This window comes from Cibotium barometz, chromosome 22 (assembly GCF_041138505.1).
Source record: "Cibotium barometz isolate CiBa-2024 chromosome 22, ASM4113850v1, whole genome shotgun sequence".
NCBI classification, from domain to species: Eukaryota; Viridiplantae; Streptophyta; class Polypodiopsida; order Cyatheales; family Cibotiaceae; genus Cibotium; species Cibotium barometz.
The window spans coordinates 45,809,246-45,881,334 of NC_141067.1; positions in this window are offsets into that span (position 1 = coordinate 45,809,246).

The following is a 72,089-nucleotide window of genomic DNA, read 5'->3' on the forward strand; positions in this document are numbered from 1 at the left end:
GAGAGAGAAAATTATTCTAGAGAGAGAATATTCAGATTATGAATATTTTTGGATAGAAAAATAACTCATCTTATTAAAATAAGTTCCCCTGAAACAGAAATTCAAAAAGAATTTTCCAATGTGCAATTGGAATTAATTGGAAATGGGTATAAAGGACCTTAGTCTAAGGGTCTAGATTTTCAGAAATTTTTGGATTATGGTCCAATTAAGGTTCCTATGGACCAATAGCATCAATCCATGTGTAGGGAGGAGATAAATCCAATTTGTAAAAGAAGATACCCAAAAATGAGTAAATGCTCACATAAGATGAAGAGTTGAAAATGTACAAGGTTTATTAGTAAAAAACTATGAGCAATATTAAAAATATGAGATAATTTGGGTATCCAAAAATGAGTAAATGCTCACATAAGATGAAGAGTTGAAAATGTACAAGGTTTATTAGTAAAAAACTATGATCAATATTAAAAATATGAGATATTTTAGGTATAATGATTCCATTTTGACACATATGTAAGGAAGGGGAGTTCTTTAAAGGAGGTGCATATTTCACATAAGATGAAGAGTTGAAAATGTACAAGGTTTATTAGTAAAAAAAACTATGAGCAATATTAAAAATATGAGATATTTTGGGTATAATCATTCCATTTTGACACATATGTAAGGAAGGGGAGTTCTTTAAAGGAGGTGAATATTTCACATGCTTGAATGAGTTTTAAACTCAAAAATAATGTGATATTTTTATCTCTCATCTCTCTTGAACCAAACTAAATCAAAATGGAACGAAACCGAATCAAAAAGTAACCAAACTAGGTCCAGATCTAGTCCAAATTCAACCAAACTGACTTGGAAAATTCTAGAATCAATTTGTTTGGTTAGGAGCTCAATTTTTCCTATAAATAGAAGCCTTCCCTTGTTGAAAAGAATATAGTGTCTTATGCATTGTTACTCTACTCCACCTAAGCCAAGAACTGTGAATTCTTTAATAATTCACTAGTTTTTGACACTTCTCTCTTTCTTAAATCCCCATTGGTGGCTCCATCAACATACTAAACCAATTGATTGATTGATTGGTTGGGGGCCTCTACCGTGAATAAAGAATCAAGCAAATTATAAGGTAAGTATAGTGAATTTTGATCTTTTCTATAATTTCTCAATGATTCTCTCTTCTTAACCCCTCTCAAGCTTGAGAAGCTTAATTGGTATGGTTTTTGAAATGCTATTGAAGTTAATTAATTAATGATAGTAAATAATTACATAAATTTCCATTTATGTTTAATTCTAATGGTTTTTTCTCTCTCTCACTTAAGAAATGGTCATACTCATGACCCATTCTCAATCCAAATGAAGCTTTTCATAAAGCTTTTTCTTAATCCAAGATTAATCTATGCTTGAGAATAAATTAATAGTTTTTTTTATCTATGCTTTTAGTTTATGATTATTTTTTATTTCATCCATTAAGGGTTTTAATCCAAGATTAATCTATGCTTGAGAATAAATTAATAGTTTTTTTTATCTATGCTTTTAGTTTATGATTATTTTTTATTTAAGGGTCAATGATCCAATTAGGGATCATTCTAATCATTCCCTTAAAGATAACCTATCTTTTAAAATAATTGAGATTTATTAGTTATAGTAGCGGAGCTATGGCAAAATTTTATAAAAATATACACATAAAATAATTTCATTCAAAACATGAAAAGAGGATTTCCTACCATATTCTAGGAACTATCATCCTAGATTAATTAAAAGAATTTTATTATGCATGGAGATGTGGATGTTTGCATGTAGATGTAGATGTATGGATGTGAGTGTGAATGTGGATGTGGATGTATGCATGGAGATGTGGATGTATGCATGTAGATGTAGATGTATAGATGTGGATGTGATTGGAGATGTGGATGTATGCATGTAGATGTAGATGTATAGATGTGGATGTGAATGGAGATGTGGATGTATGCATGTAGATGTAGATGTATAGATGTGGATGTGAATGTGGAGGTGGATGTATGCATGTAGATGTAGATGTATGGATGTGAATGTGAATGTGGATGTGGATGTATGCATGGAGATGTGGATGTATGCATGTAGATGTAGATGTATGGATGTGAGTGTGAATGTGGATGTGGATGTATGCATGGAGATGTGGATGTATGCATGTAGATGTAGATGTATGGATGTGAGTGTCAATGTGGATGTGGATGTATGCATGGAGATGTGGATGTATGCATGTAGATGTAGATGTATGGATGTGAATGTGAATGTGGAGGTGGATGTATGCATGGAGATGTGGATGTATGCATGTAGAAGTAGATGTATAGATGTGGATGTAAATGGAGATGTGGATGGATGCATGTAGATGTAGATGTATAGATGTGGATGTGAATGGAGATGTGGATGTATGCATGTAGATGTAGATGTATAGATGTGGATGTGAATGTGGAGGTGGATGTATGCATGTAGATGTAGATGTATAGATGTGGATGTGAATGTGGAGGTGGATGTATGCATGTAGATGTAGATGTATGGAGGTGAATGTGAATGTGGATGTGGATGTATGCATAGAGATGAGGATGTATGCATGTAGATGTGAATGTATGCATATAGATGTGGATGTATGGATGTGAATGTGCATGTAGATGTGGATGTATGGATGAGGATGCATGAATGTAGAATAAGTAATGTGGATTGATGAGGGATAATGTAGAAAAATGAGAGTTAATATAGAAACTGTATTTGTAAACTATTTGTAAATGTTGTTTGTAAATGACTGTTTTATGTCAAGAATGCCGGGAAAGCATTTTGATCGTCTTGTAATTAAGGTCGTGGAGACCTAACTGATAACGTTGCAACTGCTGACGAAGAGTCAATGGAGAACGTCTCGCGTAGCAAGGTCGGCTGAGGTCTTGACCAGCCTCGGTGCGAGGAAGATATTGGAACAAGGAGTAAGAGTTGTTTTCTGAAATCGGGCATGGATCTGGTTGATTGACCTTGCTGGTCTTCAATGTATGAGTCCATGGCTCTTTATATGGATCTGTTGGTTGATCTTGCTGATCTTCAACGAGAGTCCATCTTGATAAGTGATTGTATGGGCTAGGAACTATTGAAACGGCCCCTGAGTGGACAGGTGGTGAGCGTTCTAGTTGCCAATGATGCCATAGATACTGTGATGAAGGAATGATGGGAAATTAAGAATCAATTGGATAAATTGGAAGATGGTGATCAATGATACTATGGTTTTATTAAAGGATTGTTTTAAAATTGGTTGAATCTATGAAAAGGCAATTTCATATTGGGTGTGTAAGTGATGTGACTAGTTTTATTTTTGCATGAACTTCTGGCTAGGGGACCTTGGAACTCTTTTCCTTGGTACCCGGGACAAAACCTAACCAAATTCTTAATTGGATCCCATCACTACAGTGGTTGGGCGGTTGGCTAACCCATGGGATTGGATGGGGTTAGGCTGGACTGATGGATCTGTAAATCGAGACTCAAATTCTGTTACTACGATAGATAAAGTAAATCCTGGATAGTAATTGTTCTATGGATAGGAATCAACGGCTGTGCCTCTTGATGGGGAAAAAAGCGTTGATCCCAATGATCCAAGTGCAAGTTTCTTCCTTGATCTGACCAAGTATCTTTATAGATGCAATCGGATCTGTTGATCGGTAAGGGTTTGACTACGTTAGAGTAAGAGTTTTCCGGTGGAATCACCTGTGCTTTCCGGTAAAGGAAGTTTTTCCGGGTTTGGTTTTGGAATAACCGACGGATTAGTCTCTTATCCGGATATCTGTGGGTGAGGCCCCGAATGTGGGACCCCTGTCCCGCGCGAGAAGTGCTACTTCCGCTGCCAGTATCTCGAATCCGTTGCTCGATGGGAACATGGATCTTACACTACTGAACCTAGAGGTATGAGTCACAGTTTGTGTGATGAGCACACCCGCAAGGCTTTACTTTTTGCATTGGAGGTCAAGCAACATTCCAAGACTACAAAAAATGTGGAGAAAATTGTAGAGGTAAAGCAGTATCCCAAAACTAAAATAAGGGCGGAGGCCCCTGCACAAACACCTGCGGCGGACGAACTTATTGAGAAAATAGAGAGAGAGCTTCCTTCAACTAGCTTCCCCCCTCCTAATTTGACGAGGACTCTGGCTCCATGGGTGGAAGATTAAATGTTAATCCCATTTTGGATTAACAAGTATGCTCCTTCAATTGAGGACATTAATAAGTGACATGAAAAGGCACTATAAAAGTTGTACATTATGAGATATTGGCCGCCTAAGTCCCTAAGTAAGTTTTGGACGCCCAAGTGTGAATAATGGCCAAACGTATATAAGGCATTTTCTCATATAATGAATAGAGACAATCCCCTTTGTGCTATTGAGAGCTCTTCTTTGTGTCTTGAGAGAGAGTATTCTAGCACTTGTACCCCTTCTATTCTTGTATGGTTCTTGCTTGTGTGGGAGAGTGAGAGAGAGTGATTGCCTTATGCAATGGTGTAAGCGACTCTACGGTGATAGCATGGAGGTGGAGCTTTGAGGTTTGGAGCTTAACAAGTGAGCTTGGAAGCCTCAAGGGACTCAAGTTTGAAGCATTGGTAAGTGCCATGTGACAGTTGTGTTCTATTGCTCATCCTTTAGGTGAATGCATTGGGTGCCCTCTTGGAGGTGTGGTAGCCTATAACATTTTTGGCGTTGCTGTCAGGGAAACACCTTTGTTTCTTTCTTCCTCTTAGAGTTTCAGTTCCCATTACATAAGTTTCATGATTGCCTTTACATTCTGGTAGTAGTGCATTGTGTAGGAAATGAATGGATAAGATTTGTGTGGAAGTGAAAAATTGGTTGTGTTTGTTGTGTATTTGTGTGGTGGAGTGGTCATGGAAGAGAGATTCACTGTTTTTTCTAGTTAAATTTGATGTTTGCATCACTCGAATCATCAACATGAACGAGCACGTTGGTGTTTAGTTTTTTCTTCTTTTCAAAAATAAAAAAAATAAGGAGCCATTGAACTTGTATTATACTCCTTAGGTGGTGTGGCAAAATCATTTTGGAAACAGTTGGATAAGTATTTTTCACCCAAAATCACCTTAGTCGACGCGAGAAGTTCCCACGTGAAACTGCAAGAAAATCATTCACGATGTAAACCGTTTCGTACAACTTCATGCCGTGAACTACTCTAAGCATCAATGCCATGATTAAGGCCACAATTCATGGGATTACCTTGCAAAAAATAGGTATCCTTATCCTGACACCTCTGAAACCACAAGGTTTAACAAACTAAAAAATCGTGAACGTGCAGAAAATCATTCACGATGTGAACTATTTTAGAGCACTTCATGGCATCATGAACCATTTTTAGTTCACGACATGAACCATTTTAGAATCCTTCACGTTATGAATCATTTCTAGTTCACGATGTGAACTAATTAATTTTCATGACATGGAACCTTATCTCTTCATGGCGTGAACTTTTTTTGTAATTTCATGCCTTGATCAAATCAAACTCTTGAACTTGGTATAGTCAGATTAAGGGTAAGAAAAATGAAAATCATAACAAGGTAACATGCAATTCTAAGTCCAAAAGCAAAAACATTTAAACACATGAAAGTGCAAAAAAGCATTGAGGACCTAAACTATTTTTTGACACTTCACGCTGTGAACGGTCCTCTGCAATCTCACGACCTCAGAAACAAGTCGACAAAATCTGACTAAAATTTAATAAGGACAACAAAATAGCTTATCAAATCATATATACATGCACTTGAGGTCTGGAAAGCTCATTGGAGATGACCTCACTCCTGAGGATGGTGCATCAAATCACCCAGGATATTCCTATCAAAAAAGTGTGGGTTCAAGCCACTCAGTAAGCACTCAATTGAGTGTCTTAAGGAGTTTGACCAATGTTGAAACTAGTAATTAAGAATCCATGGAATAAGGGCTGCGATACTCTAGGTTTGGGGAAGAGAAGAAACCACCCTCTCTAACCAAATCAAGCGGTATCATTGACATAGTCCGGGGATTTTTTGGTTTCCAAACGAGCAATGATGAAGAAGCACAATTTGCAGGCATCGGTCCATCCACCAATGCTGCTGGGCTTGGTCCAAGGCAAGAAGTACCTATCTAAACTTCAAATTCGAGGCTATCAAACATGGGCACCACCCAAATGAGAAGAGACATGGAAAGTGCGGCTAGGACGGGTGAAGTATTCTTCCTGACCTTAGAGGAAGTAGCATTAGATCTAAAAAGGATCGAGGTGGAACGAAAGCTATATGAGAGTTGAGCTTAAGGAAATAAGAGCTCGATACTCAAAGGGAAAAAACCGAACAAAAGGAGATGGGAAGTGTAAACTTACTCCAATCACGAGGTAAAGAGCCGAAAATAGTCATGGGAAGAAGTAAGTGAGGAATTCCAAACTTAGAACCCATAAATGAAGAGCCCAGAGCAGAGGAAGGGTTTGTAAACCTAGAAGAAGAGGATAACCTACCAAGAGTGGCGAGAAAAGTGAAAGCCTGCCTGTACACCAAAAAGGACATCGAGAAAATGATCAGACATCCTACGTCTCTACAGGACATGAAACTCTTAATTATGCAAAGGCATAAAGAAGTGACTTATGATAAGCCATTCTAAAATGAAGTGGCAGGACCATCCCATAGATCGGAGATTCCTAGAAGAGCCAACATAGGAAGAGGAAGAGGTCTAGGTAGGGGGGAAGCAATTCCTCAAAGACCAAGGGTGGATCCAACCATTGATCTTAATGTAGCCACAAGGACGAATCTATTGAGTATGGCTGTGGAAATGGGACGAGGAATGGTCGAGGAGATAGGCCCTGCCCTAGAATTGTGACCCTCCTAAATTAAACCACACATCATTTCCAAGCTCATTCAAAAATTCTATGGGGATGGAAATCCTATTCAACATCATGTAGAGATTTTTCAATCCACATGCAAAACTTGTGGGCTAGTTACTGAATATGTAACAATGATTCAGGCTTTCTCATTGACCCTAAAAGGGAAAGCGCATCAGTGGTTCCAAACCCTCAAACCCGAGGATAAGATTAACTTCACACGACTCAAGAATCTGTTTGTTCCTAGCTTTGCAAGAAGTGGCAGATGGAGTCGATGAGAGACTGTGTGTCTCTACTAAAGCACTTAAATTCAAGGTGCAAACTATGGGAGATTCTAATTGATGATCGGTTTATGACACCACAAGATGCATGATTATCTAGTATTAGCCCAACCAGCTACTCTAGATGCTTGTTGTAAATTGGAAATTGAATATGAAGATAATATGCTAGAATGGCCACAACCAGAAGATGTCAGAATATCTTCGACAACAACGACTTCGCGTGTTTTGAGTCACCAAGAGATTGGAACTCAGAGCAAAAAAGTTGGAAACATGACTGTGGAAGAGCTTAGTAATGCAATACTAGATAAATTGAAGGTAAAGGAGGGAAAAGAAACATCTGGGCATGGGCATATCCATCTTTACTCCCGTAGAGAATTGGTGTGGTGCTCCATGTGTAGATTGAATCACACTGCTACCAAATGCCCACAGTTAAGAGCAATGCCACTACTACTCTATTGTGCACACTGTGTTAAATTAGGGAATCATGGCACTTCCATGTACAAATATCCAAGGTTCCAAATATCTAGATAGCTTCTGACACCTAGAGCTCCATTGGCCTTACCAATAGCACCTGTGCAAATTAGTGCAGTTGAAGGACATCCAAACTCTTCCTATTTACCTAAGGGGAGGTTTCGGGTGCAGGACACTTCACCTCTACCACCAGCTGTTCTACCACCATAACCACCACAGGCTAAAATCAACCAGGTATTAACTAGAGAGCCATGAGAAGATATTGATATGGTGTGTGAAGTAGAACTTAGTGAAGAGTACTATGAGGAAGCTACAAAGATCGCACCAAAATTCTATGTCCTATGGAATAACATGCCAATACTCGTGTTTCAAACCACGGTAAAGTGGAAGGGTAAGGACATAAACTCTAACATGAACAGAGGTCCTCTACAATGTTTTAGCTATGGTGGGCTGCATCAAATCGCTGAGTGTCCAAACAAGAATGTGGTTCATATGCACCAACCTCAACAATTGACTTCTCAGCCCAATGACATGCCAGTACTTACTTGTACTAAATGTGACCTTGATCATTTGATCAAGGATTTTCTATACCGCGTAGGTGGTTTGACTTCCACTTCTAACCAGGCCACCATCTGGACCATTAGTGTGTAGCTTGGAAATATCACACTACTCAATGTCCTGACATGAGCCTAGGCCCAATTGGGGGACAAGGGGAAGAACAAGGAAGATGCGACCACTTCCAAAACTAGTCAAAGAAGAAGAGTGAAAAAAGTGGGTAAGGGTGACACTAGGGTCATAATCCGAGATGGAGCCAAGGAAGATACGATTTACACTAGACCGAGAGAAGAAGGGGATCAAGTGGTCAACAAAAAAGAGCCTTACCTAGAGGTGCAAGGGGAAATATGTAAAAAACAGGTAGAGGGAGAGGAGACACACACACAGGAGCAAACCCTAATGTATATTGCAAACCCTAACCATAGAGGGAAGCCATCTCCCTTCTCACACAATGCATAAAGCCATAATCCATAATACACAAGACACACACTGTGTTGTGCCTACACTAAGCTAACCCTAGCTAATGTCCACACACTATGACCAGTTGGACGCGGTCATTTATGTCTCACACATGCTGCTACCTAACATGCCAACGCATAGTGCAGCTGGCACACACTGACATCGAGCTTGAATCTCAATAGCCCGAATCAAGCTCATGATGTACTACCATAGATGAAGATGTAGATGAGCTTAGGCTATCAAAGCTCTCAACACTCCCCCTCAAGCTCATCCCACGTACTCCCAACATAGTACGGAAGTACTCAAACTTCTCCCTGCTAAGTGGCTTTGTAAAGATGTCAGCCACCTACTCTTCAGTCTTCACATATTGTAAATCCACTTATTGGGGTAAATCAACACAAACACAAATACAACAAGCAGACACAATTTCTCCACAAGAAACATGTTGATTAGGCAAAAACAAAAATTCAGACACAACACAAACTTAATGCACAGACATAAATTCGATAGAGCAAAGTCACACAAGAGATAAAACCCTAAAAATGTGCTTCATTCTCTCCTCTTCACAATACATTGCTTCCCCTTCTTTTCTACCTTGCTCAAAAAACGTTACTCTTTCCCCAAAACGTTATTCTTGAATAACCGTTACATATCTTAACTTCCAAGATCCCAAGAAATTCATCATACATTCCTACCACCTTATAATTCTGACTTAGCACATATCTAACTTACTAAATATCCAACTTACTACATATCCAACTTAGCAACATTTAACCTAAGAGAACTATGCCTTCAACACATGGCACATCCTGGTGGTAGATTTCAAAGAAATCTGACTCGAATCCACATATCCCTTGATCAGCTCAAAATGTCAGATAAAAGTAAAATCATGCTGCTTTATCAAATAGTCTGGTCCACCTCCTTCATAACATCAAGTTCAGCAACCTGAACATCCCTAATACATCCACACTTTGTAATGTAACTGGTTCCTTGAATTGCTCAAAAACCTATATCTGCTCTGCACCATGCATCTCTACATCAAGCACTTGGTGTGCAACTATCTCAACTAATTCTGCCAGCAAATCTACAACTTGTGTCTTGAAACTTTGGTTCTTCTCTAGGTCTTGCACTTTCTGCACTGAAGGCGCTCTCCATAAAGTAATCATCACTATTAGTGGGCATGCAGTCCCTAACTTAAAAACTCTGAGCCAGTAAAGTCCGACTAAGCAACTTCCAACACAGCACAATTCAGTCAAACAAACCCTGACAAAAGCTTCGGCAAATTTCAAGCTCTGCAACAACTGATCAAAACTACCTGTGCGAACAATTAAGCTTCTTACCATCATCTCAACACCTATGTTCTGCCTTAAGAACATCCATCTCTGTGCTGTGTTAACTTCTGGTGAGTCGGATCTGACTTCCTCAACATGCACCAAAGCTGAAACTGGGCAATCAAGATGTGGTGGTTTCTCTTGAAACTTCCTCAGCGTCTAAAACCATTGATTGGCTTCTCTACCCTTGTTCCAAAGACATCTGCCACAATAAAGGTTCCTTGACCCAAATCCTCCACAATTTGATAAGGTCCTTTATATCTAAGTGTCAACTTCCTTGGATGAGGTCCCAATCTAGAGTTGTACGCCATCACCCAGTCACCAACCTGAAACACTTTAAATTTGACATTCATACTCACCCATGCATGTCGTCTCTTCTGGATCACCTCACTGATATATGAACTGACCAACCTGTCTTCTTCCAACTGCATCAGATATTTACTCCTGTGCTGAGCTGACAATTTAGAATACATCTTCTCAGCTACTGTGATTCTAAGACTTGGCACCAGAAACTCCATAGGCACCATAGCTTCTAATCCATACACCAATCTAAATGGTGTCATCCCTATTGTTACCTTAAAGGCTGTTCTAAAAGACCATAATGCTGAGTCCAATTTGTCATCCCAATCCTTATGATTGTTTGCCACTATCTTCTTCAAAATTCCAACCAATGTTTTGTTAGTACTTTCAGCTTGCCCATTAGCCTGAGGATGGTAAGCTATAGACTTTTTGTGCATAATCATATGGGTTTTAGTCAATTCATCTATCACCTCATTTAAGAAATGAGATCCCCTATCACTCACAAGCTCCACAGGACCTAAACCTAGACATTATGTTGTGATACAAGAACCTTGCAACACTTGAAGCTTTATTGTCCTTCAAAGCTACAGCTTCTACCCATTTAGTAGTACAGTAGTCTGTTGCAACCAAAATATACCTGCATCCTTTCCTTGTTGTAGGCTTCACAGGTCCCACAAAATCCATCCCCCCCTTCTGGAAAAAAGCTCTAGTGGTAGAATAGGATGATCTGACATTCTATTTTTTTATTATCTGGCTGGCTAGTCTTTTGACATATGACACGCCTCTTAGCATACTCATGTGCATCCTTCAAAACTGTGGGCCACCACAATCTAGCCTGGAGAATTTTCTTTCGTATTATATCTCTTGAGAAATGTCCACCTGCTGCACCAGAATGTGCTTCTTGAATAACAGCATTCTGTTTAAAATCTAGAACACACCTTCTAATGACTTGATCAATGCCCTTCCTATATAATGCCCCTGCAATCACCAAAAAAGGTCTACTCTTCAAAGAAAACTTCCTCCTCTGATCTATAGTAAACTCGCCTCGATAGTGCCGTGAGTCAGAAATGTCAATAATTGGTCATACCAAGAATCCAACACAGCAGCCTCTTTGAATGAGATTTGCACACCTGCTTGCTGTAAAAAATCTTTTAAATGCTAAAACATGGATTAGAGAGTGTGGAGAATTGGTTTTGATCCAGCTCAACTATCAGAGTCCCCATTTTGATCCATGGGATCACTTTCAAAGTCATTTTCAGCCATGAGAGTTGGAATGGAATGTTACAAAGAATCAACACCAAACATAGCTTTGTTTTCATTTGTTTTGCATGAAATTGGAAAATTTTGGCATTCAAGGTGACTACCCTGATCTGAATTTCGCTGATTTTTAGCCCCAACTTGCTGAGATTGAGCATGGCTCATCACTTTCTCATCACCTTGTATCATTAGGTCAAGGAAACTTACAAAAAGGATGGGTTTTGCAACATCAGAGGGCTCTCCAACATCAAAGAGATCATCACATCCCTCATCAATTGAAAGTAAAAGCTTCTCAATGTCATCATGCTCATCAAAATCATGCATATGATTATCATCATGAACAAGATACCCACTTTTGGCATCAACATCATCACAAAAATGAAGAAACCTATGTATGACATCATCTTCATCATGAACATCAAAAACAACATCAAACACTTCATCAACATGCACATCCACCTTGTCATGATCTGTTGATTTGCATAAAATTTGAATTCTGGGACATTCACAGTTACTTCTCTGATTTGAAATTTGATGCATTTTAGCCCCATCTTCATGATCTTGGGCATCATTTGAGACCTACCCTTCACCTTGCAGCACTAGGTGAAGGAAACTTGCAAAAAACATGGAATTTTGAAAATTCAGAGTTGGAGTTTTGTGATGCAAAAACATTGTTCATGCACATGATTTCATCATCATCTTGGTTGTTGGGATGCGTGTGGTGAAGAATTTCCCGATTTGGTTGAATGCCTGATTTTGGCTTGGGGGTATCTATGGGTTCTTGGTGGCATCTTTGGCTCACTCCCATTTGTACTCCCTTTCCCTCAATCATCGATACTCCCATCGGGTATCCCCACTCATCATTGTCATCACTCTCACTTGATTCGCATTCAAAATCTTCATACTTCTCATGTAATGCTTCACATGCTCTTTGCAACCTCTCAATTCTCTACATGCTTGAACAAGTTCTCTTCTTCCGACCCTCATGCGTCTCATGATATGCATATCCATCATCTAGCATACCTTCAAATGCATCTAGCCTTTCACTAGCTCTCTCCATCGTATCAAAGGAACCCTTCTTGGATGCATGATGAAATTTTTGAATTATGTTTTGAAGTTTTGTGCTCAACTCAACCATGCAAAACTGCTTGCACTCATCTCCCTTTTGACACTCGTCACATGTGTATGGACACTCATAGGTTTCATGGCTATGTTTTGTACAAATTTGGCACTTCTTCCTCTTCTTCTTGCCCATATTTGAAGTTAGAAATTAGATAGCTATGTGAGCTCTCATATTCAATGCACCACACCAAATAAAGCCCACATGTATGCATGGAATGGAGAGCTGCGGTGCTATACCGAGATCCACCCCCCCACTCGTAACAAATAGGTGCTCAAACATTGCTAAATTCAAAATTTTAGGTGTTTATGCAAAATCTGAATGATGGCTTACTTGGAACACGTCAACCTCCAATGTGAAATAGCACTTTGAATGAGGAATTCCACCATCCCATCCAAGGATATGCAGATTCTGATTTTGCTGCACCTACAGATTTTGATTCTACTGCACTTGCAGATTCTGATTCTGCTCCACCTGCAGGTTCTGATTCTGCTGCACTTTGCACAGGTTCAAAGCAGTCTGCAGCACCAGGTTCACAGGTGGACCTTTGATTTCTAGAATGGCTTAAACTGCACCATCATTGGGCCCACTCCAAGCGACCACGTAGATCGCAGCCTAACAAGGTTGAAAACGTAGAAGGAATCGCCAATTGTCTTGGGGTAAATCAACACAAACACAAATACAACAAGCAGACACAATTTTTCCACAAGAACATGTTGATTAGGCAAAAATAGAAATTCAGACACAGCAAAAACCTAATGCACAGACATAAATTCGATAGAGCAAAGTCACACAAGAGAGATAAAACCCTAAAAATGTGCTTCATTCTCTCCTCTTAACATTACATTGCTTCCCCTTCTTTTCTACCTTGCTCAAAAAACGTTACTCTTTTCCCAAAATGTTATTCTTGAATAACTGTTACATATCTTAACTTCCAAGATCCGAAGAAATTCATCATACATTCCTACCACCTTATAATTCTGACTTAGCACATATCCGACTTACTAAATATCCAACTTACTACATATCCGACTTAGCAACATTCAACCTAAGAAAACTATGCCTTTAACACCATTGTACCATCCAGCACTTTCTCTCTAACAAAATGATAATGGACCTCTATGTGTTTGGTCCGCGCATGAAACACTGGATTCTTTGCCAATTGTATGATGCTCATGTTGTCACAATGAATGATAACCTTGCCAATAATAGGCTTGGATATACATGGCTACACTCACGTAGATTGGGCAGGTAGCTCATATGACAAGAGGTCTACTAGTGGTTATGCCTTTACACTTGGAAGCGCTGTGGTGAGTTGGAGTAGCAAGAAGAAACCTACTATTGCTTTATCTAGTACAGAGACTGAAAATTCTATTGTGGTGACCTATCCTGCAATCCATGTCCATTACCATGGCCATGTGATGCAAATCTCCCCCTACCTCTAAATCCTCTTTGCAAATAGAAAGCCTAATTTCTGCCATTATCATCATGGCTAGTAGATGCATCATTAAAGGAATCACTCAGTTTGATTTCCTCAACAAGCAAGAGTGAAATCAACTCATCAAAGTCTGGTAAACCTGTACTCCGAACCGAGATGGATGTATCAAAAGATTTATACTCCTTGCCAAGACCACGCAAGGTAATGTCTACCAAATCATCATCATTGATTGTTGCCAATGCATCTGCATGCTTCTTTATCTCTTGTACATAATCATGGATGCTCCTTCCTTTCCGTTTCACATTATGAATCTGTTGTCTCAACTGAGACTTGCGAGTACCAGCGTCTATATCAAACAGCTTTACCAATGTATCCCATGCATCCTTGGGATTCTCAACATCATGTATGTGTATGAGTATAGCATCCGAAATACATATAGACAGATAATGCAAACCTTTGTATGCTCTTTCTTACCATTACGTATGAGCTATAACCTCTTGCATTGCTGTGTAGGTTGTCGGGGTAGTTCCGGCTCTGGCTCAGCACCTATAATAATAAGATTCCAAAAACCTTTTCCCTTCAGAAAACTTTTGATCCTGTACTTCCATGCCTGGAAGTTCTTCCTATCCAGCTTTTCACCCATAATTCGTACTGGATTATCCGGCATATTTGCTCGATGTAAATGCACCTTCCACACATGTCCAAATCTATAAACAAGCCTTCCTCAGCTCAACCACACTCTAATGAGTGTTCTAGATACTCCAAAGTAGTCAACAAACTTCAATTTTGATGTAGAAAATCAAACTGTATGCGTCCAAAATGAACTGGCTCATGCAGTCCAGGATACCCTGCTTTGACGCACTTTCCAAGGCTCCAAATTGCAATGTAGTGGTTCAATCAAGTGTGGATAACTTGCATTGACACCTAAACAAGCTCAATGTTTCATATCAACACCAACCAATATGCGTACATATCAATTTTGTCAAACCCCCTTCTCTGTTTTGAGAAAAACCAGAAAAACCAATAAAACCAGTAGTAAATTTGCTCTAATTTCTTCAATATTTTTCCAAATTGAGAGACCAGTCATTCATTAGCTTAGCAATGATGTCCATTAACTCCATGTAAAAGGAATTAGACCAATTGTTTAAGATGAGAGAGTAATTAGTCGATTAATCACACCCTGTTTCACTAATGACAGTAGATAGCCTTTTTAATCAGCTCATTTCTAGCTCCATAGATCATAATTGCTCAATCCAATCATATAGAAACCTCCTTTACTAGTGTTAATCACAAGTTTGATAAGCCAATTGTGGAATTGATCAAGTACAAGAGTTGATTTGTGGCCTCCTCGCATCAAATAGTTGAAAAAACTACTCTGTTTCGTTGTATGGGTTGTGCCGCCTGCTCCTAAGGGATTTTGGGCTTATTGTATTGTCAATTGAGAGTATATTTAGTTGCCTGACACTCCAAGGTAAGTGTGTGACCCATCAATTGATTGATTTTTGCCAAAAACTTGGTTTAATTTCATAAAAAATTGACTTCTTTTTCTCTGTTTTGTGAGAACTGAAAAACTAGTAATTTTTCATTCATTCAAATGCATCATATTTGCTCCAAAATCAGTGTAGGGCTTGTACATGAGTTGCCAATACATTCATCCTTGTCACATACATGTTTCTTTGCCAGATTTGCATCTATTTTCAACATACATCACTGCTTCCAAGCTTCAATAGAAAGCTTCCAAAAAACCAAAAATTTTCTTTGCTTTGGGCAACCCTAATTTGCTTCGTTTTTGCCTGAATCACCTGCAATCTGCTCAAGGGTGTTTAGTAGACCTTACCCGATAGGCCAAGCTCTCAGATCTGATAGAAATCGGTGTGCTCCAAGCTTCACAGCCTCAATGGCAAGCTTCACAGCTTCTTCTCCCTCTTCTCTCACTCACTCTCATAAGCCCTAATAGAGAGCACCAAGCTCTGATACCATGTTGAAAAATAGGTAGAGGGAGAGGGGACACACACATAGGAGCAAACCCTAATGTATATTTCCAACCCTAACCATAGAGGGAAGCCATCTCCCTTCTCACACAATGCATAAAGCCATAATCCATAATACACAAGACACACTATGTGTTGTGTCCACACAGCTAACCCTAGCTAATGTCCACACACTATGACCAGATGGATGCAGTCATTTATGTCTCACACATGCTGCTATCTTGCATGCCAGCACATAGTACAGCTGGCACACACTGACATGGTGCTTGAATCTCAACAAAATACCATCAACGTCTAAAGGAGTTGGGGAATACCCAAATGCTGAAGAGGAGATAAGAAAGCTCAAAGATGCCATGGTCTTATTAAGAAGAATGTCAACAGCTTCATGAAGCCAAGTTAAGGGCTAACCAAGTCAGGGATACAATGTATGCAAGAAACAAGCCAACAAGGGAAAGAGAATTGGATGTACCTACTCCAATTCTAGAAGTGATGGAAGAGGGATCTCAAGGGAGCATAATGTCAAGAATGTTTGAGGAAGATGCGCAGGGTGAGTCCATCCATTCATTCCCTAGGGACACATACATGATGCAAGGAACCCTCAATTACTAGAGAACCCAGAGACATAGGAGGCCTCATGGCTATATTGTCCACATTTGTGCAAATGCCATTGAGACGATTGCTCCGCAGTTCACCAACATTATGGGAAGATATAAAGGAACGGGTAGAAGGTGGAATAAGACTAGCCAATCATGCCCAACAGGTACATGAGCTCTAGCATACATCCCTAGCCAAAGAAGAGGAGCTACAAATCCAGATCCAGATGCTATTCTTAAGTTTGAAGGAAGCAAAAAGTAGAGCTACCCACTTGTAGCAAGAAAGAGAATAGACAAGCTAAGATGCAGAGAATGGTGATTGCACACCACAAGGCAATGGTGCAAGTCACCCAACAATTTTACAAGACAGTTAGAGACTGGCTACCCTCGAAAGACTGGCTACCCTTGAAAGACTGGCTACCCTCGAAAGAATTCAAAGAATCACAAAAGCTCAAGAAAGGCAGGTGCAAGAGGAAGCAACAAGGTGCTTTGAGGAGTTGGATGCTGCACGAATGGCTGGAGAAACAACCATATCAAACCTCCTCAGCACCAATGACTCCCGTGTACAAGAATTGGAGTGACAACTAGCCATACATGATAGAAGTCAAAGACAAGAGCCTACAAATGAAATGCGCCTACTCCTTGAGCAAGCCTCAGAGATAGGTCCAATTGTTTGCCAGTAACTCATCAGGCCCCTCCTCAAACTCTTACTCTTGTTTTGTCTACACTAGCCCTCTCATTGCTTCAATATGATATAAATCTGTCTGAGGACCTAAGCCTAGGTGAACCAACCCTCATCAAACAAAATACTGAGCGTGATGCTGATCCCACTATCATTATGGGAATTTTACGGGGGGATGTAGTTTTGACTAATCCACAAGATAATTACTTTTATCCATTGCACCTATTGTGCTAAACCTTCGTAGTTGGTGTTGGGTACTCCAAAACTCTGAAATCTTGGACAACAGTGTCAAGAACTTCGACCTCTTTGTTCTAGATGATATTCCCAAAACACTTGCCAACTACAAGGTGGTAGCATAAAGTTATCAATGGATTATAAGACATGGCTAGCTAGAAGTCTACAATACTTACCAGCAATTAAACTTATGTGAGTCTTCTTTGTATCACCCTTTTGGTATTCTAAAACTATACCATAATATCTACAAACATTTAGAATCCATGTTAACCAATGTCCTCTACACTTTTGATAAATCACATATCGAATATCCTAGCATAAGTTCCATGTTAACCAATGTCCTCTACACTTTTGATAAATCACATATCGAATATCCTAGCATAAGTTCTGAGGACATCAATGAGCTCCAAGATTTTATGAAACTCCACAACCCTAGCCACCCACCCCTAGCTCAAGCCATGGTCAGGAGAAGAGACACCAACTTCATCATCCAACCCTACTTATTGAGTGTATTCTAATGTAGCTATTAAACTACTTAATCCGTATCCTAATACACCACCTACTAACAAGTCTCAAGCCGACTGCATTTTTTCTACTCTCCCTTCTCAACATATAAAATTTCCCACTAACCCCTTGACCCCCCTGAGGAGGTGCCGACACCTGAGCCATCTCACCCACGGAAAACTTAGGAGGTACGACATACTCTCCCCCAAGATAATATTGAATCTTTTACTAATGATACTATTTTGGAGTCATTGTCTGGTGCAGAGTATGAAGGCTTCGTATGAGCTAGCAATTTACTACTAAAGCCAAAGCTAATGTTCAAGGTGTTAATGAAAATAACACCATTTGAGATAACTCAAAGGATTCTACCAGAGGCCTACTCCAAGGTCGCACACCAACAAAGAAACATTATGTACCGTACCCTCTCCAAGCACCTCGCCTAGATTTAGAAGAACTACTACCTTTAGTTGGAGAGGGAACCTTGTGGTCTAATGTGGCATAGTAGACCAAATTAGCCAATCCATAATTAGCTGACCTATTGAAAATCTGAGTGGTAACATTCATGATCAGTTATTTCTTTCGGAGGAAATTGCACCCACTCCACACAAGAGGGGCTATGCGACAATCATCATAGATGATGCATGTTATCCGTCATAATTAATGATATGATTAATACAGATAAACGGTCTTAAACATAAGATTAAAGATTGTGTAATTTAGAAAGAACAAGATTCAAGAGTAAAATATACGGTAAACACATGGTCTTAAAATGATGACCAATCTCCTCAAAGTAATGACCACTCATGTGTGAAGGATGATGACCCATCTCATCAAAGTGATGACCAATCATGTGTGGATGATTCTGATTTCCATTCACTCTTGATTCATCCAAAACTATGCCTTTTAATCTGTCTGTTCACTGTTGACTCATCCAAAACTATGCCTTTTCTTTTGTCCACATTTCTCCCTTGCATTGATGAAACACCATTCATAGGACCATGCATATCATATCATGCATACTTGTCCAGCTTGATGCATCATTGGCAGAGGCAGCTTGTCCTTTCTAAGAATAGAACCATGATTCCCATCAATATGGTGCATACTAGCTTGAGGATTATGCAATGCATTTACATGTGAAGGTTCCACAAAATACCCATAAGCTTGTGGCCTCATTGGTGGAAAAGTATTTGGTGCATATGGATGCAACATAGACCCACCATAAGATTTTTTGCCTTTATCCACATCTTTCATCAAGCTTGTGATCCCATTATGCAACTTCTTGCTTGTACACTCAAACCTGTCCCACCATGAATTAAAATCTTTAGTCCATCCTTTCAATCATAGTTTTCATGAGATACATCATGTTGTTCACGTTCATGTCCCTGCCTTCTTAAGGTATTTGTGGAACATTAGCCTCTTTATGCACCCCTTCATTGATATTTCCACTAATTTATTCTTGCATTTCTCCTTGAGCATCCTAACTTGCTTCTTGTCTTGCTTCCTATGTGCTCGCTTCATACTTAAGAGCTTCCTTGTAGTTCCCTTTTTTTGGTTTAGCCTTAATTGCTCAAAAGTCTTTTGAAAGGGTTCCCAAAATCCAAATTGAATGTTCCTTGGATTTATAGAGGGGTATTTCAATGCTCTATCCACTTATGTAGTTGCCTTTGACTTGGTCAGCTTGTACTATTCTCTGTTTAAATTTTTTGGAGAAGTCAACTTTAACACAAATGTGTCCAAATCTTCATCAACAAGTGGAAGGCAATTTTGAAAGTCTTTAGCTTGATGAGATGCTTTAAGCTAGCCCTACACATCCATGTCAATGCCTTGACCAAATTTGATTGGCAGCATTCCTTTGTTTGACCCCTTTGTTGTGACTCGTCACAACTACTATCGTTTCATCAAGTCAATGTTGTTGAAATCGAGAACCCTTCGGTTTGTCAGAGAGCTAATGGAATGTACAATGACCCCACATGCGCAAATCTCAAACTTCATTCATTGTTTTTGACTAGGCACCAGTTCTGTCTTGTAGCAACGGGGAGACTTGCCGGATGAAGTCATAATGGAGAAATTGAGAGATCCAAATGGAGCCCTTAGAGAGTAGAATAAAGCTATGTAAACCACTTGAAAATAGCCCCAATCCTCTTGGACTAAATTAGGTTTTAGCAACGTAGTAGAAAACTTTCAAGATTGTCTCCAATTGCTATCCACACTTCCCCTTTGCATTGGCAATGTCTTGGACCCATTTAAAACCATGCACCACATAATATTGCATCTTGTGCATCCAAATCCAACACCAAGTGCCTTGTATATGTGCTTTTGCAAAAAAGTGACAATGCCTCCTTTGTATTTGCAATGAAATCTCAATGTAAACTCAATTAAATTTCACTTGCAATACTATATCCACTGCTTGCCAAATCTTTGCCCATCAAAATACATCCATTGAGAACACTTGGAGGTCGATGTAGTTCTTTGAAGATTGCCAATCTCCTGAGCAATCTCTTCCAACCCTCTTACTCAATTTTTAAATCCAAGAGCAAGGGCTTGTGCCAAGTCTTCACCACCATTGTACCTAATCCCTCACCGTACCACTTTACCATGGCACTCATGGCATGGTGAGTTCAAGACACACTATCATTGGCCTCTTTCCCGAATTGCCAAGGTACCCTCACCACATATCTAGCTTTTTAGTTATGCAAGAATCAAATGAAAGCCTAGAAATTGATGAGAGTGTAGATCACTTACAAATGGAACTTATAGATGCATGCCAATCAATCAAATACGAGATTTTAATGGTGGTGATGATGATGATTTCAAAGGGGAGATTCAAAAGCATGTCTTCCCATATACAGCTTCAATCACTTGCCCTCCCGAATTCTCAAAACATGTGCCTCTTCACAAGAGCATATGGCATGCCTTATATCACTTGCATCAAACATGATCAATGGCATACGTATTCATCCCATAAGCTCATATGAAACCATAGCATGATTCATACATGTCATGTGACATATCATAGCATGGAAATGGCTACGAGTGGCATCTAAAACTTTCCAATGACATGTAGTAGTGCATATAAGGATCTCAATGCCATAGATTGAGCCATATAAACCTTAAATTACCAAGAAATGATGAAAATGGATGAAATTAACGTAAATATTGCTTAGCATTCTCCTAATGCTTCAATTGAAGACATATGATTGCATATGGTCTTAATTGGCATGATATAGCTCTCCATACAAGTGAATAGCATAAGTAATTATCCAATTGCATGCAATCAAGGTTCCTATTATGAAAGCCCCAAATTGATAAATAACCTTCTATCTTAGCATGACAAGGCTCATTTAAAGGTTTATGTAGAGTATTAATCAAATCTTACTCATTATTAGCATCTTAGTTAGCACTTAATTAGGCCACATTGTGCACTTAATCAGGCCACATTGTGCACTCTCTTCTCAAAAAAACCCTAAGAAGAAAACACAGCCATTTTTTGCCTAATTGTAGCCTGAACAATCTTTCAAACATGAAGAGAAGACATTATGGAATAAGCTTGAGAGGTTATGAAAGGTTTATGAAGCTTGAACCTCGTGATTTTCTAGATATTTTTTTCTCAGTTGTTGTGGCGGCGACCTGTGCGAGTTTGCCATGAGGAAGAAGGAGTGTATAGATGTCATTTTCCACCATTGTACTATCCAATCAATGTTAAATCCCTTCCACAAGTCATGAAAAGCTCCAATGGTAGATATTTGGCTCCAATAGATGAGAAGATGCACGTAGTTGTCGAGCACCCTCATGGGTAGAAATCCTCAACGAAGGTTACCAAAGCTAGTCTCATTGTTGTGAAGCTTATTACCCGCAAGTCAAAGCCCTAAGATATGGCAAGCTGTTAACTAGAGATTTAAGCCTTCTATCACTCAAAAATCAAGCAAGAAATAAGAGGAAGGGGAAAACATTTTTGGATTAGCATTAATCTTGATTAGCAAATTTTTTCCCAATTTTGGTCCTGGGATTTGAAATTAGGTGCGGCTTCCTCAAAATTTGGTCCTTAGCAAATGCACGGCCCTAAAAGCTTAGAAAATGAATCAAGAAGATTAAATTCGCTCAATCAAGATCACCATGTCCCTCTTCTTGATCAAGAAAATAAAAAAATCCAAGAATTTCTCAAATTTTCTTGAAACCAAGAACCAAGTGGATCAAAAACTAAGCTCTTATACCAATGAAAGAAAAGAGCTTCTAGATTAGCCTTGGATTAACCTAATTATCCTAGATTAGGATGATTATCCTAGGTTCAAAGAGAGAAGAGAGCAATGGACTTATATTATGTTGGTTATCAACAAAAGGTACCCCAAATATAGCCTATTTGACATATATACATGACCACCCCTTTCACACTATCGTAAGTGTTGTCCATGGACATGGTCCATTGACCTTGGGTCCATTATTCATTATATGAGACCATTTCACTTTATTACAAATAGAGGCCTTAAAATTTTAATCTTGTTATATTTTGTAGACTCTTATGATGCCAGTTATTTTGTTGTAAATATGGTGGCTCTTATTATGTCTATTATAATAGTATACAATTAATACTGACTTGTTTCTATTATAGATTTATTCATGAAAAATCTATTTGCTAAATTTATAATTTTATTTAAATAAAAAAATATTTAAATATTAAATAAAACATATCAGAGATTGAAAATGATATTCGTCATCTCATTATTATTTATAAATCTTAACCTTTCACAAAGATCTTGAGCTTCATCTTGTAATACTTGCACCTACATCATTGAACATAGAAAAAATTTAACGTTAAGAAAATAATGATATTTTTACCATATTGAATAATATTTTCACATACCATTCAAAGATAAAACTTGTAAATAAAATGTAAACAACACTTACCATTCTTTCTCTTATCTTGTTAAGTGCAATAACCATTCTATTTTCAATATCTTCAATCTCACGAAGATTCAAGGGCATGAGACTCTCACCCAACATGTAGCTGTAAAAGTTTTTAGAGGAGGTGTCACATGATTTTAAGAAAAGTGTCACATGCATGCAATGTATATCCAAAGTTTTATCACTATTGAGTAAACTTTCAGAAGTACTAAGAGTACCTTTGTAGATTCTTTAAGTGGTCTATTTTCTCCCTTGTTGTAAGAGCTTTGCACCTCCAATACTATTTTAACAACCATTGCAAATAAATGAAGATAAAAAAGTTATTTAAACAAGAAAGGAAAAAAATATATTGTGTGACTTTAGATACGTAGACATAGTTCTTAATGATCTACTACATGTTAAAAACAAGAAGGTTTCTTAATGGTGGACAAAGGAATTAAGAAATAAGGGTAGATTAATACTCACATAGAGTAACTCACACAAAGTGTTGATTAGCAATAAGAATAATGAGACTAGACATAATGAATGTGAGCAAGCACTATAAGTAACTCATAAAGACAAGAGAACTTAATTGAGAAAGGAAGCAATTTTTTTTTAACAAAATCTAACCAAAGTTTACGTGGTTTAGACCTAAGAGCAGTCCACACTCTCTCTCTCATGTAGGAGAGAAACACCATAGCAAAGAAATATTGAAAACTTCATTTGATTAGTAAAATGATCATATTCTTGGTTAGATCCCATAGTTGGTATTTATACTTCCTACCTTTATATACTACCACATATTGATGCACCCCATACTTGGGCAACTCCCCCCAAACCCATGGCCTTGACCCCACTATGATAGATGATCCATAAGAACTTTCTTATAAACCATCCCCACCTACAGGTTTCATATGTGAAACCTTGCATCGATAAGATAATCCACATGGGTAGGATCTCCAATCATAAGTGCTTGGGTACCAATCATCCAAAGGTGCTTGGGTACCAATCATCCAAAGGTGAATGAATGAATGTCATATTTAATCCAATTGTGAGAGCATCATTATACTTTTCAAGCATGGTTGTAAATGATCTCCAATAGCTATAACCTTCATCATTTTCCTTGAAAACAACCCAAAACTTACTCTCCAAGAAAGTACATCAAGTTTGCTATCTTAGCAATGCAAGTATCTTCATTCTCTTAAGTGGTATGAATCTCTAACAATGATTTATAGGAATTTCTAGCAAGTTGAATCAATGTTGTTCCCCTACATTTACCTCACCAAATGCATCCAAAATTTTCTCACATGACCTTCTAAAACTGTGGCGAGTTTCCATGATGCTTCTTCACTAGGTAAACCCTTCTATTTGATGAGGTATTCCACAGTGTGTAGCACCCTTTCTCTAGTACCCTCATAAGTGGGCTATTTCTTGTACAATACTTAATCTAATATTAAATGCATAAAGTTCATTCACAATTGAGACAACTATGTTAATAGTGTCATCCTTAGTCTTACATGACTTGAAGTGTTCTTTATGTCACTTCTCACCACATTTATCGCACCAAGAAAAGTCTTAAAGAGAGCAAGATTCAAAATAAGAACAAGATTTAAACTTTATTTATTCTCGAAACTTATACAGTAAAGATAGAAGAACTCTTTACACTTCCATAAGCCCGTCCATCATATGGTCACAAAAGCAGCACTCATAAGCTGCACAAGTATAGGGTAACTCGTCTATGGGAATGATTCTGCTGGTTATTGCCGCACCTATCTCAGTGGTATAAGGTGATCTAACAAAAGGACCTCTGAGAGGCAAGCCAAAAACGGGGTAAAGGCATATCTTCTCATGAGGAAGAAAACACGCCAGTAAGAAGACCCGCTCAGAAAACCCAAGATGCCTTGATCTCATGACGCAGTAGTATCGGGGACCCAAACCCAAAGCTTCAATAACCATGGCCAAGCGGACATTGTTACGAAAGTATTGCTGACCCTAGGGTGTTACCCTAGTTATGTTTTGATAGGTCCGCCATTTGGTCTGAGCTACAGAAGTTCCTAGGTGAGGAAAAAGTGAGCGCTCATACTGTTCTATAAAGTCTTTCTTCACAAACTCTCTTGCGTCTTGAAGGTGAGAAATCATCATGGATAAAACTAATTCCTGTTGCCAAGCCATGAATGAGATTAAGAAGAATGGAGATCGATGGAAGTAAGATTACTGTGAGCGATAAGTAAAAGTTACGACTTATATAAAGGAAGGAGCTAGCGTAACTTAGAAGCCAACGGTAACTTGCCACTGAAGTTTTACCGTCTTTCCATGATTTGGATTCGGCACATATTTCTATGAAATACATTAAGAACTTTGAGATGAGGGGATAAAAGAAGTTCGTAGGCTAAGTCACCTACTTTCATTGAATTCAGATATAAGGCTCACAATATCTGGGGGATAACTTCTTATACTCCCCAAGAGATAAAGAACTTCTTTTGGGCCGTACTTGAATGAAAACCAAAACCTTGGTATCCAAAACACCGATTCTCACTTCTGAACTCATTGTTCTAAATCCTTAAAACAGGTGGGACTCCTGAGAAGTATTCTAGGGAAAGGGTCTTCCTTTTTTAAACAGAAACTTTGTTTTATTTTAGAGAGGGAATAATTATAAGATCAGAAAGGGAGATTCTTACTCCTGTATACCTCGAAGGCTGGGGAGGAATCTTACATTCTACCCCACTTAAAAAAGTGCGAGATGTCCTCATCTCGCAAGGTAGAGGACAGCTCTTTTTCTTAAGATCCAATTTTATTCTTGGGTTCCTTATATTCTGGTCAACCCAACAGAACACTGGGATAAATATCCCTTATATAGAACTCATCATTAAATAACAATTCATTCAGATCATATCATTCATATCTTTAACATGATAATGGTCCATTAGACCGAAAAGTTTCCTTCGGAACATTCCTCCATAGAAATTTCAGTCAAGCAAGTTCTCAATTTGACATCCCTTAACTTGATCTATCGGTCAAGTATTAACAGTAGCAATCTGACAGCACAACCCACTAATCTCATAGTGATTTGCTGAATTCATTATCATCATTCTAGTTATGAATATCATCATAGGGACTCGTCCCATTCCTCCTCATTGTGGTTTCATTATATTTCAACTAAATTTCAAAAATCATCATTTTTCAATCAGAATTTTCAATCAGAATCCAAATCAATTCATCAATTCTCAAACAGAATTAAAAATCATATCAACCACATTCGAAATCATCATCTGGATAGCATTAACGCTTATAATTTCAAATCTTAGATTTACTCATATATACTGTCAGTAAAGAGCTGCAGTTATACTCTCGATATATACGGGTAGTCACAGCCCTTGGAATTATAAGGTAAATACCATCATGTCTAGGCCTCAAGCAAGTCAGGGATTCTATATAATTGCGGTATTTCCATCTGGAGACCCAATTACCAAATTACAAATTTCAGTTTGAATATCAAATTGTATGAATTATATCACACAATTACAACCTTTTTGTGTTTCTTGATAAATTTTTGACATATTTGGTTTCTCAGTTGATCTTTATTAGCCAAAGGCTCTGATACCAACTGTAAGATCCCTGTTCCCACCGAGCAACGGATTTGGGATACTGGCAACGGAAGTAGCACTTCTCGCGTGCGACAAGGGTCCCACATTCGGGGCCTCACCCACAGATATCCGGATAAGAGACTAATCCGTCGGTTATTCCAAAACCAAACCCAGAAAAACTTCCTTTACCGGAAAGCACGGGTGATTCCACCAGAAAAAATCTTACTCTAACGTAGTCAAACCCTTATTGATCAATAGATCCGACTGCATCTATAAAGATACTTGGTCAGATCAAGGAAGAAACTTGCACTTGGATCATTGGGATCAACGCTTTTTTCCCCGTCAAGAGGCACAGCCGTTGATTCCTATCCATAGAATAATTACTATCCGAGATTTACTTTATCTATCGTAGTAACAGAATTTGAGTCTCGATTTACGGATCCATCAATCCAGCCTAACCCCATCCAATCCCATGGGTTAGCCAACCGCCCAACCACTGTAGTGATGGGATCCAATTAAGAATTTGGTTAGGTTTTGTCCCGGGTGTACCAAGGAAAAGAGTTCCAAGGTCCCCTAGCCGGAAGTTCATGCAAAAATAAAACTAGTCACACCACTTACACACCCAATATGAAATTGCCTTTTCACAGATTCAACCAGTTTTAAAACAATCCTTTAATAAAACCATAGTATCATTGATCACCATCGTCCAATTTATCCAATTGATTCTTAATTTCCCATCTGTAAGATTCCTCCCCCAACCCCTTTTTGATGTCTAGCATATTCCCCTGTAATCAATTCCTTTTCTGAAATATAAGAGATCTTGTTTGTGGCTGTTTTAATCTAGAAAGAGAAAATATTCTAGAGAGAGAATATTCAGATTTTGAATATTTTTGGATAGAAAAATAACTCATCTTATTAAAATAAGTTCCCCTGAAACAGAAATTCAAAAAAAAAATTTCAATGTGCAATTGGAATTAATTGGAATTAGGTATAAAGAACCTTAGTCTAAGGGTCTAGATTTTCAGAATTTTTTTTGGATTATGGTCCAATTAAGGTTCCTATGGGCCAATAGCATCAATCCATGTGTAGGGAGGAGATAAATCCAAATTGTAAAAGAAGATACCCAAAAATGAGTAAATGCTCACATAAGATGAAGAGTTGAAAATGTACAAGGTTTATTAGTAAAAAACTATGAACAATAAAATTTTGACACATATGTAAGGAAGGAGAGTTCTTTAAAGAAGGTGCATATTTCACATAAGATGAAGAGTTGAAAATGTACAAGGCTTATTAGTAAAAAACGATGAGCAATAAAATTTTGACACATATGTAAGGAAGGGGAGTTCTTTAAAGAAGGTGTATATTTCACATAAGATGAAGAGTTGAAAATGTACAAGGTTTATTAGTAAAAAACTACGAGAAATAAAATTTTGACACATATGTAAGGAAGGGGAGTTCTTTAAAGAAGGTGCATATTTCACATAAGATGAAGAGTTGAAAATGTACAAGGCTTATTAGTAAAAAACTATGAGCAATAAAATTTTGACACATATGTAAGGAAGGGGAGTTCTTGAAAGAAGGTGCATATTTCACATAAGATGAAGAGTTGAAAATGTACAAGGTTTATTAGTAAAAAAACTATGAGCAATAAAATTTTGACACATATGTAAGGAAGGGGAGTTCTTTAAAGGAGGTGCATATTTCACATGCTTGAATGAGTTTTAAACTCAAAAATAATGTGATATTTTTATCTCTCATCTCTCTTGAACCAAACCAAATCAAAATGGAACCAAATCGAATCAAAAAGTAACCAAACTAGGTCCAAATCTAGTCCAAATTCAACCAAACTGACTTGGAAAATTCTAGAATCAGTTTGTTTGGTTAGGAGCTCAATTTTTCCTATAAATAGAAGCCTCCCCTTGTTGAAAAATATATAGTGTCTTATGCTTTGTTACTCTACTTCACCTAAGCCAAGAACTGTGAATTCTTTAATAATTCACTAGTTTTTTTGACACTTCTCTCTTTCTTCAATTCCCATTGGTGGCTCCATCAACATACTAAACCAATTGATTGGTTGGGGACCTCTACCGTGATCAAAGAATCAAGCAAATTATAAGATAAGTATAGTGAATTTTGATCTTTTCTATAATTTCTCAATGATTCTCTCTTCTCAACCCCTCTCAAGCTTGAGAAGCTTAATTGATATGGTTTTTGAAATGCTATTGAAGTTAATTAATTAATGATAGTAAAGAATTACATAAGATTCTATTTATATTTAATTCTAATGGTTTTTCTCTCTCTCACTTAAGAAATGGTCATACTCATGACCCTTTTCAATCCAAATGAAGCTTTTCATAAGGCTTTTCCTTAATCCAAGATTAAGCTATGCTTGAGGCCAAATTAATGGCTTTTTTCTATACTTTTAGTTTATGTTTATTGATGATTCAATCCATTATGGATTGATGATCCAATTAGAGACCATTCTAATTATTTCCTTAATGATAAGCCTTATCCCTTAGAAAAAATTGAGACTTATTAGTCATAGTAGCGGAGCTATGGCAAAATTTTTATAGAAATTACGCATAAAATAATTTCATTCAAAGCATAAAAAGAGGACTTCCTACCATATTGTAGGAACTATCATCCTAGATTAATTAAAGGAATTTTATTAGGCATGGAGATGTGGATGCTTGCATGTAGATGTAGATGTATGGATGTGAGTGTGAATGTGGAGGTGGATGTATGCATGGAGATGTGGATGTATGCATGTAGATGTAGATGTATAGATATAGATGTGGATGTGGAGGTGGATGGATGCATGTAGATGTAGATGTATCGATGTAGATGTGAATGGAGATGTGGATGTATGCATGTAGATGTAGATGTATAGATGTAGATGTGGATGTGGAGGTGGATGTATGCATGTAGATGTAGATGTGGAGGAGGATGTATGCATGTAGATGTAGATGTGGAGGTGGATGTATGCATGTAGATGTAGATGTATAGATGTGGATGTGAATGTGGAGGTGGATGTATGCATGGAGATGTGGATGTATGCATGTAGAAGTAGATGTATAGATGAGGATGTAAATGGAGATGTGGATGGATGCATGTAGATGTAGATGTGAATGGAGATGTGGATGTATGCATGTAGATGTAGATGTATAGATGTAGATGTGGATGTGGAGGTAGATGGATGCATGTAGATGTAGATGTATAGATGTAGATGAGAATGGAGATGTGGATGTATGCATGTAGATGTAGATGTATAGATGTAGATGTGGATGTGGAGGTGGATGTATGCATGTAGATGTAGATGTGGATGTAGATGTGGAGGTGGATGTATGCATGTAGATGTAGATGTATAGATGTGGATGTGAATGTGGAGGTGGATGTATGCGTGGAGATGTGGATGTATGCATGTAGAAATAGATGTATAGATGAGGATGTAAATAGAGATGTGGATGGATGCATGTACATGTAGATGTATAGATGTAGATGTGAATGGAGATGTGGATGTATGCATGTAGATGTAGATGTATAGATGTAGATGTGGATGTGGAGGTGGATGGATGCATGTAGATGTAGATGTATAGATGTAGATGTGAATGGAGATGTGGATGTATGGATGTAGATGTATAGATGTGGATGTGAATGGAGTTGTGGATGTATGCATGTAGATGTAGATGTATAGACGTATAGATGTAGATGTATAGATGTGGATGTGAATGTGGAGGTGGATGTATGCAGGTAGATGTAAATGTATGGATGTGAATGTGAATGTGGATGTGGGTGTATGCATGGAGTTGTAGATGTATGCATGTAGATATGATTGTATGCATGTAGATGTGGATGTATGGATGTGAATGTGGATATGGAATGTGGAATAAGTAAGGTGGGTTGATGAGGGATAATGTGGAAAAATGAGAGTTAATATAGAAACTGTATTTGTAAACTGTTTGTAAATGCTGTTTGTAAATGATTGTTTTATGTCAAGAATGCTGGGGGGAGCATTTTGGCCGTCTTGTGATTAAGGTCGTGATGATAAAGTTGCAACTGCAAACGGAGAGTCAATGAAGGACGTCTCACGTAGCAAGGTCGACCGAGGTCTTTACCAGCCTCGGTGCGATTAAAATGGTGAGCTTCCGGTACGGTGGATGAGGGGCCAAGGAAGCGGCCTATGAGTGAAGCGCTAGGTCACCTGCGAAGGATCCTAGAGGGTGCTGACCATACGGTGCTCGGGCTCTGGGTCGCCTAGGATACCCACGCGTGCGTCGAGGAAGATATTGGAACAGAGTTGGAGTTGTTTTCTGAAATCGGGCATGGATCTGGTTGATTGACCTTGCTGGTCTTCAATGGATGAGTCCATGGCTCTTTATATGGATCTGTTGGTTGATCTTGCTGATCTTCAACGAGAGTCCATCTTGATAAGTGATTATATTGCCGAGTATTAAGGGCTAGGAACTATCGAAACGGCCCCTGAGCGTTCTAGTTGCCAATGATGCCATAGATACTCTGATGAAGGAATGATGGGAAAATTTAAGAATCAACCGGATAAATTGGAAGATTGTGATCAGTGATACTATGGTTTTATTAAAGGATTGTTTTAAACTGGTAGAATCTGTGAAAAGGCAATTTCATATTGGGTGTGTGAGTGGTGTGACTAGTTTTATTTTTGCATGAACATCCGGCTAGGGGGCCTTGGAACTCTTTTCCTTGGTACCCGGGACAAAACCTAACCAAATTCTTAACTGGATCCCATCACTACAGTGGTTGGGCGGTTGGCTAACCCATGGGACTGGATGGGGTTAGCTGGACTGATGGATCCGTAAATCGAAACTCAAACTTTTGTTTTTACGATAGATAAAATAAACCTCGGACAGTAACTGTTCTATGGATAGGAATCAACGGCTGTGCCTCTTGAATGGGGAAAAAAGCGTTGATACCAATGATCCAAGTGCAAGTTTCTTCCTTGATCTGACCAAGTATCTTATAGATGTAATTGGATCAGCTCGATCAGAAATGATTTTGACTACGTTAGAGTAAAAAGTTATCCTGGTGGAATCGCTCGTGCTTTCCGGTAGAGGAAGTCTTTCCGGGTTCGGTTTTGGAACAACCGACGGATTAGTCTCTTATCCGGATATCCGTGGGTGAGGCCCCGAATGTGGGACCCCTGTCCCGCACGAGAAGTGCTAATTCCGCTGCTAGTATCCCGAATCTGTTGCTCGGTGGGAATAGGGATCTTACAGTTGGTATCACAGCGTTTGGTTAATAAAGATCAAGTGAGAAGACAAATATGTCAAAAATTTATCAAGAAACACAAAAAGGTTATAATTGTGTGAGATAATTCATACAATTTGATATTCAAACGGAAATTCATAATTTTGGTAATTGGGTATTCAGATGGAAGTGCCGCAATTATATAGAATCCCTGACTTGCTTGAGGCCTAGACATGATAGTATTTACCTTATAATTCCAAGGGCCGTGACTACCCGTATATACTGAGAGTATACTGCAGCTCTTTACTGACAGTATATACGAGTAAATCTAAAACTTGAAATTATAAGCGTTAATGCTATCTAGATGATGATTTCGAATGTGATTGATATGATTTTTAATTTTGTCTGAGAATTGATGAATTGAATTGGATTCTGATTGAAAATGCTGATTGAAAAATGTTGATTTTTAAAAATTAGTTGAAATATAATGAAACCACAATGAGGGGGAATGGGACGAGTCCCCGTGATGATATTCATAACTAAAATGATGATAACGAATTCAGCAAATCACTATGAGATTAGTGGGTTGTGCTGTCAGATTGCTACTATTAATACTTGACCGGTAGATCAAGTTAAGGGATGTCAAATTGAGAACTTGCTTGACTGAAATTTCCGTGGAGCAATGTTCCGAAGGAAACTTTTCGGTCTAATGGACCATTATCATGTTAAAGATATGAATGATATGATCTGAATGAATTGTTATTTAATGATGAGTTCTATATAAGGGATATTTATCCCAATGTTCTGTTGGGTTGACCAGAATATAAGGAACCCCAGAATAAAATTGGATCTTAAGAAAAAGAGCTGTCCTCTACCTTGCGAGATGAGGACATCTCGCACTTTTTAAGTGGGGTAGAATGTAAGATTCCTCCCCAGCCTTCGAGGTATACAGGAGTAAGAATCTCCCTTTCTGATCTTATAATTATTCCCTCTCTAAAATAAAAGGAAGTTTCTGTTTAAAAAAGGAAGACCCTTTCCCTAGAATACATCTCAGGAGTCCCACCTGTTTTAAAGATTTAGAACAATGAGTTCAGAAATGAGAATCGGTTTTTTGGATACCAAGGTTTTGGTTTTCATTCGAGTACGGCCCAAAAGAAGTTCTTTATCTCTTGGGGAGTATAAGAAGTTATCCCCCAGATATTGTGACCCTTATATTTGAATTCAATGAAAGTAGGTGACTTAGCCTACAAGCTTCTTTTATCTCCTCATCTCAAAATTCTTAATGCCTTCTATAGAAAAATGTGCCAAACTCAAATCATGGAAAGACGGAAAAACTTCAGTGGCAAGTTACCGTTGGCTTCTAGGTTACGCTAGCTCCTTCCTTTATATAAGTCGTAACTTTTACTTATCGCTCACAGTAATCTTACTCCCATCAATCTCCTTTCTTTCTTAATCTCTTTCATGGCTTAGCAACAGGAATTAGTTTTATCCCTGATGATTTCTCACCTTCAAGACGCAAGAGAGTCTGTGAAGAAAAACTTTATAGAACAGTATGAGCGCTCACTTTTTCCTCACCTAGGAACTTCTGTAGCTCAGACCAAATGGCGGACCTATCAAAACATAACTAGGGTAACACCCTGGGGACAACAGCACTTTCGTAACAATGTCCGCTTGGCCATGGTTATTGAAGCTTTCGGTTTGGGTCCCCGATACTACTGCGTCATGAGATCAAGGTATCTTGGGTTTTCTGAGCGGGTCTTCTTACTGGCGTATTTTCTTCCTCATGAGAAGATATGCCTTTATCCCGTTTTTGGCTTGCCTCTCAGAGGTCCTTTTGTTAGATCACCCCATACCACTGAGATAGGTGCGGTAATAACCAGCAGAATCATTCCTATAGCCCTATACTTGTGCAGCTTGTGAGTACTGCTTTTGTGACCATATGATGGACGAGCTTATGGAAGTGTAAAGAGTTCTTCTATCTTTACTGTATAAGTTCCGAGAATGAATAAAGTTTAAATATTGTTCTTATCTTGCTTTCTTTAAGACTTTTCTTGGTGGTTAATCTTGATTAAAATTTTTCTCTAAGTCTCATATTCGTGCATCTTGTGAAATTATCCTAGTTTGCGAGATGAGGACATCTCGCATTTTTTAAGTGGGGTAGAATGTAAGATTCTTCCCCCAACCCCTTTTTGATGTCTAGCATATTCCCCTGTAATCAATTCCTTTTCTGAAATATAAGAGATCTTGTTTGTGGCTGTTTTAACCTAGAGAGAGAAAGTATTCTAGAGAGAGAATATTCAGATTTTGAATATTCTTGGATAGAAAAATAACTCATCTTATTAAAATAAGTTCCCCTGAAACAGAAATTCAAAAAGAATTTTCCAATGTGCAATTGGAATTAATTGGACATAGGTATAAAGAACCTTAGTCTAAGGGTCTAGATTTTCAGAAATTTTTTTTGGATTATGGTCCAATTAAGGTTCCTATGGGCCAATAGCATCAATCCATGTGTAGGGAGGAGATAAATCCAAATTGTAAAAGAAGATACCCCAAAATGAGTAAATGCTCACATAAGATGAAGAGTTGAAAATGTACAAGGTTTATTAGTAAAAAACTATGAACAATAAAATTTTGACACATATGTAAGGAAGGAGAGTTCTTTAAAGAAGGTGCATATTTCACATAAGATGAAGAGTTGAAAATGTACAAGGCTTATTAGTAAAAAACGATGAGCAATAAAATTTTGACACATATGTAAGGAAGGGGAGTTCTTTAAAGAAGGTGTATATTTCACATAAGATGAAGAGTTGAAAATGTACAAGGTTTATTAGTAAAAAACTACGAGAAATAAAATTTTGACACATATGTAAGGAAGAGGAGTTCTTTAAAGAAGGTGCATATTTCACATAAGATGAAGAGTTGAAAATGTACAAGGTTTATTAGTAAAAAACTATGAGCAATAAAATTTTGACACATATGTAAGGAAGGGGAGTTCTTTAAAGAAGGTGCATATTTCATATAAGATGAAGAGTTGAAAATGTACAAGGCTTATTAGTAAAAAACTATGAGCAATAAAATTTTGACACATATGTAAGGAAGGGGAGTTCTTGAAAGAAGGTGCATATTTCACATAAGATGAAGAGTTGAAAATGTACAAGGTTTATTAGTAAAAAAACTATGAGCAATAAAATTTTGACACATATGTAAGGAAGGGGAGTTCTTTAAAGGAGGTGCATATTTCACATGCTTGAATGAGTTTTAAACTCAAAAATAATGTGATATTTTTATCTCTCATCTCTCTTGAACCAAACCAAATCAAAATGGAACCAAATCGAATCAAAAAGTAACCAAACTAGGTCCAAATCTAGTCCAAATTCAACCAAACTGACTTGGAAAATTCTAGAATCAGTTTGTTTGGTTAGGAGCTCAATTTTTCCTATAAATAGAAGCCTCCCCTTGTTGAAAAATATATAGTGTCTTATGCTTTGTTACTCTACTTCACCTAAGCCAAGAACTGTGAATTCTTTAATAATTCACTAGTTTTTTTGACACTTCTCTCTTTCTTCAATTCCCATTGGTGGCTCCATCAGCATACTAAACCAATTGATTGGTTGGGGGCCTCTACCGTGATCAAAGAATCAAGCAAATTATAAGATAAGTATAGTGAATTTTGATCTTTTCTATAATTTTTCAATGATTCTCTCTTCTCAATCCCTCTCAAGCTTGAGAAGCTTAATTGATATGGTTTTTGAAATGCTATTGAAGTTAATTAATTAATGATAGTAAAGAATTACATAAGATTCTATTTATATTTAATTCTAATGGTTTTTCTCTCTCTCACTTAAGAAATGGTCATACTCATGACCCTTTTCAATCCAAATGAAGCTTTTCATAAGGCTTTTCCTTAATCCAAGATTAAGCTATGCTTGAGGCCAAATTAATGGCTTTTTTCTATACTTTTAGTTTATGTTTATCGATGATTCAATCCATTATGGATTGATGATCCAATTAGAGACCATTCTAATTATTTCCTTAATGATAAGCCTTATCCCTTAGAAAAAATTGAGACTTATCAGTCATAGTAGCGGAGCTATGGCAAAATTTTTATAGAAATTACGCATAAAATAATTTCATTTAAAGCATAAAAAGAGGACTTCCTACCATATTCTAGGAACTATCATCCTAGATTAATTAAAGGAATTTTATTAGGCATGGAGATGTGGATGTTTGCATGTAGATGTAGATGTATGGATGTGAGTGTGAATGTGGAGGTGGATGTATGCATGGAGATGTGGATGTATGCATGTAGATGTAGATGTATAGATATAGATGTGGATGTGGAGGTGGATGGATGCATGTAGATGTAGATGTATAGATGTAGATGTGAATGGAGATGTGGATGTATGCATGTAGATGTAGATGTATAGATGTAGATGTGGATGTGGAGGTGGATGTATGCATGTAGATGTAGATGTATAGATGTAGATGTGGATGTGGAGGTGGATGTATGCATGTAGACGTAGATGTGGAGGTGGATGTATGCATGTAGATGTAGATGTATAGATGTGGATGTGAATGTGGAGGTGGATGTATGCATGGAGATGTGGATGTATGCATGTAGAAGTAGATGTATAGATGAGGATGTAAATGGAGATGTGGATGGATGCATGTAGATGTAGATGTATAGATGTAGATGTGAATGGAGATGTGGATGTATGCATGTAGATGTAGATGTATAGATGTAGATGTGGATGTGGAGGTGGATGGATGCATGTAGATGTAGATGTATAGATGTAGATGAGAATGGAGATGCGGATGTATGCATGTAGATGTAGATGTATAGATGTAGATGTGGATGTGGAGGTGGATGTATGCATGTAGATGTAGATGTGGATGTAGATGTGGAGGTGGATGTATGCATGTAGATGTAGATGTATAGATGTGGATGTGAATGTGGAGGTGGATGTATGCATGGAGATGTGGATATATGCATGTAGAAATAGATGTATAGATGAGGATGTAAATGGAGATGTGGATGGATGCATGTACATGTAGATGTATAGATGTAGATGTGAATGGAGATGTGGATGTATGCATGTAGATGTAGATGTATAGATGTAGATGTGGATGTGGAGGTGGATGGATGCATGTAGATGTAGATGTATAGATGTAGATGTGAATGGAGATGTGGATGTATGGATGTAGATGTATAGATGTGGATGTGAATGGAGTTGTGGATGTATGCATGTAGATGTAGATGTATAGACGTATAGATGTAGATGTATAGATGTGGATGTGAATGTGGAGGTGGATGTATGCAGGTAGATGTAAATGTATGGATGTGAATGTGAATGTGGATGTGGGTGTATGCATGGAGTTGTGGATGTATGCATGTAGATATGATTGTATGCATGTAGATGTGGATGTATGGATGTGAATGTGGATATGGAATGTGGAATAAGTAAGGTGGGTTGATGAGGGATAATGTGGAAAAATGAGAGTTAATATAGAAACTATATTTGTAAACTATTTGTAAATGCTGTTTGTAAATGATTGTTTTATGTCAAGAATGCTGGGGGGAGCATTTTGGCCGTCTTGTGATTAAGGTCGTGATGATAAAGTTCCTACTGCTGACGGAGAGTCAATGAAGGACGTCTCGCGTAGCAAGGTCGACCGAGGTCTTGACCAGCCTCGGTGCGATTAAAATGGTGAGCTTCCGGTACGGTGGATGAGGGGCCAAGGAAGCGGCCTATGAGTGAAGCGCTAGGTCACCTGCGAAGGATCCTAGAGGGTGCTGACCATACGGTGCTCGGGCTCTGGGTCGCCTAGGATACCCACGCGTGCGTTGAGGAAGATATTGGAACAGAGTTGGAGTTGTTTTCTGAAATCGGGCATGGATCTGGTTGATTGACCTTGCTGGTCTTCAATGGATGAGTCCATGGCTCTTTATATGGATCTGTTGGTTGATCTTGCTGATCTTCAACGAGAGTCCATCTTGATAAGTGATTATATTACCGAGTATTAAGGGCTAGGAACTATCGAAACGGCCCCTGAGCGTTCTAGTTGCCAATGATGCCATAGATACTCTGATGAAGGAATGATGGGAAAATTTAAGAATCAACCGGATAAATTGGAAGATTGTGATCAGTGATACTATGGTTTTATTAAAGGATTGTTTTAAACTGGTTGAATCTGTGAAAAGGCAATTTCATATTGGGTGTGTGAGTGGTGTGACTAGTTTTATTTTTGCATGAACATCCGGCTAGGGGGCCTTGGAACTCTTTTCCTTGGTACCCGGGACAAAACATAACCAAATTCTTAACTGGATCCCATCACTACAGTGGTTGGGCGGTTGGCTAACCCATGGGACTGGTGGATGGGGTTAGGCTGGACTGATGGATCCGTAAATCGAAACTCAAACTTTTGTTTTTACGATAGATAAAATAAACCTCGGACAGTAACTGTTCTATGGATAGGAATCAATGGCTGTGCCTCTTGAATGGGGAAAAAAGCGTTGATACCAATGATCCAAGTGTAAGTTTCTTCCTTGATCTGACCAAGTATCTTATAGATGTAATTGGATCAGTTCGATCAGAAATGATTTTGACTACGTTAGAGTAAAAAGTTATCCTGGTGGAATCGCCCGTGCTTTCCAGTAAAGGAAGTTTTTCCGGGTTCGGTTTTGGAACAACCGACGGATTAGTCTCTTATCCGGATATCCGTGGGTGACGCCCCGAATGTGGGACCCCTGTCCCGCGCGAGAAGTGCTACTTCCTAGTATCCCGAATCTGTTGCTCGGTGGGAACAGGGATCTTACACCATCATTCCTTCATCAGAGTATCTATGGCATCATTGGCAGCTAGAACGCTCACCACCTGTCCACTCAGGGGCCGTTTCAATAGTTCCTAGCCCATACAATCACTTATCAAGATGGACTCTCGTTGAAGATCAGCAAGATCAACCAACAGATCCATATAAAGAGCCATGGACTCATCCATTGAAGACCAGCAAGGTCAATCAACCAGATCCATGCCCGATTTCAGAAAACAACTCTTACTCCTTGTTCCAATATCTTCCTCAATGCACGCGTGGGTATCCTAGGCGAGACCCAGAGCCCGAGCACCGTATGGTCAGCACCCTCTAGGATCCTTCGCAGGTGACCTAGCGCTTCACTCATAGGCCGCTTCCTTGGCCCCTCATCCATCGTACCGGAAGCTCACCATTTTAATCGCACCCAGGCTGGTCAAGACCTCGGTCGACCTTGCTACGCGAGACGTCCTCCATTGACTCTCCATCAGCAGTTGCAACTTTATCAGTTAGGTCTCCACGACCTTAATCACAAGACGGTCAAAATGCTTTCCCAGCATTCTTGAAATAAAACAGTCATTTACAAACAGCATTTACAAACAGTTTACAAATACAGTTTCTATATTAACTCTCATTTTTCCACATTATCCCTCATCAATCCACATTACTTATTCCACATTCCATTTATATGTGTACTCATCCCATCACATCATTTTCCATCTCATCACTTCAGATTCCTTCACATCACATATCATATATTCACATCCATACATATATCCACATCCACATGCACATTCACATCCATACATCCATACATCTATTTTCACATCCACATCTACATGCACATTCATGCATCCTCATCCATACATCCACATCTACATGCACATTCACATCCATACATCCACATCTATATGCGTACATTCACATCTACATGCATACATCCTCATCTCTATGCATACATCCACATCCACATTCACATTCACCTCCATACATCTACATCTACATGCATACATCCACCTCCACATTCACATCCACATCTATACATCTACATCTACATGCATACATCCACCTCCACATTCATATCCACATCTATACATCTACATCTACATGCATACATCCACATCTCCATTCACATCCACATCTATACATCTACATCTACATGCATCCATCCACATCTCCATTTATATCCACATCTATACATCTACTTCTACATGCATACATCCACATCTCCATGCATACATCCACCTCCACATTCACATTCACATGCATACATCTACATCTACATGCATACATCCACATCTCCATGCATACATCCACATCCACATTCACACTCACATCCATACATCTACATCTACATGCATAAATCCACATCTCCATGCATACATCCACATCCACATTCACATTCACATCCATACATCTACATCTACATGCATATATCCACCTCCACATTCACATCCACATCTATACATCTACATCTACATGCATACATCCACATCTCCATTCACATCCACATCTATACATCTACATCTACATGCATACATCCACATTTCCAATCACATCCACATCTATACATCTACATCTACATGCATACATCCACATCTCCATGCATACATCCACATTCACATTCACACTCACATCCATACATCTACATCTACATGCAAGCATCCACATCTCCATGCATAATAAAATTCTTTTAATTAATCTAGGATGATAGTTCCTAGAATATGGTAGGAAATCCTCTTTTCATGTTTTGAATGAAATTATTTTATGTGTATATTTTTATAAAATTTTACCATAGCTCCGCTACTAATAAATCTCAATTATTTTAAAAGATAGGTTATCTTTAAGAGAATGATTAGAATGATCCCTAATTGGATCATTGACCCTTAATGGATTAAATAAAAAATAATCATAAACTAAAAGCATAGATAAAAAAAACTATTAATTTATTCTCAAGCATAGATTAATCTTGGATTAAGAAAAAGCTTTATGAAAAGCTTCATTTGGATTGAGAATGGGTCATGAGTATGACCATTTCTTACGTGAGAGAGAGAAAAAACCATTAGAATTAAACGTAAATGGAAATTTATGTAATTCTTTACTATCATTAATTAATTAACTTCAATAGCATTTCAAAAACCATACCAATTAAGCTTCTCAAGCTTGAAAGGGATTGAGAAGAGAGAATCATTGAGAAATTATAGAAAAGATCAAAATTCACTATACTTACCTTATAATTTGCTTGATTCTTTATTCACGGTAGAGGCCCCCAACCAATCAATTGGTTTAGTATGTTGATGGAGCCACCAATGGGGATTTAAGAAAGAGAGAAGTGTCAAAAACTAGTGAATTATTAAAGAATTCACAGTTCTTGGCTTAGGTGGAGTAGAGTAACAATGCATAAGACACTATATTCTTTTCAACAAGGGAAGGCTTCTATTTATAGGAAAAATTGAGCTCCTAACCAAACAAACTGATTCTAGAATTTTCCAAGTCAGTTTGGTTGAATTTGGACTAGATTTGGACCTAGTTTGGTTACTTTTTGATTCGATTTGGTTCCATTTTGATTTGGTTTGGTTCAAGAGAGATGAGAGATAAAAATATCACATTATTTTTGAGTTTAAAACTCATTCAAGCATGTGAAATATGCACCTCCTTTAAAGAACTCCCCTTCCTTACATATGTGTCAAAATGGAATGATTATACCCAATCTCATATTTTTAATATTGCTCATAGTTTTTTTTACTAATAAACCTTGTACATTTTCAACTCTTCATCTTATGTGAAATATGCACCTCCTTTAAAGAACTCCCCTTCCTTACATATGTGTCAAAATAGAATCATTATACCTAAAATATCTCATATTTTTAATATTGATCATAGTTTTTTACTAATAAACCTTGTACATTTTCAACTCTTCATCTTATGTGAGCATTTACTCATTTTTGGATACCCAAATTATCTCATATTTTTAATATTGCTCATAGTTTTTTACTAATAAACCTTGTACATTTTCAACTCTTCATCTTATGTGAGCATTTACTCATTTTTGGATACCCAAATTATCTCATATTTTTAATATTGCTCATAGTTTTTTACTAATAAACCTTGTACATTTCAACTCTTCATCTTATGTAAGCATTTACTCATTTTTGGGTATCTTCTTTTACAAATTGGATTTATCTCCTCCCTACACATGGATTGATGCTATTGGTCCATAGGAACCTTAATTGGACCATAATCCAAAAATTTCTTAAAATCTAGACCCTTAGACTAAGGTCCTTTATACCCATTTCCAATTAATTCCAATTGCACATTGGAAAATTGTTTTTGAATTTCTGTTTTAGGGGAACTTATTTTAATAAGATGAGTTATTTTTCTATCCAAAAATATTCATAATCTGAATATTCTCTCTCTAGAATAATTTTCTCTCTCTAGGCTAAAACAGTTAGAAACAAGGTCTTTATATTTCTGAAGAGGAATTGATTATAGGGGGAGATACTAGACATCAAAAAGGGGTTGGGGGAGGAATCTTACAAGTAGAGGTATTTTTCTTGGCATGAAGGGATGTTTGGGAATCTTGTTCAAGCGCCGCATTATAGTACCCCAAAGTATGTGCATTAACCCACTTGACAAACAATCTATGTGCATTAAACGCTTGGGGGGTTCACCTAAAAATATGTAAGTGTAAGACACGTGAGTCAATCAGGAGGGGTATATTAATTAAAAAAAGTTACAGAACTACATTTACAAGAAGGGTTTTTTAAACAAATTTGGAAAAAAACCATAAGTTTATGAAGAAAAAAGGGTCATAATATTTATAAAAGTATGTAAGGGTAAGGGATTTATAAAATACCCATTAAATGCACGTGATACATAAAATTTCTTAGATGTGAATCCCCTAAGATTTAACCCCTTGACCAGTTGATTGCAATATAAAGACATGGGGGCTGCCATATAACTAATGTACAATCGGGCTTTAAATATCATTACTTAGGCACCAGCCAAAATTAATGCACTGAATTTATAACAAGTGATACTACAGCATGAGAACATTCCAAGCTTAAGGACTTTGTGGACATTGGGACTTTCAGCCCTTTATGGATATGAAACTATAATGGCACCATTATGCAAATCAGTCAATTGTCTTAAATATCATGCATTACAACAATGACTACATAAAAGCAAGTACATTCCAAGATAGCAAAATTTAAAGAGTTGCACCACCGTGGGAAATATGAACTAGGGCGTATAATGGTAGCCAAGTAGAATAGTTGGTGCATGGAAAAAATAGATAGAACACATGAACTACAAGGCTATCTTGGGAGACAAATAGTTGTCTATGCCGGTAGGGAATGGAGTCAAAGTTTCTTGCATGCACAAGCTTTGGCAATTTTCATCGATGAACAGGGCTTAGATTTGGGTGATATACCTTGACCCAATGTTCACTTCACTTTGTTTTTCGGAGTTACTCGATTTGTTGAAAAGTTGTGTGCCTTTTTCCTTGACATTCTTTATATGACTTTTTCCAAAGTAGAGTTATCCTATGCATCTTGCCTCACTAATTTCATTCAAAGGTTCTACGAGATTGCACCCATTGACACTCATAGGATCTAACATAGTCTTATTTATGTATGTAGAAAGAAGCCTCTAGCTTCTTTCACTCATCATCCAAAGCACATTGACTATCTGAGATATTCGAAGGTTCTATTAGATTGCACACGACGATGACACTTGCAGGATCCAACATAGTCTTATTTGAGTATCTAGAAGACTTCATCTTCTTTGACTCACGATCCAAAGCACGTTGACTATCTCCATTAGAGTAAATATTGGCTTTTTTCTCCAATCCTACTCAGAATTCCCCAATAGCAAGGGAATGCTTGTCTTCATCACCTCCCTTTTTGACTCTACATTTGGCTAGTATAGTGCTACTGAGCTCGATTTCTTGAAGAAAAAGAAGTGGAATATTTTTTTTGGATCAGGTACCCCTTGTTAAGGCCTCTGCAGAATAGAGAGAAGAAACATAGATTACCTATGCATGCTCACTACCATAATATATGATAACTTGCATATAGTTATCATTGTTTTACATGTTAATTAGAACACCCATATTCTTACAAGCATAGTTCTATGCTAAAAATAATAGTAACTATACTAGAACACTCATATGCTAACAAGCATACTCATATTATAATTAGCATAGTTGTATGCTAACAAAAAAATGACTATACTAGTTAGCATAGTCTATGTTAACTACATATGCTAGCTAGCATAGAATATGCTTACTAGTATAGTTACCATAGTTTGCTATGATAATTAGAATAGCCATATGCTAACAAGCATACTCATATGCTAATTAGCATAGTTATATGCTACTAAAAAACTTATTAGATACTAATTAACACACGCTAATTGTGTGCTAACTAGCATAGTATATGCTTGTTAGCATATAGCTAGCATAGTCTTCTATGGTAGCTAAAATAGCTATATGCTAACTAGAAGAGTCATATGATAACTAAAATAGCATAGATATGCTAACTAGAAGACTCATATGCTAATTAGCATAGTTATAAATTCCAAGTATTATCTACTAGCTAAAATAGCTTATGCTAACCAGAAGGGTCATATGCTAATTAGCATAGTTATAAATTCCAAGTATTATATACTAGCTAAAATAGCTTATGCTAACCAGAAGGGTCATATGCTAATTAGCATAGTTGTATGCTAAGTAAAAGCTTAACATAAATTGTGCTAGGTATATGGTAACAAGGATTGTCATACAACTAATTAACATAGTTGTATGTTAATTATTATATGATAAAAAAGGATTGTTAATTAATAGCTTAACGATGGTGAAAAACATATAACCAGCATAGCATATGTTGATTAGCACAAGTAACTAACATAAACAATGCTAATTAACATAGTAATAACATATAGTTGATGCATTATGCTAGACACTCATTATAGTTTGCTAAATAGCCAAGGAATATATGTACTACTAAACATAAACTAGGAGCTAATGTCACTCAAAAAAGTACAAGGGTGTAACCTGATATCCAAATGACATTTATAACAGCACTTTGTGGAATCACAAAATCAGAGTTTTCTTCTCTACATTGTGCACCTTCTAAGCTGCACATAGTTGCAAAACACATGGAATGGTATACATGGTTGCACGATAGTGAGACCAGTGTGAAAGTTTTATTAGCATCCAAAAATACACCACAATAGGTTTGCACATTAACCTGGGAGAGTAAGATTTTCCATGCTCTTACTTCCATAGGATGGCGCATTAGGAAAGAGGAAAGCCTTGCTGCTTGCCTAAACTTTGTTTAGCATGAATGAGGACACGCTGCCCTGCTAGATTCTTCTCGACTTTATGATGCACCTCCAACTTAGTCTACAAACATAGCTATGTGAGAAATGTAACAATGTGAATCTATAGAAAAACAAATCATGTACACCAAAAATTAGAAGACTATTTACCTCTATCATAGAGATGTTCTCCAGCTCATCTGAACCCCCTCCAATCATCTCCAAAGTGCCTAGTTGTGTTGATATTTTCACTGTAAGGTTGGATTTCTCAATCAAATCTTTGGAGGCAAGGATGCCATGGTCTCTTTTGCAACTTGAATCTCCAATCTCAATGCTGACAAGAAAGTACCTACTCTCTCTACAGTCATCTACTTTAGCTTTGCATCCTCCTCGTAGACCGCTTTTGAGGTAAAATTTTCAGCATCCATGGTTGTAAAAAAGTTTTTGGATCATGTTTTCAAGCTGCATGGAGTGTCCTAACAAATTGTTAGTGTGATTAGGATGTGAAGATTATGAGTTCATTTTGAGGACATTGTTTGAGATCATGGGGACTATTGTACCACCTAGCACTGCCTATCACCTAGAAACCGATGAACAAACTGAGAGGTTGAACAAGTGTGTGGAAACTTACTTGAGACACTATTTCCATGATATTCAAGGTGTTTGGGATGAGTGGTTGCAGCTTTCTGAGTTTTCTCATACTAGTATGCATCATGAGAGCTTGGAATGTCACCTTTTGAGGCACTCGATGGGTACAAAGTGAATATGCCAATGATGGTTAAAAAGCAAGAGGGGGTGTGTAAGATCCCTAACCCCACTGCGCAACGAATTCTCGGGTAGCACTTCTTGTGCGAGGTAGGGTCCCACACTTGGGGCCTCGCCCATGGATATCCAGACAAGAGACTAAACCATCGGTTCTTCCAAAACTGAACCCAAAAAAACTTCACTTGGCCCAGAAAGCACGGGCGATTCCACGAGGATAACTTTTCTTTAATGTAGTCAAAATCCTTAACTAACTGAACTAATCTGACCGAACTCGTAAGTTCCATAATTAGATCAAGGGACATATTGCACTTGGATCATAGAGACCAACGCTTTTTTTCTCATCGAGAGGCACAGCCGTTGATTCTTTTCTATAGAACAAATTTTAGTCTGGGATTTACTTCATCTATCGTACTATACAGAAATTGAGTCTTGATTTAAGGATCCATCAGTCCAGCCTAACCCCGTCCCATGGGTTAGCCAACCACCCAACCACTATAGTGATGGGATCCAATTAAGAGTTTGGTTAGGTTTTATCCCGGTACCAGGGAAAAGAGTTCCCAAGCCCCCTAGCTGGATATTCATGCAAATTTAACATCAGTCATGCCACTTACACACCCAATATGAAAGTGCCCTTTTCACAGATTCAGCCATCTTTAAAACAATCATTTAATGAAACCATAGTATCACTGATCCTCCAAAATATCTGGTTGAATCTTAATTTCCAATCATTCCTTCATCGGAGTATCTATGGCATCATTGGCAACCAGAACGCTCACCACCTGTCCACTCAGGGGTCTTTTCAGTAGTTCCTAGCTCATAGTACCCGACAATATATTCACTTATAAAAATCAAGATGGACTCTCCGTTGAAGATCAGCAAGATCAACCAACAGATCCATATAAAAGAGCCATGGACTCATCCGTTGAGGACAAGCAAGGTCAATCAACCAGATCCATGCCCGAATTCAAGAAACAACTCTTACTCCTTGTTCTAATATCTTCCTCGACGTACTCGTGGGTATCTGCGGTGACCCAGAGCCCGAGCACTGTATGGTCAACACCCTCTAGGATCCTTCGCAAGTCACCTCTAGTGCTTCACTCATAGGCCGCTTCCTTGGTCCCTCATCCACTATACCGGAAGCTCACCATTTAAATCAAACCGAGTCTGGTCAAGACCTCGATCGACCATGCTACGCGAGATGTCCTCCATTGACTCTCTGTCAGCTGTTTGCAACTTTATCAGATAGGTCTCCACGACTTCATTCATAAGACGGTCAAAATGTTTCCACAGCATTCTTGACATAAAACAATCATTTAAAAACAGATTTTTCATATACAGATACAGTTCTAACAAAATTTCAATCTTTTCTCATCATTCCCCAATTTTTCTTCATCGATCCCTATCACATTACATCATTCCCACATCAATTCACATCATCCACACATCAATCCACATCAATCATACATCCATCCACATTATCCACATCATCCATACATCCATCCATATTAACTACACGTCAATCCACATCATCCATACATCCATCTATATTATCTACACGTCAATCCACATCATCCATACATCCATCCATATTACTTAACCCAATTCCAAATCATATGCGTATCCATTCTCAATTAGATACATCATTTTTCGTCTTATCACATCAGATTCATTCACTTCACATAACATCCATTCCTATCTTTCTTAATTTACATTACATCTCATCACATGCATTTCTCATTACATCTCATTCATTCACATCTTATATCATTCATTCACATTCTGATTCACCTATCATCACATCTCACCCATTCACTCATATCGACATCATATTCATTCACATACATATCATTCATTTACATCTTATATCATTCATTCACATTCTGATTCACCTATCATCACATCTAACCCATTCACTCATATCGACCTCATATTTATTCACATACATATTCGCATTCATTAGTCCTTGTACACATCCACATCGATAAACACATCCATACATCCACATCCACATCCGCATCCATACATCCACATCCATACATCCACATCCACATCCGCATCCATACATCCTCATCCATACATCCACATGCATACATCCACATTCATTCATCCATATCCACATCTACATTCATACCTTCACATCCATTCATCCATATCCACATCTACATTCATACATTCACATCCACATCCTCATTCGCACATCCACATGCACATTCACATTCATACATCCACATCCACATCCTCATTCGCACATCCAATTCCACATTCACATTCACACATCCACATCCACCTCTACAATTATACATTCACATCCACATCTACATTCATATTCATACATCCACATCCACATCCTCATTCGCACATCCAATTCCAGATTCTCATTCACACATCCACATCCACCTCTACATTCATACATTCACATCCACATCTACATTCACATTCATACATCCACATCGACATCCTCATTTGCACATCCAATTCCACATTCACATTCACACATCCACATCCACCTCTACATTCATACATTCACATCCTCATAATTCCACATCCACATTCACACATCCACATCCACCTCTACATTCATACATTCACATCCACATCTACATCCATACATCCACATCAACATCCAAACATCCAGATCTATACATCCAAATCCACATCTACATCCATATCTACTTCCACATCCATACATCCATATTCACATTCACATTCACATTCACAAACATCCTCATCCACATTCCATACATCCATTTCTACATTCACATTCATACATCCACATCCACATCCACATCCTCATTCGCACATCCAATTCCACATTCACATTCACACATCCACATCCACCTCTACATTTATACATTCACATCCACATCTACATTCACATTCATACATCCACATCCACCTCTACATTCATACATTCACATCCACATCTACATTCATACATTCACATCGATATAATCATACATCCAGATCCACATCTACAACCATATCTACTTTCGCATCCATACATCCATATATCCATACATCCAAATTCACATTCACATTCACATTCACAAACATCCTCATCCTCATCCACATTCCATACATCCATTTCTACATTCACATTCATACATTCACATACACCTTCACATCTATTCTTTTATAACACATCCATTCTCATCCTATCACAGCCCATACACATCTTATCACATTACATACACTTCTTACCTCATCCCATACACATCTTATCACATCCCATATGCATCTTATCACATCCTATCTCATCTCATACACATCAAATACATATCTTATCACATCCCTTTTACATGTTGTTACTATTTAATAGCTTTTTTTTCTAGATTGATACCGATAATAGGACTTTTTCTAAACTTCAGCCACTTTCTTGGTTTAAATTAAAGATTCTTTTCTGACGACTATTTCCATATTGCTTCTCGATTCCTCAATTGAATTTTATTTCATATTCTTCTTTTGAATAAAAAAATTCATGGGATTTATAGAAATCAATTCTACCCATATTTCTTCATTCGGTAAAAATAGCCATAAATCAAATTTATACTAAAAATTCCTTTTCTTCCCATTTAATTTCTAGGATTCCAATTGCCATGGGAATTCCTCTTTTTGCATTTAATTAATTATATTCCAATGTCCTGGAAAGTCCTCTTTTTCCATCAGGTATTTCTCATATAATAAATTCATCTAAATTCAAATATCCATTATTTCAATATGTTAGAAATTTCTCTTTGCCCAACTAAATGAGGGAATTCCAAATGTCGTAAGAATTCCTCTTCTGACATTTAAATATTTCTCATAGATAAATAAATTTATATAAAAATTTCATCTTTGAAATTAAATGAATTATCCCATAATTCAAATATGATAAGAAATTCTCTTTTCTCATCCAATCATTGAATTCCAATTGTAATGGGAATTCCTATTTTAACATTGAAACTTATCTATACAAAAGATAAATTTAATTAAATTATTCTCTTAAAATTTAAAACAAAATCTCCATTAATTCCTTTGCACTAGGAATTACACTTTCCTTATTTAAATATTTGAATTCCAATATGGTGGGAATTCCTCTTTCATCATAAAAATTTATCTATACAAAAAGATAAATTTAACTAAATTCTTTCTTTAATTTTTTTTAACACCAATTATACATAATCTTAGAAATGTAATTCTTTTCTCTAAATCAATGTAATACATGGATTAGCAAGGTCATGGGGATTACTCTTTTAACATTAAATTTAATTACTAGAAACTCCTCTTTTTCTTAATTCAATAATTATACATAAACATAAAAATAAATCAATTTCTCCATGATTACAATGAAAATCTTTCAATTAATCTAGAATGATAATTCCTAGAATATGGTAGGAAGTCCTCTTTTCATACTTTGAAGAATGAAAATGTCTTATGTGTAAATTTTACAGAAATTTCACCATAGCTCGGCTGCTATTACTGATAAATCTCAATTTATTTTAAAAGAATGAACTTTAACATTATAGATATGATTAGAATGATCCCTAATTGGATCATTAACCCATTATGGATTGAATCATAAATTTTTCATGAAATAAATAAGTTAAAAGCATAAAAAAGCCATTAATTTGTCCTCTAATTAAACAAGCATAGAATTTATTCTTGCATTAGGGAAAAGCTTCATGAGAAGCTTCATTTGTATTGAGAATAGGTCATGGGAATGAGCATTCTTTGAGAGAGGGAGAGAAATTACAAAAAAACCATTAAAATTAAGCATAGATGAAAATTTATGCATTTCCTTACTACCATTCAGCAATTAACTTCAAAAGCCATTCCAATTAAGCTTCTCAAGCTTGAGAGGGGTTGAGGAGAGAAACAATGAGAAATTATGTAAAAAGATCAAAATTCACACTTTACCTTGCAAATTGCTTGATTCTTTGATCATGGTAGAGGCCCCCAACCAATCAATTGGTTTGGTATACTGATGGAGCCGCCAATGGAGATTGAAGAAAGAGGGAAGCTCCAATTTCTTCAATTTGAAGAGAATTTTAGACAATAGTAAAAATTATCATTATTTAAGCATAATTCTGGCATAGTATAATTCTCCTCCTTTTTTACAAAGGGCTCAGGTTCTATTTATAGGAGAGGGAGGCTGTAGCCAAGACCAACTGATTTTTGGAATTTTGTAGATTCAGTTTGGTTGAATTTGGACTAGATTTGGACCTAGTTTGGTTTCTTTTTTATTTGTTCGATCCAAGAGAGAGGAGAGATAAAAATATCACATTATTTTTGAGTTTACAACTCAATCAAGCATGTGAAGTAGGCGCCTCCTTGAAGGGACTCCCCTTCCTTACACGTGTCAAAATGGAATCATTATACCCAAAATATCTCATTTTTTTAGTAATATTCATAGTCTTTTACTAATAAACCTTGTACATAGTCAACTCGTCATCTTATATGGGAATTTACTCATTTTTGGGAGGATTTTTTTTATTTCTTCTATTTATCTTCTCCACACATTTGGATGAATCTAATTGGCCCCTCAAAACCTTAATTTAAAATTTTTCAAAAATCTGGACCCCTAGGGTAAGGCCTCTTGAACAGATTATACTTGATTTCTAATGCACCTTCTGCTGGAAATCCTTTTGATCTTCTGTTTCAAGGGAACTTATTTTAATAAGATGAGAAATTTTTCTATCCAAAAATATTCAAAATCTGAATAACCTCTCTCTAGAATATTTTCTCTCTCTAGGCCAAAACAGGCAGAAACAAGATCTTTTATATTTCTGAAGAGGGGAATTATTACAGGGGAAGATACTGGACATCCTGAGAGGCTGGGGAGGAATCTTACATTCTCTCCCACTTGAAAAACGTGAGATGTCCTCATCTCGCAAAAAACTGGGGGTAATACCGCAACAGTTCGACTTCTTTCTCCCAGGTGGCATCTTCAAAAGGATAGAACTTTCATTTGACCAATAATCCTTAAGATCCAACTGATTCTGGGTTCCTTATAGTCTAGAGATCCAACTGATTCTGGGTTCCTTATAGTCTGGAGAACCCAATAGAGTCGTGGGATAAAGATCCCTTATATAAAGCTCATCTCATCAGATAATAATTCACTCAGATCGTAACATTCAATACTTATCACAATAATGGTCCATTAGACCGAGATTTCTATCTGAATAGTCTGACATGGAAATTTTTAATTTTACAGAGTTTTAATTTGACATCCACTGGGTTAAGTGTTAACAGCAACAATCTGCCAGCATAATCCACTAATCTCATAGTGATTTGCTAAGGTCATTAATGTCATTCCGGTTACGAATATTATTACAGGGACTCGTTCCATTCATCCTCATGGTGGTTTTGCTTAGTTATTACAATTCAGTCAAAAATTCAGAAATCATTTTTTTTTCAATCAGAATCCAAATCAATTCATCAGTTCTCAATCAGAATTTAAAATCATATCAACCACATTCGAATTCATCATCTAGATAGTATTAATGCTTACAATTTTAAGTCTTAGATTTACTCGTATATACTGTCAGTAAAGAGCTGCAGTTATACCATTGGTATATACGGGTAGTCACGGTCCTTGGAACTATAAGGTAAATACCATCATGTCTAGGCCTCAAGCAAGTCAGGGATTCCATACAATTGCGGTACTTCCATCTGAAGACCCAATTACAAGTTTACAAATTTCAGTTTGAATATCAATTTGTATGAATTTTATCACACAATTACAATCCTTTACTGCTTCTTCATAAATTTTTCACATTCTTGGCTTCTTTGTTGACCCTCATTAGCCAAATTTGCTGTGATACTAGTTGTAAGATCTCTGACCCCATTGCGTAACGAATTCTGGGGTGCTAGCAGCGGAAGTAGCACTTCTTGCATGGGGTAGGGTCCCACACTCGGGGCCTATTAACAATCCTCAAAATGGGATTAATCATGGTGAAGGACATAGATTAAGCATAAGATTAAGGTGGATTAAACCACACTAAAAACTCCATGAGAGAGAGAGAGACATTGCACACTCAACACTCAATTCTATTCACTTGCATATCACAACAATGAACCATACAATGATATAGGCTTTCTAGCCTTATCCCACTTTACACATCATCATCCATGTGGCAACTCTTTTTCCACTCTTTTGGTCAACACTCACACACCATACAATATTACATGTGGCATTCCTATCTCACCACAATATCTTGCACCTCTAGGGTGCTTTCCCACATACATACAACACCACGATTACATCTCTCAACACCCCCTCTTAATCGAGGTGTTCCACAACTCACCCATCATCCATCACCCATATCAATGTAGCATTGCAGAAACGCAATCGCTATCTTTTCACACTCCCCCTCAATGATACATTGGAGTGTCCATCAACCAAACATGTGTGCCCGTGTCTACCATCTTAGACACCTAGTCCATTTTGAGCCGACTCGCTCACAGCGGAACCATTGAGTCCGATTTGAACATGAAAGTTCGGGTGGGAACCAACCCATGCGCATGCACCTCACACGTGCATCGCTCTTGCACACATCACACACAACAACCATTTTGAGCTTCTCAGTGAGCTCCGGCATGGTTACCCTTATACCATGGATGATTTACAAAAATTTTCGTTTTGAGCACGCATGCTCGTGTCATCATATTTGGGTGGAAAATAAAACTAAATGCAATTTGACCCACAACCGGGCAGTGGACCATTTATCTTTAATTTGTGTGTGAATATGTTTCAATGCTTCTTCATAGGATTCAACTAAAATGAAGGTGTGTGTGAAGAAGCCCTTATAATGGCTAAGGTTTTTTTTAATAATGTTTCTTCAAATTAACGCATGCAGTATGCCACTCTGACATCTGCACACGGCGGCCAGCTGTTGTATTGAAGGTTTGCCAGTCTCTTCTGTAATTGAGCTATCATCTTTCAGGGCTGGCCTTTGCTAGCTTCTATTTTTGCAGATGCGGACCCCACATGGGTGTCTCCTTCGTGAGCTGCATGCGGTGCCAACCATCCCATGGCGACCTACTCCAGCACTACTTCTGCCACCTGTCTATTCCCCAATGATCGTAACCTCTTCACCAGGCTACGCCTTGGTTATCCGTTTCATGCACACAGCGTCCAGCCTCACCCTTAGCTATGTGGCTGCTATGGAGGAGGGTAAGGTGGACGTAGGCATCATCGTTGGGTGCTTCTCGTTGGACCCCACTCGGTCTGCTTCAACGGCCACTTCATCAACCGGGATGCCCATTTCATCTCCAGCGTAACATGGCGCCAGCTCCTCATCTTCTTCGAGAGAGCAGGGGCTTCAGCTCCATCCGATGCCCTCAACCCCGTGCAAGTAAAAGGCAGCCCTCTTCTGCAGCCTCTTCATGAAGATGCCACTGCCTCCAAGTCTGAAGAGGCGACTGCTTTCTTTAGCCTTCTGCACTCTGCTTCGGGTTTCTATAGCTTCCGCTTCCTCTTTCTGTTTGATGGTTCACTTTAGACTCATGCTTTGCCCTTTGTTTTTCCATCTATACTCTCCCTTCATTCGCTCTTCCATTGCTCTGTTCCTAGCATCTACTTCTTCCTTGTAGTAGGCGTTTTGTTGTTGAATCATCTCCACTTTTGAAAGATGCAGCTATCCATGCTACAATCATGTCTTTAATTTGCCTCAACAAACCTCCCATTTGAGGTTTACACACAGCCATCCAAATGGCCTTCAAGAGCTTTCCAATTTGAGCTCTACATGCATCTCCTTCTTGTTTCAATCTCTTTGCCTCTTCTAAACCTCTCTCATTGAGGTTTCTCCCATAGCCATCAACATGGCCTTTCATGAGCTCCAATATGAACTCCATAAATATAGCATGCTCTCCCATATGCATGCTAACATCTTCAAGGTTGCCTCTTCACAAGTTTCTCAAATGAAACCATAGGTGCATAACCAAAAAATGAATGCTCCAATAGCATCTACAACCAGCTCATCTTTCATGAGCAAACTCCATGAAGCATGCTCCATTATGAGCTACAAACCAGCCCATCACAGCTTGCCATCACTTGACAAGCATGCACCTCCTCCACTCTTTGCTTGGAAGCAAAGAACCTTGGGATTCTTCCATCCCATCAAGCAACCCTTATCAAAAAATGAGCATTCTTCCATGCTCAAACACAAAACTTTGAGGAAAAACTTCACAAAACCAACCTTCTTGAGGCATAATCAGTAACATATCTTCTCTTGGCAGTTTTTCCTTGACGATGAAGACTCCATAGCCTTCATAATGCGGAAATCTCCATTTTCAGCTTCCTTGTGATGAGCAAGCTCTCCATGTTGCAAAACTCCATTTGCAACTCTCTTGGGCAGCTTCAATGCAACCTCCTTGTTGCAAATCTCCTCTCAAACTTGAGAATGGTAGCTCCAAATCTCTCTCAAATCCTCACAAATGCAAAACTAAATGATAATATGAGTGTGCATAATTTTTTTCTCATAATAACTGAAAAAAATGCTTAATCAAAGAAACACACAACCAAGCTAATATACATAATAACCACCATGACCAAGAGCCCACCCAAGCTCTGATACCATGTTGACAATCCTAAAAATGGGATTGATCATGGTGAAGGACATAGATTAAGCATAAGATTAAGGTGGATTAAACCACACTAAAAACTCCATGAGAGAGAGAGAGAGATTGCACACTCAACACTCAATTCTATTCACTTGCATATCACAATGAACCATACAATGATATAGGCTTTCTAGCCTTATCCCACTTTACACATCATCATCCATGTGGCAAATCCTTTTCCACTCTTTTGGTCAACACTCACACACCATACAATATTAGATGTGGCATTCCTATCTCACCACAATATCTTGCACCTCTAGGGTACTTTCCTACATACACACAACACCACGATTACATCTCTCAACAGGGCCTCGCCCAGGGATATCCAGATAAGAGACTAAACCATCGGTTCTTCCAAAACCGCGAACCCGAAAAAACTTCCCTTGCCCGGAAAGCACGGACGATTCCACCAGGATAACTTTTCTTTAACATAGTCAAAAGCCTTAACTAACTGAACTGATCTGACCGAACTCATAAGTTCCATAATCAGATCAAGGGACAGATTGCACTTGGATCATAGCGACCAATGCTCTTTCCTCATCGAGAGGCATAGCCATTGATTCTTTTCCATAGAATAATTTTTAGTCCGAGATTTATTTCATCTATCGTACTATACAAAAATTGAGTCTCGATTTAGGGATCCATCAGTCTAGCCTAACCCCATCAGTCCAATGGGTTAGCCAACTACCCAGCCAACCACCCAACCACTGTAGTGATGGGATCCAATTAAGAGTTTGGTTAGGTTTTGTCTCGGGTGCTAGGGAAAAGAGTTCCCAGGCCCCCTAGCCGAATATTCATGTAAATTTAACATCAGTCATGCCACTTACACACCCAATATGAAATTGCCTTTTTCACAGATTCAGCCATCTTTAAAACAATCATTTAATGAAACCATAGTATCACCGATCACAATCCTCCAAAATATCCGATTGAATCTTAATTTCCAAGCTTTCCTTCATCGAAGTATCTATGGCATCATTGGCAACCAGAACGCTCACCACCTATCCACTGAGGGGCCTTTTCAATAGTTCCTAGCTCATAGTATTCGACCATATATTCACTTATAAAAAATCAAGATTGAATCTGTGTTGAAGATCAGCAAGATCAACCAAGAGATCCATATAAAAGATCCATGGACTCATTCGTTGAGGACCAGCAAGGTCAATCAACCAGATCCATGCCCGAATTCAAGAAACAACTCTTACTCCTTGTTCCAATATCTTCCTCGACGTACTCATGGGTATCTTCGATGACCCATAGCCCGAGCACCGTATGGTCAGCACCCTCTAGGATCCTTCGCAAGTGACCTAGCGCTTCACTCATAGGCCGCTTCCTTGGTCCCTCATCCACTGTACCGGAAGCTCACCATTTAAATCAAACCGAGGCTGGTCCAGACCTCGATCGACCATGCTACGTGAGATGTCCTCCGTTGTCAACTGCTGTAACTTTTGCAACTTTATCACATAGGTCTCCACGACCTCATTCATAAGACGGTCAAAATACTTCCCCATCATTCTTGACATAAAACAATCATTTAAAAATAGATTTCCCATACAGATATAGTTCTAATAAAATTTCAATCTTTTCTTGTCATTCCCTAATTTTTCTTCACCGATCCCTATCACATTACATCATTCCCACATCAATTCACATCATCCACACATCAATCCACATCAACCATACATCCATCCACATTATCCATATCAATCCACATCATCCATACATCCATCCATATTAACTACATGTTAATCCACATCATCCATACATCCATCCATATTATCTACACGTCAATCCACATCATCCATACATCTATCCACATCAATCCATATTACTTAACCTAATTCCAAATCATATGCGTATCCATTCTCAATTAGATACATCATTTTCCATCCTATCACATCAGATTCATTCACTTCACATAACATCCATTTCTATCTTTCTTAATTTACATTAGATCTCATCACATACATTTCTCATTACATCTCATTCATTCACATCTTATATCATTCATTCACATTCTGATTCACCTATCATCACATCTCACCTATTCACTCATATCGACATCATATTCATTCACATACATATCATTCATTCACATCTTATATCATTCATTCACATTCTGATTCACCTATCATCACATCTCACCCATTCACTCATATCGACATTATATTCATTCACATACATATTCGCATTCATTAGTCCTCGTACACATCCACATTCATACATCCACATCAATATCCACATCCATACACCAAATCCGCATCCATACATCCACATCCACATCCACATCTGCATCCATACATCCTCATCCATACATCCACATCCATTCATCCATATCCACATCCACATCTGCATCCATACATCCTCGTCCATACATCCACATCCATTCATCCATATCCACATCTACATTCATACCTTCACATTCATTCATCCATATCCACATCTACATTCATACATTCACATCCACATCCTCATTCGCACATCCACATTCACATTCACATTCATACATCCAATCCTCATTTGCACATCCAATTCCACATTCACATTCACACATCCACATCCACCTCTACATTCATACATTCACATCCACATCTCCATTCACATTCATACATCCACATCCACATCCTCATTCGCACATTCACATTCACACATCGACATCCACCTCTACATTTATACATTCACATCCACATCTACATTCACATTCATACATCCACATCCACATCATCATTCGCACATCCAATTCCACATTCACATTCACACATTCACATCCACCTCTACATTCATACATTCACATCCACATCTACATCCATACATCCACATCGACATCCATACATCCAGATCTATACATCCAGATCCACATCTACATCCATATCTACTTTCGCATCCATACATCGATATATCCATACATCCATATTCACATTCACAATCACATTTACAAACATCCTCATCCACATTCCATACATCCATTTCTACATTCACATTCATACATCCTCATCCACATTCCATACATCCATTTTTACATTCACATTCATACATCCACATCCACATCCTTATTCACACATCCAATTCCACATTCACATTCACACATCCACCTCTACATTCATACATTCACATCCACATCTACATTCACATTCATACATCCACATCCACCTCTACATTCATACATTCACATCCACATCTACATTCACATTCATACATCCACATCCACCTCTACATTCATACATTCACATCATCCACATCTACATCCATACATCCACATCGACATCCATACATCCAGATCCACATCTACATCCATATCTACATCCATATCTACTTCCGCATCCATACTTCCATATTCCCTTTCACATTCACATTCACAAACATCCTCATCCACATTCCATACATCCATATTCCCTTTCACATTCACATTCACAAACATCCTCATCCACATTCCATACATCCATTTCTACATTCACATTCATACATTCACATACACCTTCACATCTATTCTTTTATAACACATCCATTCTCATCCTATCACAGCCCATACACATCTTATCACATCACATACACTTCTTACCTCATCCCATACACATCTTATCACATCTCATACGCATCTTATCGCATCCTATCACATCCCATATGCATCTTATCACATCCTATCACATCCTATCTCATCTCATACACATCAAATACATATCTTATCACATCCCTTTTACATGTTACTTTTTAATAGCTTTTTTTTCTAGATTGATACCGATAATAGGACTTTTTCTAAACTTCAGCCACTTGCTTGGTTTAAATTAAAGATTCTTTTCTGACGACTATTTCCATATTGCTTCTCGATTCCTCAATTGAATTTTATTTCATATTCTTCTTTTGAATAAAAAAATTCATGGGATTTATAGAAATCAATTCTACCCATATTTCTTCATTTGGTAAAAATAGCCATAAATCAAATTTATACTAAAAATTCCTTTTCTTCCCATTTAATTTCTAGGATTCCAATTGCCATGGGAATTCCTCTTTTTGCATTTAATTAATTATATTCCAATGTCTTGGGAAGTCCTCTTTTCCCATCAGGTATTTCTCATATAATAAATTCATCTAAATTCAAATATCCATTATTTCAATATGTTAGAAATTTCTCTTTGCCTAACTAAATGAGGGAATTTCAAATGTCGTAAAAATTCCTCTTTTGACATTTAAATATTTCTCATAGATAAATAAATTTATATAAAAATTTCATCTTTGAAATTAAATGAATTATCCCATAATTCCAATATGATAAGAAATTCTCTTTTCTCATCCAATCATGGAATTCCAATTGTAATGGGAATTCCTATTTTAACATTGAAACTTATTTAAGCAAAAGATAAATTTAATTAAATTATTCTCTTAAAATTTAAAACAAAATCTCGATTAATTCCTTTGCACTAGGAATTACACTTTCCTTATTTAAATATTTGAGTTCCAATATGGTGGAAATTCCTCTTTCATCATAAAAATTTATCTATACAAAAAGATAAATTTAACTAAAATCTTTCTTTAAAAATTTTTAAACATAAATTATACATAATCTTAGCAATCTAATTCTTTTCTCTAAATCAATGGAATACATGGATTAGCAAGGTCATGGGGATTACTCTTTTAACATAAAATTTAATTACTAGAAACTCCTCTTTTTCTTAATTCAATAATTATGCATAAACATAAAAATCAATTTCTCCATGATTACAATGAAAATCTTTCAATTAATCTAGGATGATAATTCCTAGAATATGGTAGAAAGTCCTCTTTTCATACTTTGAATGAAAATATTTTATGTGTAAATTTTACAGAAATTTTGCCATAGCTCGGCTGCTATTATTGATAAATCTCAATTTATTTTAAAAGAATGAACTTTAACATTATAGCTATGATTAGAATGATCCCTAATTGGATCAATAACCCATTATGGATTGAATCATAAAATTTTCATGAAATAAATAACTTAAAAGTAAAAAAAGCCATTAATTTGGCCTCCAATTAAACAAGCATAGAATTTATTCTTGGATTAGGGAAAAGCTTCATGAGAAGCTTCATTTGGATTGAGAATAGGTCATGGGAATGACCATTCTTTGAGTGAGGGAGAGAAATTACAAAAAAACCATTAAAATTAAGCATAGATGAAAATTTATGCATTTTCTTACTACCATTTATCAATTAACTTCAATAGCGTTAAAAAGCCATTCCAATTAAGCTTCTCAAGCTTGAGAGGGGTTGAGAAGAGAGAAACATTGAGAAACTATGAAAAAAGATTAAAATTCACATTTTACCTTACAAATGGCTTGATTCTTTGATCGCGGTAGAGACCCCCAACCAATCAATTGGTTTGGTGTGCTGATGGAGCGGCCAATGGAGATTGAAGAAAGAGGGAAGCTCCAATTTCTTCAATTTGGAGAGAATTTTAGAGAATAGTAAAAATTATCATTATTTTAGCACAATTTTGGCATAGTATAATTCTCCTCCTTTTTTACAAAGGGCTCAAGTTCTATTTATAGGAGAGGGAGCTCTAGACCAATCGATTTTTGGAATTTTCCAAATTCAGTTTGGTTTAATTTGGACCTAGTTTGGTTCCTTTTTTATTCGGTTCGATACAAGAGAGACGAGAGATAAAAATATCACATAATTTTTGAGTTTAAAAATCATTCAAGCATGTGAAGTAGGCGTCTCCTTGAAGGGACTCCCCTTCCTTACACATGTGTCAAAATGGAATCATTTTACCCAAAATATCTCATTTTTTTTTAGTAATACTCATAGTCTTTTACTAATAAACCTAGTCAACTCTTCATCTTATGTCGGCATTTACTCATTTTTGGGGGGATTTTTTTTATTTCTTCTATTTATCTTCTCCACACATTTGGATGAATCTGATTGGCCCCTCAAAACCTTATTTTAAAATTTTTCATCGTCTCGGTAAGGCCTCTTGAATAGATTATACTTGATTTCTAATGCACCTTCTGGAAATCTTTTTGAACTTCTGTTTCAGGGGAACTTATTTTAATAAGATGAAAAAAATTTCTATCCAAAAATTTTCAAAATCTGAATAACCTCTCTCTAGAATATTTTCTCTCTCTAGGCCAAAATAAGTAGAAACAAGATCTGAGGAACACGCAACAGATATGCACTATCAACGGAAGGAACAATCACACCGTAGAGAGTGTTTCTACAATATTCGGAATAGAAATCCGAGAGTAAAAGTCAGTAGCAAGCCCCAGCCCCGTGAACTAGATCGCCCAATAGGAACTAAAATCAATAGACTGTAAGTAAGAGGAGGTGGAAGATTTGGGTCAAGGGGAGCTTTCTTCTACTGCAATGGTCTAGGGCATAGAAAAAATGATTGCCCCATATTTCAGTGTCATCAGGAGGAACTACAAGAGGCAAGGTCGCAAAGGGAGGTGAACGCAACATAAGCTAATGCAACTGTAAACATGGTAAAAGTGGACCATGTGTACAGCTACATCAAGAGGAACTATAAGAAAGCTGCAAAGGGAGGTGAACCCAATAGAAGTTGATTATGTAGATGTAAACATGGTAAAAGTGGACCATGGGGCAGGCAAAGAACAAGAAAATCCATTGGAGGTAATGGCTGTTGACAAGATCACAAGGGCTTATCAAGACATGAACATGCAAGAAATTTTGAGCTAGAATAGAAACAGAAGCCAAAACAATGGGCAGAGCAAAAGCGAGTACATGAGAAAATCATCAAGTTGGTGCAGAGTGCACAAGGAATGGTGCGGACAATGCAGTAAAGCATACTCGTGCTGGGAGAGAATTCTAAGGAGAATCCGCAGACATGATAAACCTACTCAAGAAAAGGGAAGAAATCGTAAGAAAGAAAGAAGTTGGTGTGCAATGGTAGAGAATCCAAAGAAAGGATTCTAAAGTGCCAACTGGAGCTAATTACAGTCTAGAGAAGCGGAAGTGTCGTGAGAAAGGAAACAGAAGGAAATCCAAAAAGAATCCGGATAGGAAAATTGATAAGGGAAATTCATGAAAAGGAAAGGGAAGCAAAGGAGAAAGCAGGAAGAACGTATAGAGGCCAAGGTATGCCCATTGACAAGGAAAAAAGAAGCAACTCCATGAAGGAATATGACCTATGGGAGGATCTTAGCAAGATGAAATTGAACATCACTAGACGAAATGCTGAACTAGTTTCTAATTATAGAGTTAAAAGATGCTTCATGCCATAGTACCAAATGAGAAACCGGTGCAAATGCCTTTGTAGGAACCAGAAAATCCGATAGCAGAATGCAAGAAAAGGAAAACAATCTAGGACTATGACACGTTGGTTTCGGAAGTGACCATTAAGATTAGAGGGAAGAGATAGTGGGCGAGGGTCACTCTGGATGGAGAATCAAGAGTGAACATAATATCAGGTAGCCTGGCCAAAATGCTAGGTATCACAGACATGTATCCAAATCCTTTTCAAATCTGAATGGTTGACTCGAGAAGAGTCAGACTAGTTTGAATAATCATGGGAGAACAAATAGAAGTGGCAAGATGCATGTTCCCTATCATGTTCACAGTCATCAAGATGACTTAGATAGCAGGTGCATATCCCATGTTGGGAAGACCATGGCTCAGAAGTGGAAGGATCAAGGACAACTGGGATACGGACAAGATCACAATCGGGAGGGAGATAAAGAAGTTCTGCATCTTGGTCCGAGGAAAAGACAAGATGAATCTGGCCAGCCGACCCCGTTGCATGTAGAAGGTCTAAATTATGTGGAATGGGAAGAAGACGATGAAGAAGAGAAGATCATGAAAGAAAATTGAGATTTGTTGTCTCATTATTTGAGGTGGATATAGAAAGGATTGTACGAGGTACAATCTAGAAGTTATGGTGGCTCACCCTAAAGTGCTACTAAATGAAGAAAGTGCAAAGGAGGAGGAAGACACTCAAGACAGTGTGGCAGAGCTGTAGGAGGCTGAGCAAGAAAAGTCCATGACGGCTCTCAAGTAGGAGGAATCCTAGCTCAGGAACTGGAACATTAGAGTCCTAGAAGATGAACTCGAAGGATTGAACCCGGAGGACAACCACCAAGATGCCAAAACAATCAAAATCAGTGCCAAACTAAATCAGGGATTTATAGGAAGACTCCTGGAATTGTTAAAATCCTACAAAGATGTGTTTTCTTCGAACTACTCTGACATGAAGGGGATTGATCCTAGATTCTACCAACACAAATTTAACATAAAAGAAGATGGAATTCCTATCAATAAGAATAGATATAGAATGAGCCCCAACTACGTCAAATAGTTGGAGGAGATTGATAAGGTGCTATAAGAGTAGGGTTCATCTACCCAATGGACATGGTGGAATGGCTTTCACTAATAGTCATTGTGCGGAAGAAGAATGGGAAGCTGAGGTTCTACATTGATGTTCACTCATGGGAACACGGATTATGGAAGGAGGCCCGAAGCAATTAATGCGAGAGCGGGATTGTAGCCATGGGAACATAAAGACGCACATAATTTTTCCATATTTTTGTGCCGAAGTGCAATGTAAATCGTTTTAGGCCAATGTGGGTTCTAAATGAGAGTTCTAAGTGTATTAAGCAAGGCTCACTTATGGGGTTGTCTGCCCATGTGTGAAAGAGGTCTAGGGTTAGTGACATCTCTATAAAAGAGATGTTAGCTAAAGAAAGAGGACGTTTTTGGCCATTCTCATAAGCTATTAAGTGAAGCTCTTGAACTCTCAAGCTATGGCAACTCTCTAACTCTCTCTATTGTACTCTAATGAGTATCAAGCTCCAATGAGTATAGCTCCACTTCTTTCTCTTAATCTATTTTAGCATCGTTGAAGTAGATTAATCTATGATTAGTTGAATGCTTCTTTCTTTCTCTTGTGTATGCATGCTTGTAGTGTGTGTGTGTGGTCTCCATTGATGCAAGCTCTTGCCCACTTCATTGACAATGAGTTATTCATGGATAGACTCTCTCTATGATTAGTTGAATGCTTCTTTCTTTCTCTTGTGTATGCATGCTTTTAGTGTGTGTGTGTGTAGTCTCCATTGATGCAAGCTCTTGCCCACTTTATTGGCAATGAGTTATTCATGGATGGACTCTCTCTATGAGCTTGTGGGTTTGTGAATGTTACATTCTATGCTTGCTTAAGCTTGTGGGTTAGTAGATGCATGCTTATGGGTTTGCTGGCATTAGAGAAAGCTAAGATTTAATCAATGTTTGAATGGGATTAAGAGATTGCCATGCATTGCTTGTTCTCTTGATTAGTGTAGTGGGTTTAAGGGATTGAGAGATTGATTGAGGTGTTGAATGGTTGAATCGTCAAGTGGTGGTTCGTGTATGTGAACTCTCCCGCAAGGGATAAGCCTTTATGCACTAATCGGGTTGAGTCCTCGAATTGACATTGTATTTCTTTGTTGATCGGTAGAACTCTATGAGCACTATATTGCACGGTAGAGAGAATCGCTCTTCAATTGACTACTGCAAAAGCTGAATGCTTCCACCATATTGGATCCATTCTTGGTACGATTCATAGATTCCCTGTTGGATGCTGTAGTTGGCCTGAGACATATTCCTTCCTAGATGGGTTTAATGGGTACAAAACCAGGTACAGCTGCCCTCGGAGGATAAAGAAAAAAGAGCCTTTAACACAGAGTAGGGGGCTTTTTGCCTTTAATATAATGACTTTTGGGCTGAAGAATGCTCCAGTAGCCACATTCCAAAGGATGGTTCAAGAAATATTCTATGAATAGCTAACCACCTTCATGAGGATCCTCGTGGATGATTTCAATGTGTTTGAAAAGAAAGAAGGCACATAACACACCTCACGATGTGCCTTGCCAAGAAGTGTAGGAAAGCCACACTGAGCCTTAATCCAGAGTTGTTTTCTGAATTCGGGCATGGATCTGGTTGATTGACCTTGCTGGTCCAAAAAATGCCCTTCTATATTGGGATATAAAATATTAGAATGCATCTTGTAATCATTATATAGCATAGAAGCTAGGAAGATATGATAAGAGTGAAGATTCTGAGGAAGTTATGACTACTAAGAAATGACATAAGAAATTCACTTTTTGGGTATATATATATATATATACATATATATATATATATATATACACACACACACACACACACACACACACACACACACATATATATAAGGAGAGTTGTTTTGATGAAAAAAATAAAAATTTTAAAAAAAATTAAATTTTTAGGCACCCTTATAGTCGAAAATTAAACTCTTAGTAGGAATGGTAATGCAACTTGCATCCTTAAAGACATTAAAAAATAGGCTTTTTGAATTGATATATATTTGGGAGTTATGGTTTGAAAATGATATTTAAAAATACTTTTTTCAATATATATATTTGGGAGGGAAGTTTTACATGAAAATACACTAGAATGTAAAAAATATCAGTCATTTTTTAAGAGGACTCAATAAACGCTCTTCTATTTTTGGTATAAAATATTAGAATGCATCTTGAAATCATTAGATATCATAGAAGTTAGAAAGATATGACAAGATTGTGATGAGGTAGTTATGACTCAAAAATGATATAAAAATTTCACTTTTTGGGTTTATATATGTATGAGGAAAGTTTTTTTATGGAAAAACTCAAAAGAATGAAAATTTAAAAAAAAAGTCAATTTTTGGGCCCCCCTTATGGCCAAAAAGTGAAACCTTGGGAATGGTGATGCAACTTGCATCTAAAAGTAATGGGTTAAAATATTCCAAAACTATAGACTATAAAAGTACGAAAAGCTAGTGTAAGAGTGGATAAAATGTAGATGGTAGGACCTAAAAAGTTTATAAAAAATAAGTTAAATTTTTGGGCACCCTTATGGCCGAAAATTAAACTCTTAGTAGGAATGGTAATGCAACTTGCATCCTCAAAGACATTAAAAAATAGGCTTTTGAATTGATATATATTTGGGAGTTGTGGTTTGAAAATGACATTTAAAAATACTTTTTTCAATATATATATTTGGGAGGGAAGTTTTACATGAAAATGTGAAAAATATCAAAGTCGTTTTTTAAGAGGACTCAATCAATAAACGCTCTTCTATTTTTGGTATAAAATATTAGAATGCATCTTGAAATCATTAGATATCATAGAAGTTAGAAAGATATGACAAGATTGTTATGAGGTAGTTATGACTCAGAAATGATATAAAAATTTCACTTTTTGGGTTTATATATGTATAAGGAAAGTTTTTTTTATGGAAAAACTCAAAAGAATGAAAAATTAAAAAAAGTCAATTTTTGGGCCCCCCTTATGGCCAAAAAGTGAAACCTTTGGAATGGTGATGCAACTTGCATCTCAAAGTAATGGGTTAAAATATTCCAAAACTATAGACTATAAAAGTACGAAAAGCTAGTGTAAGAGTGGATAAAATGTCGATGGTAGGACCTAAAAAGTTTATAAAAAATAGGGGAATCATTTGCTTTGTCTCCCACTATGGGGTCAAAATTAGCATTTTTAATCAAAAGATTACTAAAAATTAGGACTTCCGTTTCCTTTCTCACGACACTTTAGCTTCTCTGGGGCTGTAATTAGCTCCAATTGGCGGCATGGAATGTGGTTTCACCAATGTACTAATCTTCTATATGGTAGCTCTTATTTCTTCGGTGAGGCATCTCTTATTACAATTGGAAGCACAAATTGAAGAAATATGTGCCAGTTGTGGGACTTTAAGCCACAAATCTTGTCATCTTTTGTGTACTAGGGCGCTATGTTGCCATTGCTTGCCATCCACCACATCGCTAACATTTTTTTGGATCCATGTTTGGCCCATCAATAAAGTTTTGGGTTGTGCACACATTTGTTGGGTTGTTTTTATTTTGGACTAATCGGAGTCTCTTATGTAGGGGAAGACCAAATTTGTCAGTCAATTAAATTTGAAATGTCGAGTGTGCGAAAAACCAAAAGGCAAAGATTCAAATTCAAAATTTGTTAAAATTTTCAGGCTTCGGTATCCTCGGGGGGTTCACTATATGTAAACTCTCTATATGACATGCGTTCAAGGCCTAATTAAAAAACCCCTTATTTATAATTTTTTCATGAATAAAACACACCCTTTTTCTATTTAGTGTATAAATACCTCCTTTAAATGGTACCCTTATGTATGTAAAAAATGTGTGAAAAAGGGATTTAAAAAACCCCTTTTGTTAAACCCACATGCTATGCTTATATATTTATAAAAGCGATGCCCCCGAGCCGGTATCTACGTTGGTATAAGTGTAAGTACAGGAACCAATATAGTCATCTCCAAAATACATTTAAATAATTACTATCATATATACCAACCCTTATACCGACATCCATACTGTCGCTTATAGTGGCGCTTGTAAAAAATGACAGACCGTTGCTACACGACTATTTTTTTTCTCTTTTGTTGAGAACTTTGGTTGGACTTGCTTTGCTGTTGTGCGGCCTACTAGGCTTGGCTATGCCTTGCCATGGCCATGCATCGCCATAGCACAACCTAGGCCGCATCAAAGCAAGGGCTTAGGCTTGGCTATGGTGATTCATAGACATGGCAAGGCATAGCCATGCCTAGGCCGCAACAAAGCAAGGGCACAGGCTTGGCTATGGCAATGCATGGCCTTGGCTATGCCTTGCCATGGTCATGCATTGCCATGGCCAAGCGTAGGTCACAACAAAGCAAGGGCACGGACTTGCCTTGGCTATGGTAATACATGGCCATAGCTATGCCTTGCAATGGCCATGCATCACCATCATGATAGCCAAGCCTAAGCCACGAATGCTTTATAGCTTAGGCTTGGCTATGACGATGAATGTCCATGGAAAGGCATAGCCAAGACTAGGATGCAACAGAGCAAGGGCTTACGCTTAGCTATGGAGATGCATAAACATGGTGAGGAATAGCCAAGCCTAGGCCACAAAACAAAGCAAGGGTGCGGCCTTGGCTATGGCAATGCATGGTCGTGGCTATGCTTTGCCATGGCCATGCATTGGCATAGCCAAGCCTAAGCCATGAATGCTTCACACCTTAGGCTTGGCTATGGCAATGCATGGTCATGGCAAGGCACAACCAAGCCTAGGTCATAGCAACAAATGAAGGTCACAACCTTGGCTATGGAAAAGTATGGGTGTGGCTATGCCTTGCCATGGCCATGCATCGTCATAGCCAAGCTTAAGCTATGAATGCTTCATGGCTTAGGCTTAGCTTTGGCAATGCAGGAACATGGCAACACAAAGCCAAAAAACCTAGGCCACATCAAATCAAGGGCTTAGGCTTGGCTATGGTGATGCATGGCCGTGCCGTGGCATAGCCAAGCCTAATAGCCAAGCCTAGGCCGTAAACAACAAAGCAAGGGCATAGCCTTGGCCATGGCTATGGCTTGCCATGGCCATGCATCGCCATAGCCAAAAGCCTAAGCCACAAATGCTTTGCAGCTTAGGCTTGGCTTTGGCGATGCATGGCCATGGAAAGGCATAGCCAAGCCTTAGGCCGTAGCAAAGAAAGTTCTTAGGCTTGGCTATGGATATTGTTAAAAATCCTAATATGGGATTGATCTTGGTGGATAAACACAAATTAAGCATAAAGATTAAGGTAGATTAAACCACACAAGAAACTCCATGACTAGAGAGAGAGAGAGAGAGAGAGAGAGAGAGAGAGAGAACACTCAACAATAGCTCTATTGCAATATGTTGTAAACCATACAATGATATAGGACTTCTAGCGTTATCCCACTTTACACATCATCATGTTATGTGGCACTTCTTTTTCCACATTCTTTTATGTGTCTCTCAACATTCACACATCTTATGTGGCATTCTTATCCATCCACACACTCAAGATAATATGTGGCACCTCTAGGGTGCGTTCACATATTCAAGTCCAAGATTCAATCTCACACATTTTACATTGCACATTTTAACACCCCTCCTCAATGTAAACTTGGATGTGTGCATGCAATCTTTCCAATCAATTTGACTGACTCACTTCTCACCCCCAACGATTTGGCATTACTAGTCTCAACAGTCCCCCTCAATGCAAATTGGAGCGTTCAAAAAGTGTGTGTGCATGTATCTACTATCCTAGACACGAAGTCCATTTTGAGCGTACTTTCTCACAATGGAACCACTGAGCCCAATTGGAATATAAATGTTCGAGTGGGAACCAACCCATGAAGTGCGACACCTATGTATGCACAACTCAACGCACACCACAATTACATCTTTTTTAAACACCTATGGGCTCGGGTAGGGGACCCTCATAAGTTTGGGTGAGAAAAAATACAACCATTTTGGCTGAAGCTAGGTAGCGAACCCACATGTGAACATCATCTTTGGCTCATCATGTATCCAAGGATTAAATTGAGAATGTGTGTTGTGTGTGATCAAACCCTTAAATCATAAACAAGGGCTAAGGCTTCTTAAACAATACGCTTTTACTTCTCTCAATGAATTTTACATCTTCAAATGTGCATTCTTGGCTACTCCACTCTTTCCTATGTAGTGGACTCACATCTGATCAATCAGGCGTTTCCTTCTTTAAGGCATTCCGGGATATAAGGCATTCCGGGATATAAAGTCCATGACTTGTGCACCTTGCTGCAACTTAGACCCATCGGCCTCCTTTTTCTCACGGCTGTTACTTATTGATATTGCCACAATTGCCACACGACCTACTCCTCCAGCTACTACCATAACAAACCCACGCGGATGTCTACGTTTCCCAGACCCGCCTTGCAGGTCTTCATCTTCTCTCCAACAGTGTGCTTCTCAGTTATACCACATGTTCCATGGCGACCTTGAGTGCTTACTCGCACAGTTACCTCGCTACCCTCACAAGGCCTTCTTTTTCATGATGCCACACTAGCCAGCTTTGGCGGCCTGGTCGCTTTGTAGATTTTGACACCAAGGCGCTTACTAATGTAATCGCGGCCATTCTTGATGCTGCTTCTTGTGAGCGGCTTCGATGATGAGTGGGAGAGTGAGCAGGCGCCTATTGCTCCTCGCTGCTACACTGCTGTTCGCTACAGTGGAGGTTTACTACACTACTGTTCAGTGCTACACTACTGTTCACTTTCTTGTTGTTCCATATGCTCTTGCTGTTCCATACGCTCCTGCATCTACTGTAACACCAGCTCTTTACTCATAGTGAACTTGTCTTGACTGAGCTGCACATTTCATGGCAATCCCAAATACTTCTCCTCTAACCTTGTCAACTCTCTGTAGACAAACTCTTGTGTGTGCGCTCTTGCTTCATGCTTGTTGTATGCTTGTTATCATGATCTCTCTCTCGTATGTGCACTTCTCTGAAGTTTCAACTTGGCCATCAACATGGCAACGATACCAATAAGCTCCTCTTGAGCTCCATATGCAGCTTCTTTGCTACAACTACATTGCCTCTTCCATGAACCTCCTTCCAAGGTTCCACCATGGCCATTGACATGGCCATTGCAATCTTTCAATTGAGCTCCAAAATGAACTCCATAACCTTGCATGCTGAATATTCAAGGGTGATTTCTTCATTTGAGGTTTCATTACTATGAAACCAAGGTGCAAAACATGTGGAAACTGTCAAGGTTTCCATCCCCTTATTTGCTCTCTTTCATTGAGCAAACTACTAGCCATGCCATTTTCTTGACAAGCTCCAACATGAACTACAAATCAGCCGATAACCACCTATCCAACGTCCACTTGAACAAGTATGGGCACCTTCACATGCTCTTGATCCATTTACAAGGAACCATGGGATCCTCTCATCTCATAAATCAGCAACCCTTCTTCATGAGCAATCTCTCATGCAAACCAAAAATTAATGAGGTAAATAATCACAAAATACCTTCTTTGGTAATCTTCTTGGCAACTTCCTTGTTGACACCGAAGACTCCATAGCCTTCATACTTATTGAGAATCCTTATTTCAACTTCTTTGATGATGAGCAGGCTCTCCATGTTGCAAAACTTCTATTTGCAACTCTCTTGGGTGGCTTCTTTGATCTTGATGGACTTCGTAGTTTTCATATTGCTAAAATCTTGATGGACTTCGTAGTTTTCATATTGCTAAAATCTTCATTTTCAACTTCCATGGCAACACCATAATCTTCATTTTCAACTTCCATGGCAACACCATAATCTTGAGATCTCCATGAGCACCTTCCAAGACTCCAAATGCAATCCATAATGATGAGTGTGCATAAATTTCTCATAATACAAACGCTAAAATAAAAAATATGTTGAATCAAATGAACACATAAACTAATATACATACATAAGCACCATGATCAAGAGCCCACCCAAGCTCTAATACCATGTTAAAAATCCTAATATGGGATTGATCTTGGTGGATAAACACAAATTAAGCATAAAGATTAAGGTAGATTAAACCACACAAGAAACTCCATGACTAGAGAGAGAGAGAGAGAGAGAGAGAGAGAGAGAGAGAGAGAGATTGTACACTCAAGCTCTATTGCAATATGTTATAGACCATACAATGAATGATATAGGCCTTCTAGCCTTATTCCACTTTACACATTATCATGCCATCAGGCACTTCCATTTCCACATTCTTTTATGTGGCTCTCAACATTCACAAATCTTATGTGGAATTCTTATCCTTCCACACACTCAAGATAAAAGGGAGGGAAGAGAGAGAGGGGAAGGGAAGAGGGTGGAGGAGGTGAGAGACAGTGGTGTGGATTGGGTGTTGGGCGGAGATGGTGGTGGCAATAGTTAGAGAGAGATAGTTCAAGACGTAGAGAGAGGGGACAGCCCAAGAAAAACTCCCTCTACCAAGCTCCCTCAAAAATCACACTCTAATCATCAGTATGGCGGCATGCAAACTCTTGTTACCTTGGTGGTATGGGACACCAAGGTAAACACTAG